The sequence below is a fragment of the Grus americana genome, chromosome 14, assembly GCF_028858705.1.
Source record: "Grus americana isolate bGruAme1 chromosome 14, bGruAme1.mat, whole genome shotgun sequence".
Classification (NCBI taxonomy): Eukaryota; Metazoa; Chordata; class Aves; order Gruiformes; family Gruidae; genus Grus; species Grus americana.
Window position 1 is genome coordinate 4,336,315 of NC_072865.1, and position 71,219 is coordinate 4,407,533.

Below are 71,219 nucleotides of genomic sequence, written 5' to 3' on the forward strand. Positions count from 1 at the left end.
ACAGTGAATTTTCATTTTCTGGATTTACGAGGAAGGTGTTGACTGCAGTTGCAATGAGTTGTTATTACTCTGTGTCAGTGGATTTGACAATAAACTGTTTTCTTTGCAAAATCCCATTGCTGTGGATTTGCTTTGTCCGCAGCAATTGGATGTTCAGAAATAAATATAGGGCTTCGGTTTCATTTAGGCAATTCTGAAAATTGTATTTCTGCATGTTCATAGACTGGCCTTTTTCGTTGTGGGTTTTTTTGGTTTGTTTTTTTTCCTGAGTTTCAATGGCTGAAGGTTTGTCTTTGCTCATGTTTCAAATACCAGCATGGATTTGAGACCTTGCATGGGACTGCCAATAATGCCCCTTTCCCATACAAATGGTCTCAAAGATAAGGTTTTAGTATATATTCTTCTTCACTGTGCGTAGATGGGGAGGCGCAGACTAAATCTACCGAGAACATTGAAGTGGGCTGGTTACAGAGAGCCGCTTTTGGGGAAATGATGCTTCTCCCTTCTCACCCACGCACACGGTCTCCGTTTCTGTCACCGAGGCTGCGTGAAAAAATCCCCAGTGACAGGTCACACATGCCCAGAGATTTAACTGGTGTCAGCCGATCTCTTTCAGCAGAAGCCAGAAATGCTATCGGTCTATCAGAATTACTGAGATAACTCAACTAAAATCTTCTTTGTCAGAGGTTCTGGTGACTTTCTTTGAGCAAACTGCTGTGTAGGGCGGGTGGGAGGCAACCCGGGGGCGACACTTTCAGTACGTGTTTCTGACAATCATCTCGGAACCCATCTATCTCTATCGGTCCTTTTAAAACCCCTTAAAAATCAAATTCTAGACACTCAGCTCTAATTGTCGTCTGCTTTTGAAAAACCTTCCTGTGTATCTTGGAGCCAAATGCTCCGGCGGAGCGTGAGTCTGTTCAGGATTTAGTTCAAAGGGGCTGGAAGGAATTCCTGGTATTGCAAAACAGGCAGCGCTGGAGGCCAATCGCTGCCCCGCCGGCCCCTGCGCACGCTGCACGGGACTGGCCGGAGCCCAGGGAGGGCAAAGCGGTGACTCAAAGCTTGGGTTAGTCACTACGTGACGGGGAATCCAGTAAGACGTCTTGGAGGACTGCACTAGATAGGATGTTCTCCAAACATGGCAAGGAAAGAGTAGCTAAAACAACTGAGAATTCAATGCATGCCTTAATTTAAGCATGCCTTAATCTTCCTAGCAATGCATTACCATGACAACTCCATCCATATTTCGAGAAAAATCACTTCCAGCCATTAAACTATCAACTATGTACTCAGTGTAACAAAATAATTCATAAGCCAATGGACTAAGTGCCAGGAAAAGATGCGATCAAGCAGTCTTATGATACTCAAGAGAAATACTGCACCGCTCCAATGCGCGTTTCAGTTTATTTTTTGTTAAAAATAGATGGAGATGAACGTAAACTGAACACAGTGAATGTTTGAGATAACTTACAATAAATGCTGGGAGTGTTGAAAGTGCAGCACCGAAGGAAAAACATTGTAAGATCTTAGAGGGTTTGATAATAAGATATTCCTTTTCTTGTGGGCTGCTGAGCTCTTGAAGGTTAAACTCAGGCGTTATCCTAGGCTTTAGGAAAACGTAGATCCCCTTACTCTATATATTTCTATGACTTGTGGCCAGGTGAGAGCTGACCGTGTAAATTCTCCATCCCGCTGTTTTCACAGCAGGACACTGCATGGGTTTGATACTCACAGTTTCAGCACACTTGCAATGTTTGTGCCTTACCAGAGCGGAATAAAGCAGCAAGGTCTGTGGCTCTTTATAGAAGGATCTATAAGTAGCAAGGTGGTTTGCAGCTGGCTGCCCAAAACATACTTTTTTATGAATATCTGACAGTCTATGCCCAGAACATTTGGGACCACCGAGTGAGTGCACGCAGGTCTACGTGTGTGGTGGGTTGAGCCTGACTGGGGCCAGGTGCCCACCAGAGCCGCTCTCTCACTCCCCTCATTCACTAAACAGGGGAGAAAAGGCATAACGAAATGCTTGCAGGTCGAGATAAGGACAGGGAGAGATCACTCACTAATTGTTGTCACGAGCAAAACAGACCAAACTTAGAGAGGGAATTCATCTAATTTATTACTAGGCAAAACAGAGTAGAGGAATGAGAAAATAAAATCAACTCTTAAAACACTTCCCCCCACCCCTCCCATCTTCCCGGGCTCAACTTCACTCCCGGCTTCAACCTTCCCCCCCTCAGCGGCACAGGGGGACAGGGAGTGGGGGTTACGGTCAGTTCATCTCACGGTGTTTCTGCCGCTTCTTCATCCTCAGGGGGAGGACTCCTCTCATCGTTCCCCTGCTCCAGCATGGAGTCCCTCTCACGGGGTGCAGACCTTCAGGAGCAAACTGCTCCAGCGTGGGGTCCCCCACGGAGTCACAAGTCCTGCCAGCAAACCTGCCCTGGCGTGGGCTCCCCTCTTCACGGGTCCACCGGTCCGGCCTGGAACTTGCTCCAGCGTGGGCTTCCCACGGGCCACAGCCTCCTTCAGGTGCCTCCACCTGCTCCAGCGTGGGGTCCTCCACGGGCTGCAGGTGGAATCGCTACACCCCCTCATCCTTCCTCCATGGGCTGCAGGGGGACAGCCTGCTTCACCATGGCCTTCACCACGGGCTGCAGGGGGATCTCTGCTCCGGCGCCTGGAGCTCCTCCTCCCCCTCCATCTGCACTGACCTTGGTGTCTGCAGAGTTTCTTACATGTTCTCAGTCCTCTCTCCGGCTGCAAAAGTTCTCTCTCCCAGTGTTTTTCTACTTCTTAAATATGTTATCACAGAGGCGCTGATTGGCTTGGCCTTGGCCAGCGGCGGGCCCGTCTTGGAGCCGGCTGGCATTGGCTCTATCAGACACAGGGGGAGCTTCTAGCAGCTTCTCACAGAAGCCACCCCTGTAGCCCCCCCGCTGCCAAAACCCTGCCACGCAAACCCAACACATTCCACCCCTCGCCTCTGTGAATCACATATTTAAGAATTATTAAAACATACATTCAACACAAAAACTACACACACACTAATCACATCAACAAGGAAAAAGAATTCCCCCCACCAGAATCAAAGCAACACTATCACAACACTAAACAAGAGTAGACAATACACACAGAATCCACCTCTCGTCCCTTCACCGCTATTTCACTCTCAATCTACGTTCAGTCAATGTTTTGCCCGTTACCTCCTCCAATTACTATCCTTATCTCGATTTTCTCACGCCCCACGTTGGGCGCCAAAAAGAATGTGGTGGGTTGAGCCTGACTGGGGCCAGGTGCCCACCAGAGCCGCTCTCTCACTCCCCTCATTCACTAAACAGGGGAGAAAAGGCATAACGAAATGCTTGCAGGTCGAGATAAGGACAGGGAGAGATCACTCACTAATTGTTGTCACGAGCAAAACAGACCAAACTTAGAGAGGGAATTCATCTAATTTATTACTAGGCAAAACAGAGTAGAGGAATGAGAAAATAAAATCAACTCTTAAAACACTTCCCCCCACCCCTCCCATCTTCCCGGGCTCAACTTCACTCCCGGCTTCAACCTTCCCCCCCTCAGCGGCACAGGGGGACAGGGAGTGGGGGTTACGGTCAGTTCATCTCACGGTGTTTCTGCCGCTTCTTCATCCTCAGGGGGAGGACTCCTCTCATCGTTCCCCTGCTCCAGCATGGAGTCCCTCTCACGGGGTGCAGACCTTCAGGAGCAAACTGCTCCAGCGTGGGGTCCCCCACGGAGTCACAAGTCCTGCCAGCAAACCTGCCCTGGCGTGGGCTCCCCTCTTCACGGGTCCACCGGTCCGGCCTGGAACTTGCTCCAGCGTGGGCTTCCCACGGGCCACAGCCTCCTTCAGGTGCCTCCACCTGCTCCAGCGTGGGGTCCTCCACGGGCTGCAGGTGGAATCGCTACACCCCCTCATCCTTCCTCCATGGGCTGCAGGGGGACAGCCTGCTTCACCATGGCCTTCACCACGGGCTGCAGGGGGATCTCTGCTCCGGCGCCTGGAGCTCCTCCTCCCCCTCCATCTGCACTGACCTTGGTGTCTGCAGAGTTTCTTACATGTTCTCAGTCCTCTCTCCGGCTGCAAAAGTTCTCTCTCCCAGTGTTTTTCTACTTCTTAAATATGTTATCACAGAGGCGCTGATTGGCTTGGCCTTGGCCAGCGGCGGGCCCGTCTTGGAGCCGGCTGGCATTGGCTCTATCAGACACAGGGGGAGCTTCTAGCAGCTTCTCACAGAAGCCACCCCTGTAGCCCCCCCGCTGCCAAAACCCTGCCACGCAAACCCAACACAACGTGATCCCTGTTTGTTGGGGTTTTTCATGATTAACGAGGATGAATATGATACAGTTTCTCAGGGATTTCATAAATATTTCCTTCATAGTCTCTACCTCAGCTTAATCTCCAAAACTTTTTCAGGGCCCCCTCTTCTCCTCCGTGTTGTTCATCCCCTGGGAATCTGGCTGTGCAGAACGAGCCCGCTCTGTGTTCCGCACCCCCCAACAAAAGAGGTCTCGTGCAAACGGGGGGCACGCCGGGGCACCCCGAAGTCCCATCAGCTGCAATCCCCAGCTCCGCAGCCATGCATTCCTGCCTGTAATCCAGGGCGAGACCAACCACCAGATGTCTGACCTTCTCACCCTCCTGGCAACACTAAATGTCCTTTCCTGTAAACTTCTGCGGGGTTTTTATTTTCCTTTCTTTTCCCAGTCTCCAACTGCTGGTTATTATCATTATTAAGCATAAATGGCCTCTTTCACACTCCGCAAGGCGAGTGCTCCTATGAATAAAGCCTAACTACCGTGAAAGGGTTTGCATGATGATACTGCGAGTGATTCAGAGCGTCTTGCAACTAAATTAATAAGAGAAAGGAACGTTATGAACCCATCGCGCTTTGTAGGCGAGGGGATATTTCCATATACTGGGATCAAGAATGTATCCCGTATTTTACTTTTGCAAAGGAAAAAAAGACCAAGGAGAAGATCTTTCCTTAGGGTAAGGAAGCTATCAGCAGCACAGCTAGGAAGGAGATTTCAAAAATTGAGCAGTGGGAAAGTATTAAGATCGTAGTTCCACTCGCAGTCCAAATGAGCAGTTGTTTTTCAGTGGTGAGTGCAACTGCCTAAAAAGAAATCTGGCACAGGGCGCTCATCTACACTACCTGGCAAGGAAAAAAATAATATATATTTGACATGGAACAGATAGGTATTGCCCTTGCGCTGTACTTTTAATTTATCACCCAGCACATCTATGCACTAAGGGCAATCTGAATGCAAATGTTCCTTCTATTTGCATGAAGGGCTGAAAATAGCTGAGCGCAGGTTACAGTTACGGGCTTGTAGATATCAAAAAGCCTCTAACCGCATCCTGTTACAATTAATGGTCTGTGTTCATACCACTTCACGCTGTGATGCCCTCAAATATCACGAACTAAGCAGAGTTGAGCAGGACCGTTGAGCAGGAAAGGAGAGCTCTGAAGAATCCTCCTGTATTGGCAGCACGGGTGGCTCCGAGCTGGCGTTGCACTGATCCCCAGCACAGCCGTGGGACAGGCTGTGGTACGGGGGCAAACTACAAAATACACAACCTGAGACTGAAATACAGCAGTCTGAGATTTTTTTTTTTTTTTTTTTTTTGAAGGAAGAAGGGATTGTTGTCTGTTCCCTTAATCGTGTTTTGGTGCACAGCTCCAGCATCCTGGTACTTCCCTCAAAAGGCCAGGCTGATACGTTGCTACACCAAACTTGTGTGGAGTTTCTCCTTGCTGGGGAAGAGCCGCTTTGCTCCTCCCTGGAGGCAGCTCCTTCCAGGCTTAAATACAACCCAACCATCTCTTCCCCCTTCAATGGAGGTGGGTGCCGTGACACCTACAGGTGAAGGGCAAGGAGCACGCAATGTGGGATGAGGAAGAGAGAGGTGATGTGCAACCATTTTTCCAAGAGGAACTGTGAATATAAGTCCTGTTTTGGAAAATGCATCCCGTAGAACTGCCAAACACAGCATTTGATAATCAGGAGGATGTTCCATCCAGCCTCACAGATCTTTAATACCCACAAAATTCAGATCCAGAAAGGTAAGGGGTGACCATGCCCCCAGCACGAGCAGCTGTGCGTTGCTGACTACGGTGATTTCCGTGTGGTTGCCAAAAGCCCCAGTTTCTGAGCATGTTGTTTTCCCCCATTTCCAAACCATTTTGCAGACATATCAGGACATGTCTAATACTTGAAAAAAAATGTGAACACCATGGTCATTTAGCAAGATTTCCCCCCATCCCCTTCCTTTTGTTAGAGCAGAATGAGGCTGGATGGACTCTTGTTTACAGTCTCTTACAGTGGGCGCTTTTACTGCCAATGCCACAAATGATGTCATTTGTTTAGCGGGAGACTGACTATTAGAAATGCCAAATGTAATTAGGATCTTTACTTTCAATTGCGTTTTACAGACACTGATGGTGAGAAATGGTTCTTACCTTTTGAACTTTCAGACTAGCAGTGGGAGCCTTCCCCTGAAAGGGCTGCTGGCAAAGGTTTCAACCCAGGGCGAGAAGAGATTTCACACGGTATTTGCAATTCTCCTCTGAATTTGGAAAGTTCATAAGCTTTCAGCCAGGAGAGCGGTGACGTCACTGAAAATAACTCCTCTCCTGGGTGAAAAAACCCATCATTAACCCCTGGAGATTGCAGAGCGGAGGTTCAGCATGCTTCAGGTCCTCCAAGTCTGGGAGAAACAGGGCTGAGCCTGGCCAGATGCTGCCAGCTGGTTTGGAGCCAGCGTACTGGGATCCTACTCCACCCATGACACTTAGAGAGAAACAAAGGGTGTAAAGGGTGTGTTAGGGACAGGAAGAGGCGTGATGCTTGTGACTGTACTCCAGCTATTCTCCACTGTCAGAAGCCCCCTGAGGGAGGAGGTGGGAGGAGAGGAGGGGAGGAAGGCCAGTAGCAGATGGCATTAATTTAGCACAGCCCAAGGCTGCTGCACAATATGCTGAAGCTTGGTCCTTGTTTAGAACCAGCCTTAAAACCTGCAGCTTCGCGCTTGCAGGCTGCCCTTCTACCCATCGTGCGAGCAGAGGAAACCTGGGCCAGTCCTGAAATTCACCCAGCGAAGCTCCGGCTGAGAACAGCCAAGACGTTGTTAGCATGCAGCGAAGCTCTGGGGGCCCATCCCAGCGCTTGCTGACGTCAATGGAAACCTTTCTGTTGACTTCAATAGAGTCTGGATCAGGCCCCTGGTTTATAATTGCAAGCATACATGGTTTGTCTCCTTCCTTCTTCTGACCCAGGATGGTAAAAAAGTGTACGAGGCATCTGCTCTTCAACAGCCGGCTTTGGCTATTCGAGCACCTTTCTTACCCTGACGAAGGCAGCACGTAGCCAGAGCAAGGTGTGTTCAGGCACTGCTACACTTAGGGTATCTGTTCTATCGTGATTTAGTTTCAGCGTATTCGGCATTAAGAACACCACTCTTCACGGCAGCCGGCACTGCGGTGTCCTGCCCTCTCCTCTCCCCTTCTTCAGCAAGGGTCCGCTTCTCAACCTGATTTTGAATTGTTAGCTGTAAAATTTACAGCCAAGCAAGCCCAACGGGTGTATCTGATTTATTCTGTGTTCACAGACTGCTATAATAGTTTCACAGGTCCTATCTGTTCTTCTGGGAAAATGAAAGGAGGCGGCCCACCAGAGAGCCCAGCCTATGTGTGATCTGGGAGCTTTGTAAGAGCATGAAGAAGCTGAACCCAGAACCCTCCTGCTGCCTCTGATCCTCCGGCTCTGTGTCCTCCTTGGACTGTTTCCTGGATCCTCTGGAGTCCTCCCACCGCCACCTTTTCCAGGGATTTTTGTGCAGGTTATGTGAGGATATGGATACTTTGAGTGAAAATACGAAGATGAAGCACCTGTGTTTTGACTATACGCTATCTTTTGCTGCTGGTTTTAATGCTCTGTACATTGCCATGTGGTTGCTTTTTCTGTGTTGCCTCTCTTTCATTGAGTTTGTGGATGCAAATCAGTGCTGGGATGTTATTAATTTTATTCCAGCTGATAAAATGTCTCTGTGGGAGGAGGGAGCACGAAGTCTTGCCGTGTCCTTTGAGCTCAAACTGCATGCAGCCAGCAATTTTACCCTGCAGTTCACGGTTATTCCCATAACAAACGGATCAGTAAGAGAGTTGCTGGATTTATTTTCCAAAAGTAGAAAAAAGGTTTTCTCAAAATTCTCAGAAAATTGAAACAAAGGAAAGGGGTTTGTTATCAAAACTATGGAACTGATGAAAAAACAAGCAACTGTTGTTACTTTTGTGCTGCTAAATTTACTGAATCACTTTTGCAAAGCCCAGCCACTACGTGGTATTCTGTAAAAGGGCAGTCTAGATTCACGGTGCAGAGCTTCCCCAAATTTTCTCCTTATTTTGTGTAAATTTGCTATCGTGTTGTAGAGACCTTATTATTGTTCACTATGGGTTTTGGGGCTAAAGTTTCCTTTAATTTCTTCACATTATAGGAAAATCAGCTCAAAGATAGATCCAAAATACTTTTTGGTTTATTTAAAGCTTCTTGATACTATTTTATTGCAAGCGCTTTAGTTTACACATCTATGCCACTGAATCCATATAGCTGCCTATTTTAATTGCTCCTGAATCTTTTTTTCTGCTGGGTCAACAGGAAAATACGGTGTTACTATTCTTAGGATATATTCTTAGCCAACAGTGGAAGAAAAGATTTCCAAGTCAAGTTGTAAGGGGAATATTCTTAATGAACTTCATCTTCAGGGCTTGCAAATTGGCACAGAATTACAGGGGTTTGGAGAGGGGGTTCTCACGTTTCCTGTCACTGTGAAGGCTGCAGAAGTCCAGGTCACTGCCATCTTTTTAGAAGAGTAATAGACCGACTAATATATTTTTTTCCCCCTCTGCTTTTCATTGTAGGGACAGGATGTGAAGCTTGTCATCGCATGTTAGTAACTTGCTATCTGTTGTAAAGGCCAGGCTGCAGCTGATAACGGCGCATCAGCTGGGAAGCAGAGCTTTGGTTTCAGTGTGGGGGCATGACACCAGTGATTTCTGGAGGTGCATCACGCGATGGGCACAGCCCGTGACTTCTGGCAAGGCACAAGCCAACACGCTGCTACGGTCTCTGTACTTCATGACCCTGCCTTTTACAGCTGCTGGGTACCGGCGTCCTGGTGCTGTGGATGCTGAGTGAAACGAAGGACCTTACACAGAGTGCCTGAACCCAGCCAGGTCTGGATTTGCTAAGCAGACCCCTGGATGGGCTCCATGGCCTGATGCTCCTGATACTACTACCAGGAGTAGCATCAAAGCGAGTAGTCTCAGCAGAGGAGCTCTGTCCCTCCCTGGATGTCAGCAGACACTGATGGGGCTGCGTGCACGGTGAATTCCTTTCCTTTGCAAGAGGCGAGCCCGAGATGCCGCGGTGTGGCCACCATTTGTTCCAGGCAGAACGATGGTGTAGGTCCCATGTCCTGGAGGCAGGGAGGAAGGAAACCCTAAGGAAGGAAGATTAACAACACTTTGAGTCAAGACTGAAGTCTCAGCCTGCCTCTGGGCAGCACATGTCGTGCTCACGGTGAGTGGGGTTTAGGGCAAAGCGACAACAGATGCTCCTGATTCAAGTATTGTGAAGAAATTGCTCTTAGGCTTCAACTTAACAGTGTAGAATTTAGTGTCTAGACTGTTTTAAAACATCTAGGGGAACATATACTGCTGTGGCTTATTTAAGAAACGTTAGCAATGAGCACAGGTTAGTGCATAAAGCAAGGAAATGAAGGCTGTACTACTGCTAATGCATCATCCCGGTTTGATATGCCATCAGCGTTGGTGGCTTTGGCCAACCCCGAGAGATTCCAAAAGAAAACCCAAAAGGGAGCTGGGGTAAGTCAGAAGGACACTACCAGACTGAGAAGACTTTTTGTGACTTGACTGCATCTTGTGAGTATACAAAATCCTTCCATCACTGACAAACCTGTTTTAAAGAGCTGAGGGAGGGTCAGGAATACTCAGTAACTTCTGGCTTGAATTGCACTGTGAGGAGCTTTGAGAGGAGGAAAATGCCCTTTCCTCTTCTCCCTTGCTGATGCTCCATCCTTGACCTGTGCCTCAGTCCCTTCCAGACGGGGCCACCTGCTCAGGCTAAACGACCTTCACATATTTGATATTGTAAATGGAGGTTTGGGTGTTTCACGAAAATGAACTCATCAGAGATGTCCGTTAACCAAAGGCTTAGTGCAGTTATTTAACTGAATGTGGTAATGAGATGAGTTCTAGTAAAATTGGCATATCTGACATTTTTTTGTGTCTGAAACATAGGAGTTGACAGGAATTTGAAGATTATCAGTAAAAGGGTGCCAGTGGGGTTTTGACACTGGTTTGCCCTTTGCTCTGCCCATGTAAACTCTCACACCTTCAGTCTTCAAAGTAATCACAAAAGAGGCAAAGCTGTCAAAGTTTGAGATGAAATCAATACCCAGGTGAAAACAATGCACATTTTTGAAAAGAAAGGCAGCAAAACATTGAACAAAGGTAAAAATTCTTTGCTAATGTTTGGCTCTCCAGCCTCAGATCCCTGGAAAAGGTTTGATAACTTAATACAGAGATGGTCTTGTTTGTTGCTTCTCTCCAATCTTTCATGGTCATTTGAAAGTTAAAACAGATCCTCCTCCTCCAGACAGTCTAGTACAGTGAAAGCAGCTTGTTACAAAACATGGTTAAGAATGTTTAAATAAAAATATGTAGAATAAAGAAGGAACTATTCATGATGCATCACTCCTCTGACAGGCTGTGAAGTTATTTCACCCTTCAACACAAGCGCTAAAACATAATGGAATCCCTACTGAGTGTTTTCATGCCTACCAGAACATAAAAAAAAGCATAACAAAATGCCCAGTGTGCCCCTAACTATTAGCTTGGATGAGTAAGGAGGCCAAGAGAAAACAGTGGCACTGTGGGAAATATTTGTGGCGAGGGAAGGAAACAATAACTGAAAGTGATAAAAATGGATGATTCTCGCGCAGCCATGCATCGGCCGGGGAAGCGCATTGTGCCCCTTGCAATGGAGGACAATCCACAGGCAGAGCATCAGTAGAGGCTACGGGTTTTTTTCTCTCTGCTACCATACAGAATTTTAAAAGCCAGAGTTAAAAAAAGACCTCCAGTTGGGAAAGGAGGCTGTTTCTGGTCCTTTTGGTTACAAAAAGGGCCATTCAGCTTACGAGCAAGACTATGAGAGAGATACTTGGAATGCACTATTCTAATCTATTCTTTTTTGCTTCTAATTTAACTAAGAACATGAAATGGGCACAGATGTAGCATTGCAGCGTGCAAAAGTGGGGCACTAAATGGTGCATTAACATAGAGTTGAATTCTGCTGTCGTTAATCAGGCCCTATTCAGAAAGAACGCAGCGAGGCTTTTGCCTGCATAAAAACCCCATATGACTTGGCCTTTAATATTCATTCAAATTTTACTGAATTCCTTGAACTTTATGAACTCAGAGTGGTCGCTCAGGTACACATTAATGGTGAACCAGCTGCAAATGATAATTTGCTCCAAAGAAGCTATTAACTCTTATTGCGTGTTTTTTTCCCACTGATTTCCAATGCAGACTGAAAGCACTTCTGAAGCCTTGCATCTTATTTGATGTTTAAATGCAAAGAACCGAGGAAGAATTGTCCTGAATTATTGTCATTTACAACAAGGAAGTGAACTTTTATGGAGGTGCAAAAGCCTTTCTGTACTCAGAAGCTGAGATGGTTTAACTTTGTTCTCCCTTCGCATTGACGTCGCTTCATAACCGCCCAATGGGAAGCGATGGTTATAGTGCTGTAAAACTGGTGGAAATAACAGGATTATCTTTGACTAACCACAGGTTTTTCCATGTCAGGAATTTGAACAACCTGAAATCATTCTGCCCCCGGATGTTTGGGGTTTTTTTCCTTTTAGAAGAAAGGACTAAATAATGTATTTAGGGCTTATACATGGCATTATGCTCTTCTCAGTGCAAAGCCTGTGAACATAAGTGGGAAGGAAAGAAGACAGGCAGGGGAAGCAATCAGCCAGAGACAGACCTCTGCAAACCAAAAAGGGTATTTTTTCAACTTAGAAAACGTTATTTGTCAGTCAGGTGAAGGGGAGGACCTTGGAAAAACCATTCTACTCAGCGTTTTTGCTGTCCATAAATTTTGGAGCCACCAGCAGCAGTACCAATATGTTGTAATTTGAGAAATAAAAACCAGTGCTCATTGCAAGCTTCTCCTAGTCTCACTTCGTTATCATTCATCTTCGTTGCCTGCAGGACAGCAAGTCCACTCTCCTTCCACCTCTCGGGCTGGACCAGCTGCCTGGGGCACGTGACGGTGTGAGCGATGGCTCTGCCTTCTGCTGGGGACATCCTCGAAGGTGCGTGTGGCACCCGCAGAGCCCCGGTTACACTCACAGTCGCCTTCCGCTTCTTGCAGAGTTGAGCAGCCGGTGGCAGTTTCTCAGGTCTCTAAACTGGTCGTGAATCACTCAAAACCTTTCAAAACTCTTGGTTTTGAAGGTACCAGGTTTCCTGTCTGAACTTCTCCTAATATCCGTTCAGCATTGTTGTTCTTCCGCTAGGAATATTTTTTTCCTATATATGAAAATAATTGCAGTAATGTTCACAAGATAAAAATGGAAGTATGTTACACGTATTTTTTTTTTTTTTTTATACCAAGCCTTCATTAATATCGCTATTCATAGAAGTAATTGTATGGAAAACACAAATTCCAATTTTGCTGGGTTTGCTTTTGGTCTGGTTCCATAAACACTAACAGTGTTAGAAAATTATGAAAATCTTTTATTTCACATTAATTGAAGTAACTATGACAACATAAGACAATTTATTTCCTTTAAACTTGAATGGTGGTAAAACTGGCATTATTTTACGTCAGCTCTCAATTTGCATCAGAAATTTTCTAGCCAGTGGTGTAAGCTGGTTTATGTTCAAATTTTTCCATTATTCTTTTACATGTGTTTAAAACGGTCACTTCTCTGGCGAACGGATCAAATGTTAATGACATCTGAAAGAGTTTTTTTGAGCCACGTAAGACTTAATAAAACCATAATTTTGCATTTTACTGCTTCGGTGGGGAAAAGCTGTTAATTAGGAGTACCATGGTAAATAAAACTGCTTTTTGGCTCTGCCTACCAACTGGTTTATTCTTCTTATAAACAATTGGTCCCACTTAATGACCAGACCATACCGTATTTACTAGCTACCGTCAAGCATTCCCAGAGCTCATAGTTTTATGTCTGTGAAACACTTGCATATTATGATCTCACCTCACGATACAGAATCTCTCTATTCAAGTTTATACATGACGTGGAAAGTCTCCGAGATGTACTCCGAGGTGTAAAGTTAGTGTAATTCCCCTGGAATGAGAGAGACGTGCCAATTTATATCCGGTGAAGCTATGGCCCGCAATGTCTCAAAGACATTTGCTTTCGTCTAGCAAACAAGCAAACAAACATTCTTCATGTCTCTCCCTTGCTCATGGACAGGAGGAGATCAAAGATGGCACAATCTCTTCTTGCAAGGCAGCGTTTCGCTACCAGACAATTAATATGATAGTATCAGGGAAATGAAAATCTATTCCATGCCTAGGTGTTTCCCCTCATGGACTGGAAAACTACTGGGTTTATCATTTGCTGTCTTTAGGCAAAAAGGTAACTCTTATTTGCATGTTTGTCAGTTTGTGCTTGAGAGCACGAGATTTACTTAAAAACAAGCTCAGCCAGCTAAATGAAATGCCGATGGTCTTATTATCCTGAGAGAGCAAAGCACTTAAGCCCGTGATTAAAATGAATTTAATTGAATTTAAGCGTGTGCTTAAAGTAAAGCATAGCCATAAATAGATCGCCGAATAGACGGGAGATTCTTCTCATGCTTAAATGTAAGCACTAATCCGTGTTTTCCTAAAATCGAGGTGTATAGCCTTCTATCAGCAGTTCCAACTATCCCACTAATAAAAACTGGCACCAAAATCAGAGTTTTTCCAAGAAATTTGTTCGAGACAATGAAGATCAAGGTGCTGCTTATATAATAAATTGCCAGAGTAGGTTTGACGCAAGAACAGAAATATTAAAATCTGGGTGTGATGAGTTATGTATAAGAAAGGCAGGAAAGAGCCTATTTCAAGTTGAATTGCGTGGCTTTCTCAGAAACACATCCTTGGTAATCTGGAATGGAAACACCTCCTTGTTCCACGAAACCCCAAAATGTCAGTATTTAAGGGGTAGCGGAGACTGCAGTGCAACTACAACTGCTCTGTGCTTTTACACCCGAGATCCTTGCTATCAGGTTAGTCTTTGGAATTCAAGATTGGGGGCTGAATGAAAAATTTCAGCTCTCAAGTTGTCACTGCTATATCTGACTGATTTTGGACATGCGGCATTTTCTAGCTGAACTTAATTGTATCTCTAATAGGAATGAAAATGCCTTTCTTTCAGAAAGTGTAATAATTAAATGTTCATCAAGTATTTTGCTGTCCTTTTGAGCTGGACCAAAGAAACTCTGGCCTAAATCTGTCCCACTGGCATATATAGATTTGTTAAAATACCTTGTGAAATATGTTGCATTTTACTGCTAGTTTAGGGAAGGAGGAGAACAGACAAATGGAAAAGTTTAGCTGCAATCCCATCTCAGCACTGTCAAAACACAAGTTTTGGAAATGACTTTTCCATTAGATGTTCCTCATTTGCATTACTGTTTTCAAAAGGAATTTTTTTTCTATCAAAACACCACTTTTCAAATGCCAAATGATCGTCCTCCCTGCTATCATTTTCCCTTCACAAAATATGTAAAAAAGCAATTTTTTTTTCCTGTTTGGCATGCAGGGAAGTTTCCTATTATTGCACAGCTCTGGTATCACTCAGGAGACCAGATGCGCATTTCAAAACATGAAGTTTGTTGTTGTACATAATGATATAAAAATGGGGATGAAAAGTTGTTATATGGTTAGTTTAGTCAGTATCTGTGTTGGGCTAGACCACACTGAAGCTTCACTAAATTGAAGCTTCTATTTAAATTACCTTTAATGTGGAGTTCTTAACAATATTTTCTTAATGTAAATGAGAATAATTAATGCATTTTTGAGTTACATAGTGTAAACTCATTACTGACTATTTGGAAGCTTTGCTCCTGAACATATTGAGAAAGCCAGAGTGGTACACTAAAGAAAAACAATCTCAGTTTTTAACCAGAGGAGTTTTATTCCTATTAACAGAGGCGTTCATATGTCTAGCTTGTAAATATGTAACGATATTTGTGGAATGGTGGAGAGGTAGAACTGGGGTATCCCACAATTTGGAAAAAATGTGGACCAGAATTTGCGATATTTTAGACAATAAAATATGACTGCAGTGAGATACGAGTTTCAGGATGAAAAGCAGTTCTAACAGCATGTGAAGAACAGGAGTATGACCCTACCGGGTGAGATCAAAGGTCTGCCCAGCTCGGTGTCCTGGCCAACAGCCAGCATCAGGGGATGCCCGGGGGAAGAGTGTAAGTACAGGGCAAACAGTAATGGCACAGAATACTCACTGGCAATTTGCAACCGAGGGACTTCTGGAGCCAGAGGCCAATGTCTTTATATTTAGTCACCTTTAATGGGATTTTCTTTTGTGGATTTGCTCTGTCACCGGTTTTGGTTTTTGAACTCATGTAAATTTTTGGTACCCACAATGTCCGGTGGCAGAGATCTGAACTCCTTATTACACTTTGTGTGAAGAACCACGTTTTTCTTCTCAGAAGCCTGCAGCTAAGCTTCCTTTCACCTCCTCCAGAACTGGAAGACAAAGTAGTCTTTCACCTGCCCCGTTCCACTTGGGCTTTTTGCAGATGTCTGCAATATCCTTCTCAGCTGTTTCTTTTCCAGATGGAAGACACTATTTAGACATTCTCTGCACGGGACCCATCTGATGCTTCAGATCACTCTCTTTGGACTTGTCTGTACCTCTGCCAGATGTAGCGTTTCTTTTTGAGATGGAGAACCGGCCCTCTGCATGGCACCTGAGATGCAGGTGCACCAGGGATTCACGGCGTCAGAGCGATCTTTGCTTTGTTTGCCATTCCTTTTGTAGCAATTGCTGACATTCAGTGCACTCCTTGGTGATCAAAAATACATTCAACACCTGCATTGAACTATTATAAAATATTGTTCCTGAGTAATAGTATGTTAGAGCACATCATCCTGGATGTGACTTCACTCCCACATGTGCAACTTTACATTTATATTTACAACAAATTTCATCTTTTGTTTCCCACTCAGTACGGCGAATGCCTTCTTCAGTTCTTCATGCCAAGTCCTCGTCTTCACTTTCCTAGACAACTTCGTTATCTGTAGATCATCTTACTGCCTTCTCCAGCTCACTCAGCAATACACTGAGCAGCACCAATGTGCATACACTTGCCTGGGAAATTCCACTTCCCTCTGCTGCGAAAAGCAACCAGACATTGCCACTCTTTGCTGCCTTTCTTTTGAGTAGTTACACCTTAGGAGACCATTACCTCCTTTCCCCTGGCAGATTATCCTCCCTGAGAAAGGTGGGAGATATTGCCCAGAGTCTTTCAGAAATCCAGGTGGAATCCATCAAGAGTATTATCTTCCTCACGCTCTGGTTGGATCCTTCAAAAAAATCCAGCAGTGGTCTGCAAAGCCTGACTTTCCTTCGACAAGCCATGCTCATCCTTCCCCACCGTGTGCCTTACGGGGGGGTGTCTGAACCCTCCTTCCTACTGTAGGCTCAAATCTTGCCAGACAGTTGGAGCTCTGGCAAGGGAACCCAAACTTGCAGTGTGAGGGAGACACAAGGTTTGAGAGGGTTGAGCTGATCGTTTAGACACAACCTTGGTCATCTTCATGAAGACCACCGGCTAATGATTAGACATAATCATAAGAATCTCATTATTTTAGTAAGAAATGCTTTGATTCTGCAAGCATCTAATTGCATGAATTTTATTTTCTGTTTTAAGTGGTTCTAGGGCGTGCAGCTGTCAGGCTGTTTCTATTAACTGGACTTTGAAACCTCTGTGAGCTCTCTTGTCAACAAGACGAATCAGTTTTTATTGTGTTTAGTTCAGTAGATTCACAGAGAACGATCCACCTTTTGCAGACTTAAACACTCATTTCTAAATGTTGCTCTCTATTTTTGCCATCGTTGTATATACAGAGTGAGTGGTAAAATGCCAATGTAGAAGGCCTGGTACAAAGATCATTCACATCTTATAAATGTATTTTTTTACATGAAAGCACCCTTATCCTAATTAAACTGTCCTGTTTTGGGGGGGGGGTGTGTGTGCATGTGCGCACAGACATACCACAAGAATGCCTTAAACGTGTGTATATCTATATTTATATGTATTTTACATTTATATACACATTTATATCCATTAAATGCATTCAGATTGTGAGCGTTCTTTTAGTGCAGAGAGACTTAATGCAAAGAGTCAATACACTGTGATTGTACTTGTTCCCATTTTGCAAACTAGATAACTTATTCACCGAAAGGGATCAGCCAGCTCTGGCAAAGCCAGGATTTACCCTGGCAAAGCGCTTTTCATCTACAGATTGTACGAAAGACACGGCACAAAAGATGGCTGCGTTGCATCGGACCAAAGAGCATTATTACAGGATGAAGGAAGGAAGCAAAAATAGACTTGACACACAAGTATTGCAGAAAGTTTCTAAAGTGGGAATTTGAATTCTCCGCAGGCAGCTCTGGGTGTGCTGCTGGGTGTGTTACCCGATCCGGTCCCCGCTCCCCGGCGGGCTGGGGACCCTCCGCACAGCGCTCCTCCCCAGCCGCCCTGCCGCCAGCATGAGAGAGAGAAATAGAAATCACTTGGAAGGGAACTAGTGAAAAAATAAAGGGTCAGAAAATGGAGCTGCAGTAATTTTCTGGAAGGTAAAGCTGCGTTCATTTGTTATTGGTGGTGGTTGGGTTTTTTTTTTCATGAGAGCCTGCCTGCCACTTAATTTAAGCTTTGAAGTACGTTATGCAGCAGAGGGAAGGAGATCTGCGGAGATGGCGTCACTTTATAAAAGTTTCCAGATTTTTACTGAGCTTCTTGTTTGTTTTCTTTTTTTTTTTTTTCTAGGGAGTTGGGGGGTGTTGTACTATTCGTAATGCAAGTGGGCGATGTGGCCGAGATCTAAATATACGCCTGTGAAAACAGAACCCCTGAGATAGTGACACCGATAGCAGAGGCTATTGTTAACTTCTGGGATTCCAATTAAATCCCACAATGTTAAATATTTATTTAATTACTGGATAAAGAGCAGGAATTCTCTCTGACTACACTAATGGAGTCAGAATAATGCAGTAAGGGAGAGGTTTTTTCTGCTACCCCCCCCCCCCCCCCCCACTTCCAAATCTAAACAGCTATAGGCAAGCACAGGCTGGAATATGAACATTAAAGGACAGACAGTTTCAGCTTTGTTTTAGGAGTTATATTTCAGTCGGGTAAGCAAACTATATTGCATGTATTTTTCCGTATCTTCAGCTCAATCCAAACATAACATTCCAAAGGATAAAATCTGTTACAAAATAAAACCGACTTCGTGACAGCTGAGCTTCTACGCAGAGTCTAAAAATTATCTAAAAGCGCCTCAAGAATCCTAAATGTCATTCCCAAGATGTGGTGAATTGTAATTAGGGTTGTGAACTATTTTAGTGACAGCGCCTTACATGGGGCCCAGCTAAGCAGCTGGAGCAAAAAAGTTTACGAACTTTTTATGTTTCCTTCACTGTGTGAAATATGAAGGTGTTTAGACAATAGCAATAACCCTAATTTATTTTGAATTTGCAAAAATGTAACCAAAATTGAAAATGTGCTGTTTGCCTTTTGATTTTTGTCCCTGTATTTCCTTTTAAAATACATGTCATAGGGCGGTGTTTAAAGAGTGGAAGAAATCAACAATAAAATAGTGAATGAAAAATAACATTATTATTATTATTATTATTATTAGCCCTATTTTGTGGTTGCCTCATCTTACTGGCTTCTCCAAAAAGTTTTCATTTTTGTTTTAGAAAATGATCCAGTTCCCTGTTTTCCTAACAAAAAGGAAAATACAATTTCTGCGGAAGTTTGGCAAAGAGAAGCAAATAGCTTGCAACATCCCGCCCAAAACTTGCACTACACTATGCCCAAAAGCCCTTTAATTTTATAATAGACATTATTACACTTGTTTACGCAGATCTTGATACTGTGGAGGAAATTATTAAACCCAAGTCTTTGGTCATGAGGGTGGAAGGTTGTGTCCCTAAGTGTGCCACAAAATTTAAATATAAGTTGTAGAGGCCCAGCATCCTGTAACTTGGGGACTCTGGTAGAAATACACCCAGAAGGAGAAAGTCAGGTCCTGTCGGTTCCTACCTGAGAAAGCTTTGCCATCACTAATTGTTTTGTGTTGTGAAATCCTGGGGTGATAAACTGCTGTTAGAAAGTTGGCTTGTGAGCAATTAAGTGTAGGTCTAGCTATTAAAACCTGATTTGTGAGTCATAGGCTACACTCATCTGTGTCTTCTCTCAAGATACCGATAAACTCACTGTCCTCTTCACTGGTCTAAGCCTAAAGTATCTGCATAATGAATGGAGCGAGATTTTAGCTATAGGCATTGTTCAGACATATATAGTGGGATGAATTACCTTTATCGTAATAGGTACAATTATTGTAACAGATCGCTTCTATTTCAAACTGTTCCTTTTTCCTTCCCTTTATTTCCAGAGGAAATGCTGGAGGATATGTATCTTTCTTCATTTAAAGTTTAAAGTACTGATTTTACTCATAAGCAAAAGTTTCCTTTTTGTTTTAATTTCTGTTTCAGAGTGTTTCTGTTTATTGTATCCAAGCTTCTCCATAGAGTGGGTGTAACCAGGAGAAGAATTTGGCCCATGGTGCGAGCTAAATTTTCAGTGCTTCCACTATTTAGAGCTCTGTTGCGCTAAAAATAGTTTTCCTGTGGTTTTGGCCATGGAGCCACAAATACAAGTTTTCAGTGCGCAGTTATTGTGGATGTTGGTCCCAACTATTGCTACAAGAAATGGAATTCCAGCTCGTGACTGTGTCAGCAGATGATTATGTTGAGTGTGAGGCTGCATGTTAGATCTCCTCGCTGTCCCCAAGCGAGAATGCGTCCCACCCGAACGCCAGTCGCTTCCAAAAGGGAGCATCAGGAGGCTGCGCTCGGGCTGGGGAGCGGAGACCCCTTGGAAAAACTGGGTCTATGCAGGCGATAATGTTGAAGAATACATCCAGAAGGCTCCGCGTCTGGCTAACAGTGTAGGACATTAAACAAGTAGTAGGGAAGGAAGTAAATCTTTAAGAAGAAAATAAGACACAATTTTGTTCATGGCTAATTTTGAGCAGAGTTTTCATAAAAGAAAAAAAACCTCATAGTGATCATGTGGTTATGGTACATGGAAGGAAGTTAACTGCGATGTTAGATTCATTCGTTTTCTGTACTGCCTCTTCTATGGTCCAGCTTCTCTGTTGTCCACAGGTATTTGGTTTGGTTGTTGCAGGCAGCTTTTAGGAGGCAGGGGCTATCTTTCTTCTGAGCTTAGTAGTGGGTGTCAGACTCCAGGAAGTGTTCTTACAACGTGAGGTCATATTCTGGAAATAGTTGAAAATCACTGATTTAGAAGAATGAGAATACTACATGTTTCTGTTCTGCTGATGTAATGGTGAGGGCAAGCTGGGGGATGGTCTAGAAAAACAGCCACACTGGAGGAATAGCCATTTAAAATTCTTTATCGTTTCCTCTGTGAGAGCAGTGTATTACTTTGTGTTAATCAGCTGGCATGTTTCTTCCATTCCTCCGGGAAGGTTTCCACCCCCGGCCCAAAAGCAGATCCACTTTAGCAGTACTCTGCCCTGACCAGACTCTGTCCACAGGTGTCAATGGAAGAGGGTTCACACTCTGATGTGGACTTGCGACGGTTCTCAGGCAAAAGCTTCTCTTATTCATTACTTCTTATAAGTCTTACTCCTCCTGCAGTGGCCTTTTTCAGGATTTTGCCTTTTTAATATGTTTTTCAGACATTTAGTTCTTGAATTGCCTGTTCAGTTTTGTACCCTTAGTTGACTCTCAGATCTGTTAAACTGGATATATCAGCCCCAATATATTCACAGTTTTATTCTGTAGAGTGTAAAAAGACATAGTGGAGTTGAACTTACAAAACCTTCACATGTCTGTTTTGAACATCTTCATAGATGCACCAGGATTCAGTTACATGCTTGATCTCTTTTATTCTTCCAGTCTAGGAAGAAAAGTTTGCAGCTTTAAACTTGCTGGGAAGTATATCTTTGGTTTGCCTTTCCCTCCCCTGGTCTGCAATTTCATGTTAATGTCTTATATGTGTAGCTTCAGGAAACAAGACTAATTCTTCTCTCCCTTTGTACTGGTGCATGAGTTGAGTCATGCAAGGTACCCCGAAGTGTGGCTGTAACCATAACAGGGTACATAATTTTATTCTCCTAGAATTCAAAGGCTGGGAGCCAGTGAGTGTAACTTCACAGGAGCCCACACCACCAGGGGCCTTGTAGATAAACACTTTTAATATATTTCCTCCAGACACTAAACATTTTTTTTTTCATTTTCTTACATACGTGATGCGACGTAAACAATGTTTGTATTGCGTTCTTGTTGTGAGGCAGCCACTTATCATCTATTGTGCTTGTTCTCAGCGTGCTGTAAATTGCGGGGGTATTTAAGAGGACCAAATGGTCAGAGCGAACGCCACCTCCCTTTCCACTTGCTGAACTCTGCTCAAACATAACACTGTTTTTCTGCCTCAAAAATATACGTAAAGGTATGTATAGTATGTTAGCCCCTCCTTAGCCTTTCCCACCCTGAAACTTTTAAAACAGGGATGGCATGTTCCTCTTTTCACTGCCAAAAAAAAATAAAATTCCTTTCTCACCATTTGCCCCTTCCCCCATTTCTCCTCAGCTGACAGCTGTGCGAGCGGAACTTTCTTGAGCTATCCTATCCATTCCCCCCAATTCTGCTTTTAAGCTAGATTTGGTTTAAATATCCAAGCCATCTTTCACACTACAGGAATTTTCTTAACATAGTTATAAAGTGGCTTTGCAAACTTTTATTATGGGTAGAGACATGGTAACTGTGGGTTTGGTTTGTTTTGTTTTTTAAATTTCTCGCTCCCCCCCCCCCCCCAGCAATTTAGAAAGTTGATAGGGAATGAAGTTGAACAATGCAGTCATTTTAGAAGTCACCAGAAGGCTGAAGTTTCATAATAAAGCAACTTTCTTCCAAGACCATTTCCTTATAATTCAAAGTCTATTTGATTTTCGAACTAATCATTTCTAACCAAAGATCTCATTAATACAGAGATCATATTCAAAATCTGGAGAGAAAAATCAAAATAATGTAATTTAAGATACTTGTTGAACTTCATGGTTGCTTCTCAACCATGCAAGGCCTGATGCAAATCGGTGGTAGTTCTTTTGTTGATTGTTTTGCACTTTGATCAGACTGTAAGGTTACAGCTGGCTCCAACATAAACATCTACAGTAGCGTTAGGTTAACGAGAAGGCAGTTTGCTGTCTTCGTTGCCATTGGACTGTGCGCAAAGGAATGTGAGACAGGTACTTGTACTTCAGTTGACTGTACAAGGCAGGACCAAATGTATAAACAAATGTATAAACCAGTTGTCTCTGCAGAATCTGAACACACAATAATTAAAACATTCAGGTAAGTAGAAGGTTGGGGAGTCATTTTTCCTTGGATTATCACGGCTGCATGTCTGTGTTGGAAAATCTAGGTTTGCCAATGCTAAAAGAGGATTGATGGTTCCATGAGTTGCAAAATTCATGAATTTGTGAAATCACGTGATTTCTGGAACCTGTGTTCAGGATGCCACGAGTCTCCTTGTTGCAAGCCTTCTGTTGAACTTGATATTAAAGTGGACCCACTGGAGCTGGGCTCTAGACACTTAAGTGATGGAAACCATGCATGAAGTAGAGAGTGGTGAAAGTGGTGTTAATTTTATTGTGACCTTAAGGATATATAGACTTGAATCATTAGACAGCAAATGTCATTTACTTTGGCTGTTACTCTGTCCCATTGACTAGATGGAGATAACTTGACTTTAGACATTTGGTCTTTGGCCATTCAACATTAGTCTGTGCCAAAATGGCAAAAAAAAAAAAAAGAGAACTGTTTTTCAGCCGGTAGGTCATCTTCATTATTCCCATACTCCAAAATAGCCTGTACATTGTGCTTAAGAATCACTGCTTGCTGAGGAGTCGTGTGCTGCAAGCAGACATGCCAAACTTGCCTGTAGTTTTAAATTGAGATCGTTTTGGAAAACTGAAGAGTTTTCCTTGTCCTCTCCCATACACTTCCATGCACACCTTCTGCTTTCCTCACCACTGGAACGCTAAAACCTCCACAGCAGGAAGCCCATCGGAGCTCTGCGCTGTAGCTTCATCTGACAACATACAACTGTTTTGTAACTTCTCAATAAGAGAACATTTTGTTTCATAGGGACATCGTGGCTGGCACACGAACAACACCTAAAATGCCTGCTGCCAATTTGTTGTTTGTTACTTGGTTTATTAATTAAGTTACACAAAAGATTTGGAAAAAGACCAACAGGGGTTTTTTTTGTCCCATATTTTGGACTGCCTGGCCAAAGTAGAACAATTGCTGGTGTAGAGATACATCGGAGTCCCCAAAGGTTACCTCTGTTCTGTGACTAAATTACACCAAAGCCTTGCTCCTTCACCGCTGTCCTGAACTTTAGTGGAGATATCCTGTTGGGCTATTAATTGACCTCTGTATAGATCTGATCAGAGTACACTGGTGCTAAAACGTTCTGTTTACATAAAAAATAATCAAGAGCCACATAGTTTTGAACCAGAAGAAAATTTCTTCAAGGCTTAAATATATTTGAAATTGAAACTACAGTTTGGCTCACTGGATATTTTTCCGTTTCTACAAACTTCACGTTGCTTTTTGGTTTGGGTTTTTTTTTTTGTTGGTTTGGTTTTTTGTTTGGTTTGGGGTTTTTTTGGGGGGTTTTTTTGGTAGATGTTTTACCCTTAATTTACACAAATAAAACACAGGGTTTCATGGGGTTTCTTTTACCTTAATTATATATGTATTTGCATATATACATTTATATGTATATATAAAATAATTTTTCATTACATTTGCTTATTCTTTTTTCCAAAAGGAATTTGTTTGATAGCAAGATTCAGTTGGCATGCCTGATGCAATTGGTATGCCAGATTTTTAACTGCTGCAAGATGGTGTACTTACACGTCCCACAACAGAGATGTATTTATGTACAAATTATGATTTTGCCCCATTTATCTGTTCCTACACGATATTTTTGCCAGAGGAACTCTTCTGTTGGAATTTCTGTAGTGGATCAGACTAGGATTCAGTTTAGTTCAGTTGTGTGTCTGAAACAGGCTCCGATCGGCCTCCTCTGAGGAAGACAGCCTTTGGGTTATGAAGTAATCTTCCTGTAGGAAAAGTTTCCTCTTAAAATTACTTTGTGGGCTGAAGTGCGAAATACTTTCCCCTAATTGTGGATGTTCCCGTTGCCCATATAAAGCTAAATTTCTCAATTCCATCAAAGTTTGGGCCTCAAAAGCACTTTGTGGCAAGCGGTTCCACCTGCTTGTGAACCGAGCAAAGAAGAGCAGAGCTGAATGCGGTTCAGCCTCCCACGCGCTGCTCTAAGGTATCTCCTCTTTTGTGAGGGAAACAAGACTTTGCCAGTCCTTCCCTACGATGAGAGGCCTTTGAACAGACAACTGATTTTTATTATAGATTTTAATGGAAGTAATGACATTCTTCAGATCTAGTGGAAATTCAGGTGTTTGGAGTTCCAAAAGTCACTTGTTCATTGAAGGCAATTTAAAAAATTAAAACGTTCTGACATCAAGTCATGGCGTAGAACCCAATTCTTCTTCCATTTACCTATCCATTTACTTAGTTAAAAATGACAAGAAACAAACAATTATGCCTGCAGTATGCTTAATCAAGGTCTGGTGGTGGTGTGGCACGTTGGAGGTGGTTTTGGCGTGGTACCTCACCTTCCCTCTGTGCTGTTCAAAAAACAGCTTTGAGGAAACCGTGGTCACTTCCATTTCACGCGATGAGGTCGATTGTGAGAAAAGTAGGAGTTTGTCCATACCACCATTACACACAGCATGAAAATCCTCAACCGTACAGTCCCGTTTAGAGTCATTCCTAACACCGCTACCAGGTTTTCTTGAAGCTTTGTGGTTTTAGTAACTTACTACAAGATGCAGCCATCGGAAGCACCTGAGCTGCCCCTCGGCACTGTGGCTAAAACCCAGTGACACCAAACAGCCCCAAGCGCAAGGGCCGCGGCCGGCGGGACGGTGTCAGCCGCCAGGAAGGCAGCACACGGTACCGGCGGGACAGAGCGCTGGATCTCAGCCCCAGCTGCGCGCCGGGCACCGCAGCGAGGCCTTGGCCCTCCGGCTGCCATGAGGACCCTGGGCAGGCCCGGTCGGCGGCGTTCCGTGTCAGGGGGGCACCGCAGGACCGCGCTCAGCTCGAGGACGCTTTTCTATTCCTCCGTCTTGGGGTAAATTACTTTTTCGACAACAAAGCCGAAACACCTCGGGTTTTTATGTATTTCACTTTCTCTCGCGGCTACAGCTTTCATTCCGCGGCGGCCCCTCAGCCCGCCCGGCCGGGCCCCTCCCGCCGCGTCCGCTTCCTCCCGGCGGCTCTGCGCATGCGCGGCCCCCAGGATCCCGCCCGCGTGCTCCCCCCGCCCCTCGCCTACATCCGGGTCCCGGCGCTGGCCCCGCCGGCGCCGCCGCGCCGCTGTCCCCTCCGCGGGCTCCCAATAAAGTTTTGTTGCGAGCGGGCGGCCGCGGCCCAGCCGGCGCCTCCAGCCTAACGGACACCCGCCTCGTACCGCCGCGGCGGGGAGGCCGCCTCGCTCCGTGCCGGGTGGGTTGGGGCGGCCCGGAGGGGTGGTGGGGGGTGTCGGGTCGGGGGTGGGGGGGGGAGCGGCGCCTCCTCAGCGCCGAGTGGAGTCGGGGCGCTGCGGTTCGGGTTCCCGGGGAGGAGGAGAAGAAGGAGGTGGGGGGCGAAACGGGCCCTTTCGGAAACTTGGAGGGGCCGAGGCCTCCCCTGGCCGCGCGGGCCCGGGGGTGACAGGCTTTGGGTCGGGCCGGGCCGGGGGCTGCCCGGGGGGGCGGGCGGCGGCGGGAGGGGGGAGGGGGCCGGTGAGCGGCGTGTGGAGGAGGAGGAGGAAGGAGCAGCCCCGGGAGGGAGAGGGGAGCGCAGGACCGCGCTGCTAGGCTGTTAAAACACGCTTCGTGCTGATAAAAATAAGTCTGTGCACGTAACTGTAGGAGCAAACTGTTGCAATGCTAATAAGAGGCTCGGTGGTTTATGTTTCTTTCTCTTTTTTTTTTTTTTTCTTTTTTGAGACGAGTTGCTCCGCTCCCAACTGCCTTAAGGCCTGACCGACCGAAGGGGAGGGTAACAAACCCGCATGTTTCAGATCCGTGGGTACAGAGGCGATGTTAGGGCACACACGCTTGTCCACCTTGGCCTTTCTTGCGTGTATCCAGCACTGACAGCTGCCTGACAACAGATGGACCGCTTAAGTGATTTAGAATGGCAATTTTTGTTTTCTGCGGGTTGTAAACTTAATAGAGGAAATATGGTCGTGCGGTTAAAAGCACAAGACTGGAAATCAAGTGATCTGTGCTCTGTTCCAGTTGTGTAGTTTCTGATGTGACTTTAAGCTATTTAAATCAAGTTATTTCTCAGTAAAATACGGTAGGGAAGAACTGATTCGGTAATTGTTGAATATATTATTGAGTAGGTTCAGTAATAGTTGTTGAATCTTTTGGTGGAATCTGTAGGGATTTAGAGATTTTAGTCATTGAATGACTTGGACTCCTTTAACAAAACCCCAAAGGAATAACTGTCAAAATTTGCATCAGCCTGTAAGTTTTGCCTTGTCGTGGGAAATTAGATTGTCAGTACATGATGGGTTTAGATGAAATCTCTTGCTGGTTTTCATTCCTCTGTTAATTTCAAATAATTTACCTGCTATGAGTGGCTTTAAAATACTGAAAACTGAAAAGAGCGTTGTTCGTTGCACATCTCAGTTATGGAAGTTCTGCAGAGAATATCTTTCTGATGTTCTGAGGAATCACAGAATTTGATTTAAGCAAAGGGAGGAGAAAAAAAAAAGGTGCAAACACACTATTGCAGTCATGTGCCCGTGCTCATTAAAAGCTGTAATGCTTTATGAAGTTGGCAGCTGGTGGTAGTGGAAGTTAATAGAAGCAGCAAATAACTTAATTGAAGATGTTTCATAATTAGTGTGTTGTAACTTTTGAGAGTGCCCTGTCTGTGCAGGGTGCTGTTGGATTTAATGTCTTAATCCTGACTGTTCGATAGTGGGTTATTCTTACCTCTGATAGTAAAATTTTGTTCACTTGGCCTTGAAATTACTGCTAAGTGCTAGTACTTATTTTTGCAAAACAAGACAAAACCCCAGCAAACCTTATGCTTTTTGGGGTACTTGCCTTTGTCAAACCTTTCTTTTCCTTTCAAATGTGGAGAAAATACACTTGAGGGAGGAATTTCCTTTTTTTTCCCCTAAAGAAAGCTTTCCTAGTGAAAGCCCAAGATGGACAGTCATGATGGGGGTGGGAAATGGGAAAGGAGGAAGAGAGGCTTCCTCTGCACTTCTTTCTCTTGATGACAAAAGATCACAACTGCTTACAGCTGTGGTGGGTGTTTTTTGTTTGAGGTTTGGAGTTTTAACCTCTGATGGAACTATAGTTGTGGACCCTGTGCTACTTGGTTCTTGTTACAAAGTCAGATTTTTCATCTTGCACCTTGAGTGGGTGAGCTGTGCAGAGTTTTCATGATGATAGAATGTTATCTGAGCTGGAAGAAATTCTGTCTTTAAAGATGGAGTGCTTGTGCTCTGTTAAGTGTCGTGTATATTTTTAAGTTTATTTGAATTATGTTGTGCTCTTTAATATTCCAGAGGACACTTTTAATTTCAGAAAAATGTCCTCTATTTTCTCTAAAGAAAACTCTAAAAACTCTTTTGTTACTCTTGGCTGAATTATATACCTGCAAAAATACTGCTATGGCAATTCTGTGCAAGTCCCTCTTTCTTGCTTCCTTGCCAGTTAAATTTTTCATGTTGATTAAAATGCAGCTTTCTTCTAATGTCTATGATAGATTTGCTGAAATTAATTTTGAAGTTGTAATGTTTATTCTTTAAAGATCTTTTGATGATTTTTTTTTTATAGCAACAGGTAAGGAGAGCAGCTTGTGCTCAGAATGAAAAGACTTGTGTGAGCTGAGAACACTTCAGATATTGCTAACGTTGATACACAGCTCATTAAAGGCAAGTTGAACAGTAATTTAAGACTCTTGCAGTTATCGTTAGTCACAGCGTGAATTTCTGCGCTGTTTTCTGGAAGCCTTTTGAGCCGTGTTCCTGTGACCACGTAGAAAAGTTTGGCTGGCACTTCAGCGTGCTTGACTAGTGTGGGTTGGCAAGGTGCAGAACGCCGCCTGCCAAGTCTGTATCCCTACTGACCTACCACCAAGGTTGAGCCTGCCAGGACTGTCATCCTTGACAGAGGATCTTTGTCAGAATCGCTGCTACTGATCCACCAACTATGAGGTAGTGTCTCTGAATTCTGGGTCAGTGGATGTCACAAACTGACAAATTTAGAATACTTTGCCATTCATTCATTCTGTGCAAGGGGAAAAAAAGCTGGCTGAATTACTATTGTCAGTGTTCCCTCCAAATCCTGTAGCTTTTGTAAACTCGTCACAGTCTTAATGCAATTCAGTCGGAGTGGAAGTGTATACACATGCACATGTATACATCTTTATTTTTCTTCCCCTCTTTTAAAGCTTTATGAAAGCGTACAGTCCTTTCTTTCAGGTTACATTTTTTGTTGCCAATTCACATTTTTAGTGGCAGTATTTAGGATCTTACTCTTTAATGAAGGTCTTGGATATGAGGCTTTGTCCAGCTTGTTAATCTTTTAACATACTTTGGGGTTTGTGAAAACTATAAGATGTCCTTTATTTTCCCTTTTTTTTCCTCCAGGTGTAGGACTAAGGTCATTCCTAATCACCCACTTTGTTGTCCATGTCCTACCAAAGGAGGCATAGGCTTTTGTTTTCATGTTTAGTGAAATTGAGTGATGCTCTTGTATATAATTTTAATTATAAAAGAAATGGATTCTAACTTGTAGTTATCTGCTGTGGTTAGAGTAGATCTTAAATAACCTTAAAAACATGAGGCAGTTTCAGGGCTGACTTTCAGCTGTGCTGACTGCTGTTGATGATGGCATTTTTCAGCATAATGCTTCTGTTGGAAAGTGCCAATTAACTGAAACAGAAGTGTGAGAAAATATGTGGTTCTGACAAAACACTTAAGGGAGAGAGATTTTGGTTTTAAGACGGAATTTGTAGTTTTTGAGAACGTCTACAAAAGCTAATTGCTCAGTAATTAGAGCAGTTGCAGACACCAGGGCCACGTGAGTGTTGTATTTTTGTGTTCTAAGTGGATGCCTTAAGAAATAGATACTAACTTTTTTAGGCTTGGGAAGTTTTTGGGTTTTCTCCCTCTCTCTCCCCTCCCCTGTATCACAGTTAAACTCAAGTTTTGCCATGATGCAAAAGAAATTTAAAACTTTCTTTTCTTTGATTACACTCTTTCTGAGGTTTTCTTGGCATCAGTTGGAAGTGAGGGTGCTTTTGAAATGCAGTGGAGCTCTATTGGTAAACTCTTTCTGACTGGACCTTTTTTGTGATATAGATCGTTATAATTTTTTTTTAATAGTAATTTTTGGGAAGACTTTAAGAAAAAACAGAAGCATCACTTTTTCTATCTGAGCTATATGTTTTTTATGATTCCACTTCTTCCATGTACAGTGTATTACTTGCTGCTCATGCTTGGCCTCAGAGTTTTTGTTATGTTTCTTTTAAGAGAGTGCTGGTTAAATACTTCTCAGCTGACAGAGTTAAACGCTTCAGTTTGGTTTTTTTTTAAGCTGTGTTAGATGATGTACAGATGTGGAAATGAAAAGAAGAAGTATTGTGTGAGAAAGCCATGTCTGAAGTTGTCAATAGATATTTTTTTTTTTTTTGGAGAGCAGTCATGGTTAGTAAAACTTTCAAAGATAGCAGACAATTCTTTTCTGTTCATGTTTACATGTATTATTAGTTAGAATATATTGCCTTACAAGGCATGTTTGAAGCAAAGAAATCTAGTGCTAGTGTAAAAGCATTTATCATAGGTTTTTGTTAGCTGGATGTGCGTTTGGATATGCAAGCCCGGTTCTGATGAAAATACCACAAGTTCCTTTTTGATATCGTTTATAAAATCTCCTTTCAGCTTTTACTTACCCTTCAGGGGAGGAGGGGGAAAAATTAGTTCTGTCATTGATGATATTCATCATGGCTAAGATGTTGCACAGGATAATTGAAGAAAAATCTTTTCTGTTGAGAGGCTATGGCAATGGTATGGAATATGTAGGCCCTTCAAGTTTATTACCCAAGGTTTTTAACCTCTTCGTAACCTTAGGATTTATTTTATGCTTGATGTGTATGGAAAAACTGTGGAGCTAACATTTCTTCTACATTTATCCTGAAGAAGATGTTCTAATGTGTGCCATTGCGTGGGACCGTATGCTAGGCTGCAATGTAAGATGTGGACTTGGGAAAATGATAATAAAACCCAAGCACAATCCTGTGCAATTCCTGTCAGGAAATTTAGAAGGAAAGAAGGACCATAATAAAACCAGCTGAAATTGATGTGTGAGGTTGTAGTTTTAGATAGTTGTAAAGAAAATATTTATAACTGAATATAGCACAATATGCAGTAATATACTGGAATTGAGTTTCTGTATGAATATGTAATAGATTGTGGGTATGGGGTCAAAATACTTGAGCATTTCTGAGTTTGAAGGGGCAATAAAGTTAAGCACAAGAGCTGACTGCAAAACACAGTTTTAACTGCAAATCTGCAGCAACTCTAATAAACTACCAATTGTGTAGCTACTTATAAGTGGTTGTTTGTTTATGTTATGAAATTGAGTCTCAAAGCAGCTTCTAATCATGAACAGTGAAGTTCCTTATTTCAGATTGGGTATGATGCTACAGGAAGCTTTCTTAATTTGCAAACAAGTAAATTAGGCAGGAAGAGAACAGTGCTTGTACGTTTGCAATACAAGCTTAGTATTGGCAGTAGGAAAGGATGAGGATTCTGTAGTTGTTACCCATTTTATTCTTATGCTTGTGACAAGCATCATGCATTGCCATGCTGCTTGGGTTGATGGGTTGCTTGGTTAATGGTACATTAAATTTAGATTTTGCAGGTGGGAAATTAGTTTGGAATCTATGGCAGAACATGTTACGTAAAAGCTGCATCTTGTTGAAATAAATACACCGTATGTAATTTGATATTGATCCGTTCTGCTGTGAGTCCTGCTCAGGCCCTTTTAGCCACTAGATTCCTTGATAGCGAATCAAATTAATCTGCTAAACTTGCCAGTTTAATATAGTAGGCTAAGAAAATCTCAGAAGACGAACCAAAAGGTAGTTGAGTTGCTTAGTATTTGTGATGGTAGGTGAAAGGTGGTCTGTTTCTCCCGTCTTCACAAATAAAATGCAATTTGTAAGTTCTGCTGTTAGCCAACTTTGTTTATATCTAGCTGGCTTGATGAGGTATTAAGAAGGGGTTCAAACAATGGACCTGTTCACACCACTGGTTTCCTTCCATTTGCTGTAGTCGTTATCAAGAACTTTAAACGTATAAATAATGCATGCCCCAAAGTCTAATTTTGATACAGCGATTACTTCCTTTTATACTCGCCCATTAAAAGCCCCCTCGTGCTACCCCATGCAATGCATTACACTCACTCTTTAAAGAGTGTTTGTGGCTGTTTTGTTTTTTTTTTTAATATAATAGCACGTTTTTCAGCTGATTTTCTCTTGTTGCTCAGCTGAAAAGTTATTTAATAAAAGAAGGTAATGCATAATAGACCCTCAGCCTCTTAAGGAAGTTTAAGAAAGCTTTTTTCCCCCATGGAAGTTGTTACCAACTACGTCTAGAGGTGTAACACTACGAGTGATTTGTGCAACACTGTGAATGAAAATGTGACTCTTTAAAGCATTTGTTTCTGTACTCAAATCTTAGTGAAGTACTGTTGTACTGCAATCACAGCTCATAACACACACTTTTAAAGCCTTGGAAGAAATTGATTGTAAATATAGATGATCTGGTGAAGCTGTTCCTAGCAGATGCCGTGATTACTTCGAAACCTTTCAAAAAATTAGATGCTGAAATTACAGGAAATGCAAGTAAATGTTCTAAATGTGGTTTATGCCACTCATTCAGAAATTTTAAAACCATACAAGAGTTGCAGTTTCGACATGAAAATGTTTGGTTTCTACATAAATGCCTGAACCTACTGCTTTGTGACCTTAAATAGCTCCAAAGAAGGAAACACTTACTGTACAAATAATTCATGAAGCTTTTTAATTCTACTTTGTTTTCTTAAGAAAAAAGCAAAAGCTGTAAGCCATCAGTATTTTTGCTTTCCAAAATGAACTTCCGAAAGGCCTGTAACAAGATAAATTCAGTGGCATTTGTACTTCTCAAAGTCTATTAGTAGTTTGTTGTAGCATTTCTTTTTTTTTTGCCCTTGCTTTTCTTGAACAGGTAAAAATACGCTTCATCAGAAGAGTCTTGAAAGCCTCATGGGTGGCCAGAATGGATTTACAGTAAATGCTATTAGAGTTTTCAACTTCAACAGTCTCATTTTTCAGTGGTTACAGTACAGGCACGTATGTGGAAACTTTTTTGAATAAGTTGAAATAGTTTTGATCAAATCTGTTACAATGCTCCTGGAATACTTGCTCTACTAGGTTTTGGTTTTGTTGATAGGTATTCAGACTATAGTAAAATTTTTAGAGTTGATTATGTTACTTACTCCAAGCAGATTATTTCTAAAATCATAGTTTGTAGGACAGAGTCTTTTATCAAAATTCTCTTGATGCTTGCCCTATAAATAATAGTTACTGCAAAGCATCATTTTAGTAGAACTGTTCCAGCTTTCTTTGCTTTTAGTTAGCTTGTTTATTCCATGAGCATACTTGTGGGTAAATGATGTTGAAATGATACACAACCAGTAAAATTTCATTCCTAGTTTCTGCATATTACTGTGTTCAAAATACTAAAAAAAAAGAAAAAAACCCCATACTGTACTTGATCATAGAATAGAATCATAGATCTGTAAACTCAATTGCATAATATAGATAGAACAGCTGTAATGGAATAGATCAAAGTGGCAACAGCCAAGAGGTGTTTCTTGAAATCTCTTCTGAGCTCGACTTAACTATAGGAATTTCTAGTGTATGTTCTGCCTTGATTCTTAAGATTCTTTGAAAGCATAGCCGAGAAACAGAAATAGAACTTTCTAATTGTCTTCTTGCTGGTCTGAGATTCTAGGTGGGTTCATTTCCTTTTTTAGGGGTGTGAGCAACTGCTGATATCTTACAGCTATTGAATGTACACAAGGCTTGGAAGTAAGTTAATTGCAACTGTAAACAGCTTTTACTTTTTAGAACACTAAACTTTTATCCTCAGTAAAGAGAATAAATTTAGTCTGTGTTCTTGGCTAAGTTTATCTCCCTTTATGTATTTCCTGTTACTTTGAAGGGTGCGAAGGTTCTCGTGTAATAGTTCTAGGGAACTAAATTTATACTTAAAGTGCAGACCTGTCCTTATTTCTGAAGATATAAGGTGATATAAAATTGCTTTTTTCTTTTTTCTTTTTGCAATACCCTCTTCTAAGGACTTACTGAAGCAGTGAGATACTTTTGTTCTTTTAATGTCTTCTTTTAATTTTGTTTTTTATGAGAGCTTAGGAAGAAAGATCTTCAAACAGTTTTTCTGTTTGTTTTGCTTTTCCCAGTTTTTTCCATATTACTGAAACAAAGCTGAATAATCAAAGTAGCAGCAATGGGATTAAGCTACTGTGTGAAATAAATTGATTTTTTTTTTCTTGTAAAGGGTGTTTATAAGTTTTTTTAACTTACACTCTTTGTAGTTGAGTGTCCTTGGGTCTGTTCCCTGCTTTCCTCACCTTCCACCTCCCCAGTAGAAAATCTGGCATGATTACATGTGGGACACTACAAATGCTTTGTCTAGGGATGTTTGCTGTACCTTTGGCTGATGATGCTTAATATATGGTTCTGTTATAGGAAAGTACCTATCCGTGTGTCTGACTGAGCTTGCAAATGTGCCTAGACACTTAAAAAAGCCTTATCAGATGACTTTTAATCAAAGATGGGAGGAAAAAAGATCCCCTTGATTAAAGGTAGCAATCTAAGAGAACAAGGACAGAGGTACTTAAATCTTGCTCCCCACCACCACCACCTTTTTCTCTTATGTGCAGATTTGGTGTCTGGGGTATGTTAGGTGTTCTACTTCACCACGGTTTATGAAAAGTTGAGAGACAATGTTGTTTGGCAGTCTCTGTAGCAAGAAAGGAAGCATCTTTTGTTATTGGCATCCTTTCTCTTAGCTCTGCTCTTGCTTTTTGCCAGCTGCTCATTGTCTATACTTGCTTATTTAGTATTCACAAGGGATTTTACAAGTTCTTATCAGTTCGTTGCCACAGCACATCATTTCCTCTTGTCATCGTTACTCCTTAAATTGGTGGGGGGAGGATTTGCTTTAGAGCTGATGAGTGGTAGAAAACACAAAACACCACCATTCACCAGCGGTGTTTGAGTTGCACAGTGTTGTTCTCCTCTCCTTTCTGAGGCAGTTTGTAGTAAAGGTCACGTTTCTAGTAATTACTTCGCCTTGCCTTTCTCCCCCCTGTCTTTTTCTGGGGAAAACAACTTTTTTTTTTTTTTTTTTGCCAAAGGCTAAAAATATCCAGTGCTTCAAATATTCTTCTTAAAAGATATAAGGAAGTGCAGCATAAAAATAGCTACAGTTGAAAAGGTTGACCACCTTTCTGAGTGGCTGGGGAGGGGTTGATTTGAGGTTTTTATGGGGTTTTTATTTTAATTGCTTTTCTCTGTTATCTACAGTTTCTTCCTCGTGGTTTTTTTTTTTAAAAAAAAAACAACCAAAAAACCAGGGTACCTAATTAGAGCTCAAGAACAAGTAGATGCTTTAGTATTTTCTCCTTTTGGGAAATAAAGATCCTTTTGAGAAGCTTAGTACTTCTGTACAGTTCTGGCTGTGGAACTACTGGTTCCACCATGTCTTTTCCCTGTTTCTTCACAGCAAGTTTAAGTCTTCTGGTGAAGCACTGTGACAGGGATATAATACCAGTTTTAAAGCATATTCCCCAAGCCTGCCTTCTGAAGGAAACTCATGGATTTAAGGAACATAGTTAAGAGAAGCCATGCTGTCCCTTTGGTCCCTTGAATGTCCTTTTTTCCACTGGTCAGTAATGCAAGAACTGGGGACTCTGATCGCATTTTACTTTATTTAGCTTTGGGGTGAGGTCCTAGTACTTCTGGATTTTGTTTTGAAATAAAATCAGGTGCAATGGCTAGGGTTGAAGCAGGCATTCTTTTAGTATCTACCTTTTTGTTTTACCACATTCTTTACTTGTTTACTAATTACTTGTTAACTTATCTTTTTAATAGAAGTAAATTGGAGGAATCGATCGTTATTTTTGATGTGAAGACTTCACCACTGACATCTGTATGTTCATTTGTCAGCCTCCAAGAAATAACACAGCTCATCAGTGGCAATAACTGCTTTTTGGTATACACTGACATTTATTTGAAAAAACAAATAAAAAACCCCCAACAGACAAAACCCAACAAACCTTTTGAAGACTTGTGTCAAATGACGTCAATGGCCAGTTTGTTCTCCTTTACTAGCCCAGCTGTAAAGCGTCTGTTGGGCTGGAAACAAGGAGATGAAGAGGAAAAATGGGCAGAAAAAGCTGTTGATGCTTTGGTAAAAAAGCTGAAAAAGAAAAAAGGTGCTATGGAAGAACTGGAGAAAGCCTTGAGCAGTCCAGGACAGCCCAGCAAGTGTGTTACTATCCCCCGCTCTTTAGATGGACGACTTCAGGTTTCTCACAGAAAAGGCCTTCCCCATGTAATTTACTGCCGTGTTTGGCGTTGGCCTGATCTACAAAGCCATCACGAGCTGAAGCCATTGGATATTTGTGAGTTTCCTTTTGGATCTAAACAGAAGGAAGTCTGCATCAATCCATACCACTATAAGAGGGTGGAGAGCCCAGGTATGTTTGAACATGACTGTCTAAAAACTGAATGAAATCTCCATTAACCTCCCTTGTCACTCACTGCTCCTCCTCCAGAACTAGATAAGAAATTTCATTTGGTGTATGGGGTAGTTTGGAAGAGGAATGATCAAAGTGTAGTTTCCTGGTGTTGGGGAGATGTGTTGTCCATTCTGTACTAGCTGGGTTTTTTTGTGGTAAATCACACTTCCCACAGATCTTCTAAGCCTGCTACCCTTAAAAGTTAGTGGCAAAGTCCTCATAAGAAAATAGGAAAGCAGTAATCAAAAGACTTCAGTTTCTCTGAGAAACTTGCTTAAAAATCTCAGTCCTTGCAAGGAGGTTGGTAGCCTTCTTTCAGTGGCTTAATATTTCATCAGTGAGTGACATGAATTGAGGGGATTAAAAAAAAAAAATAAATTCTAGTGTACAATGTTCCCCACTTGACTTCCCACTAGCAGGCAGCAGAGCTGAACAGAACGAATAGTGGTCATCAGTTAGAGCAAGGTACGTAGCAAATTTATGTCAGCTAGCAAGGCTGCTGCTAAGGCATGTTGCCATGGGAGAAGGTGAGGATTGTGGTTATGAGTAGGAGAGATGAAGTAGGCTGCTCTGGAAAGTATAGTGAAAAGTTGCTTCTGTTGTTCCACAAAATGGTTGTAACGCTACTGCAAGCGGCTGTAGTGCTCAAGTGCTTTGCTGTAGCACTTGAATTCCAGGCTCCAGCACTCTTGAATTTAAAAGTTAAAATTCCAGCTTAGTGGTAGTTATAGTATAGATTTTGTTTATCTTCAGTGAAAAAGAATGCATGTAACTATATAGTTTGACTACAGTAACATAGATTGTATGTCCGTTTTCACTGATTTGATAATGTATGCATACAGTGAGCCTTGCATTTCTAAATCAGTACCTTGGTATGTGTCATATGTGGACTATTATTTTGTTTGTTTTTTTTAAAAAAGGTCTGTTTCCAGTTGCATGAAATACAAGTGGATTTCTGCTCTAATTTTTGTGAGAGTAAAGTTTGAGTTTTCCATGAAGCCTAATGTAAAATAATGAAAGAGACAGGATAGGATAAAGGCATGACAGATGAATCCCCGACTCCTCTTTCTGCTCCAAGTGTTGAAATTGCCATGAGCGCATTATTTATATCTCTTTCTTTCTATCTCAGTTTTTAATCTAAGTTTCCCTGTGTTTTGTTTGTTTTTTTCAGTTCTACCTCCAGTGTTAGTGCCTAGACATAGTGAATTCAATCCACAGCACAGTCTACTAGTTCAGTTCAGGAACCTAAGCCACAATGAACCACATATGCCACACAATGCGACATTTCCAGATTCTTTCCAGCAACCCAACAGCACTCCATTTTCCATTTCACCAAACAGTCCCTATCCACCTTCTCCAGCCAGCAGCACTTACCCAAGCTCCCCAGCTAGCTCTGGACCATCCAGTCCGTTTCAGCTACCGGGTAAGTACTGCCTAAAAGTCAAATTAATAAAAATAATTGTAGTGTCACATACTGTTGTGATTTACTACCTCAGGAATTTGTGATACTTGCAATAAATTGCTTTTCCATTTGCATTTTAGGGGATTTTCTTCCTGGTTTTGTCACCAGAGTTAGTTGTTACGGTTTCATTTTTCCAAAGGTTTTTTGTCAGGGATACAGTGGTAGTGAGTTATTTTGCACAGCTTCGGTGTAGAATAACTGATGCATACTTTAGAAGAATATCTAGCAACGAAAAAGCAGATTTAAGAGTCTGAGCAAGAAGTTTATTGATGTCTTTCTCTGAATAAAGACACTTACATGTGGTATTTAACTGGAAAAAAAAAAGGCAAGTTTTTGATAGGAACTTAACCAATTTGAATGAAAATAGGGGAAAAAACAACAATAGGGGCAAAGAAAAGAAGCCTTATCGACTCTGGTTATTGGTGTGGCTTCTAAAGTCAAGAAGTTAGTAGATTAAAGAATTTATTTTCCCAGTAGCTCAGTGGCCTCACCTTTGTTCTTTCTGGTTGCCCAGTGCTGCAAAAAGAGTGGGGTATCCCTCTTGGATAAGTATGGTGATCACTGGGATGGATGCATTAATGGTGTCGGGAGGGAATTCCTGAAATGGGGGATAATAGCGGGTTGGTACCCTGACTACTGTGCTGCGTGGAAGGATGCAGAGATCCAAGCTTTTATAATGAACTCAGCCTACAGAAGCAGCAACCCCCCCCGCCCCCCTCCCGGTTTAGGCCTTCGCTATGCTACGGCAAATAAAGTTATTTCTTCTACTATGTTCTTATTAAATGTGGAGAAGACAGTAGGCAAGAAAGCTAATGGCTGTGTGCAAAGAGTGGGAACTATAGTCGTCTTGTCCAGCTGTAGGAGTGCAGTTAAAGGAAAAAAAAAAAGGCAAAAAGAAAAAAGCACATCTCTTAGTTTTTCTCAAGTGTCCAGTCTTGTTATTAGTCCCATAGGTAAGAATCCAACTGTTGAAGGAGTTTACAGTAAAGACAGCTGGCTGGGTTGTCTTCAGGTTACTTTGAAAATGGGTCCAAATGTTTTAATGTCTCCTTGTTCAAGAGTGTATTTTGTGTGTTTACAACTGTAGAATGAATAAATATTCTAAATTGTTGAGGTTTATTCTTGTTTGTTCTTATTTTTTCATGTTTGTAGCTGATACTCCACCTCCGGCATATATGCCCCCTGATGATCAAATGGGGCAGGATAATTCTCAGTCTATGGACACAAGCAATACAATGATCCCTCAAATCATGCCAAATATATCTACCAGAGGTAAGTTGTATAGTATGGTGTAAAATTGACATAATTTGGCTTATTACAACTCGTGACAAAATTGAATGAGTAACTTCAAATGGCACAGTAAACCTTGTTGATAAGTGGAAGCAGTCCTCCAAGGCAAATTGGGGCTGTAACGGAATTGAGAAATAAAATTTGTCTTGCTTCTTTGCATCTCTTGCTTTTAAAGCCTCAGGTGCATAGTATGGCTTACAAAAAGTTGAACGTTTTTAATTTCTCAGAGTTAGTCTTTTCTGCTACCTTTGCCTGCTGTTGGAATTGTATATGCACAGAAGCTCTGAAAATGGGAGTCCCCCCCCCAAAAAAAAGTTATAATTGGTAAAAGTGGACAGAAGAATAATGTTTCACCTGATATCGGCATCATTTATAATTCTCGTGTAGTTTTTTTGTTTCAGACTTAAAATAGGAAAATAATTTTAAAATCACTGGACTAGCTAAAATGCATGAAAGTGAAGATCATTAAGATCTTAATCAGCACAGTTCTTGCCCATCATAACTAAAAGCTTACTCAACAGTTATCTGTTGATATTTTAGAAGGCCTGCTTTACACTTTAATATTTTAATGCTTAATGTAAACTGGTATTTCCATTTTGCTTATTTTCAGATGTTCAGCCCGTTGCCTATGAAGAACCCAAACACTGGTGTTCGATTGTGTATTATGAATTAAATAATCGTGTTGGCGAGGCTTTTCATGCATCTTCTACAAGCGTCTTAGTAGATGGGTTTACAGATCCCTCCAATAATAAAAACAGGTTCTGCTTAGGTTTGCTCTCAAATGTTAATCGCAACTCAACAATTGAGAACACTAGACGACATATTGGAAAAGGTAAAGCTTAGTTGTGTTACGCGTGATTAAGAAGCTAAGTCCTTGTTTTTATTTCAACTTAAATATTACCTCTTCCTTACCAAACTATATTGTCATAGGGGCTTGTTTGTTACGGTTAATGATAGTCTGTTTGTAGAATTTTGTGTTTCAGTACCAAGAAACATGTTGCAGGAGTTCTGATAGTCTCTGTTATTTTATTTTGTTGTTCATGCAAGGTATTACGCTGCTGTCTATCTTGGATGACTTTGAAGTGCTAATGCAAAACTGCAAGGGCTCATTTGTCTGAGTGAATCCATGGGGTGTGTATGTGTGTGGGAGGGATTCCTGGAGACAGCAGGTTTTGCAAGATCTTCTAGTTTTCCCGTACTGTTTGGCTGATAGCACATATAGGTGCACGATTTTCATCTTTGATGGAATGCGCTTGGATTATCTTAAAACATGCTACTCCTTTTCTGAGTATCTTCTTTTTTTGTAACTAAGTCCTGAGAAGAGAACCCTGTTTCTGTCGTACATATCTAGAGGCCTTTGTAACACCTAAGATAATTTCGTACAGCTGATCTTGAGTTTTGTTTGATCAAAGTCACTGTTGCTTGTAATATATCTTCAAAACCTATCCTATACTTTAACAGTTTTTTAAATTAGAAACTACTATAAATATGGCAAATTTTTGCAGATAATCTGGAGAGCATGAGTTATATTAATATTTATTGGAAACTTGTTGTTGCGATGCTGTTGTCCAAGAAAAATCTGATGTTATAAAGGGGAACATCTGCTTTCTGGGGCCTGGGTGGTTTGTTAGGTTCTTTTGGTTTGGCTTACCCCTTGCAATGGTACTGGTGTAGAAATCTTGCACATCTGCCTAACGTCAGAAATGTAGCAAGGATACAACGTCATGTTGTAGAATAGTATTGACTGCAGTGAGCTTTAAAATGTCTACATCTCTAATACTAATTATTAAACTAAAACATTATGGTAGCAGTTGAGAACAATTAAGAATGTTTTGGGATAAAATACTATTTATTTATGATTTTTGTTTGGAAGGTCTTGGTTTTTTGGCTCCTTAAAACTACCCAATTCTATCTGCTAAGTTTTTTTTTCTGTAGAAGCATTGCATTGCAAGCATAAGTGGCTTCAAAAATAATCCAATGCACAATTAGAAGTATCTGTGTTCTTTTCAGACTGTTATATTATCCAACTCCCCTCTTCAGAGATATCTCAGAAGGTCTTTACCCAGAAGTTAGCTAGCAAGTGGTGGTCCCTGTCTTTTTAAATAAATAGGTGTGTGTTGTGAAAATGTATTCTGACAGCTGCTTATTGTTGATGAAGCCACTGGTTCCTCTGCATAACCTTCATCTTACCTTAGTCCCGAGTGGATTTAGCAATGTTCACAACAGTTGCTGCTGTCTGAAAGATTAACTTGCATCTGCTGACTTGCTGCAGCCTCATCTGGCAAACCACGGGATAGTCTGGAGTGGATTCTCAGTGTGTTGCAAGGAAGACTTGCCAAGCGGAATTGTATCCCAACCATATAAATATAACAGTGGTGGGTGGGGGAAAGGGGGAAGATCAGGGAGAAGGAAAATGAGAATCTCAGCTGAAGTAGTGGTGAGAATCAGTGTTTGGATACCAAAAGGATCAGCAACTTTAATATATTGATTTTTAGTCAGACATAGTGTTACAAAGGCTTCTGAACATAAAGGGAGGGAAGCATCTATGTGCATAGCTGAATCCAGGCAGTTGTGATAAATCTAGGGGCTTTGATTTTAAGGTCTGCAAAGCCTTGATGGTATTTAAGTTGTGCAACTAATTGGACTTACCTCTGCTTTTGCTTGATAAAATACATTGACAATCAGAGCAGACTATGGATATACTTTCTCATTCAAGTCTATCACTGCTCCTTCTCCCAGGACACTTTTATTTCTGGTGGAATTGCCATAGGCAGAAGCTACCAGTTTTATAAACTGGAGTTTTAAAATCCACATAAGTTCTCTAGGAAAATAGCTTGAAGTAACTGTTGATGTGTGGAAGTATTTTTTTCATTCTATTCTGTAATTGATGAGAGAAGGACATCTAGTGGCTGATGTATAATGAAGCCTACTGTATTTTGAAATTAGCACGTTACAGTGTGGGCAAAAGAGCTTTTCTGAAAAGCTCCTCAAACAGAAAATTTACTTTGTCTCTAATTTAGAGAGAGTTTTATTAGGTACTGTATTTCTGGAAAAAAGTAACTTGAAATGTTTTTTATCCTTGTTTTCAAGGAGTTCATCTCTACTATGTTGGTGGGGAAGTCTATGCTGAGTGTTTAAGTGATAGCAGCATATTTGTACAGAGCAGGAACTGCAACTACCACCATGGCTTTCATCCAACAACTGTATGCAAGATTCCTAGTGGATGCAGTCTGAAAATTTTTAACAATCAGGAGTTTGCTCAGCTCTTAGCTCAGTCTGTCAACCATGGATTTGAAGCAGTGTATGAGCTCACCAAAATGTGCACCATTCGAATGAGTTTTGTAAAGGTAAACAAATTATTTTGGGGGCGTTCAAATTTATTGGGGATTTGGGTATTCAGTGGTAATTACATTAGCACTGTAACAATGTAGCAAAGCTATTCTGACCTGACGTGGTGGTTCTTAATGACAAGTATTTTGAAAATGGTTCATTTGGGGAGAGGGAAATTGAATCAAGAAAGGAAAAGCACAGATTGCTGTATCGAATGTTGGCTATATATTTAGTTACTTCAGTATTCAGGACAGGGATTTGATCACTGTGGTTGCTATAATTTTATTAAAGGAGGTTTGAGCTCATGCTCTAAATTCAAAGGGACAAAGTGAACTACAAGACCACTAAAAAAGACTGTGAGTAGAGAGGAGCATAAGTGATTGCAGAAAAAATTGCAACTTCTTCAAATATGTTAATACTGTTTTTTTAAAAAATTGATTATGGAAAAAAAGACATGATTTGAGTTTATGAAGTCAAACTGTGCTGTTATTCTCACAGTAGTGTTTTCTCAACATTGTTCAATGAAGATGTTGTGCGTTTCTGATTTAGTGTGGGGTCTAGACTTGGACCTTCTAGGATTTTTTTGCATCTTGTCCAAAAGAAGTCTTGTTTGTTTTGTCAATTATGATAAATATTGCTCAGTTTGAGAGCATGGAGGATAGGAAGCAGGAGGGAGAAATAGCAGAGAGATGCGACCATAGACAGGAGTCATTCTCGAGTCAGCATTGTGCTCCAAGGAGGAGCTTGTGTAGTCACTCCAAGCCTGTAGCAGACAAGATTTAATTCAGGCTTCCACGTGCGGCTTCCCTCCCACTCCTTCCCAACCTCACATTTTTTTCCTTTAGATAAGAGCCATTGCTAGATTGTGAGTTACCTTCAGATAAGTATCTGAAAACATGATTTCCTGTTCCTTGTTACTACAGTTATTTTGAAAGACAAGCATGTTCTCCACTTGATGGATAACATTTTGTTCATTTTTATAGGGCTGGGGAGCTGAATATCACCGACAAGATGTCACGAGCACCCCGTGCTGGATAGAAATTCATCTTCATGGGCCCCTCCAGTGGCTGGATAAAGTACTTACACAAATGGGTTCTCCTCTTAATCCCATCTCATCTGTTTCATAGTGCTGAAATTCTATCTTCAGCCTTATTTTTAGAGAACTTATTATAATTCTAGAGAAACTTCCAGTGTGGATACTGTGAGCTATATGGAGAATGGATCTTACGGTTTAACTTTTTGTTTTTAAATCCCTTTGTGACCAATTCCATTGTGTATAGCTAATCAGTTTTACATTTCAATTTGTTCTTGTGATGCTTAAGTGACAGTTGAGCCCTAAGGGAAAAAAAGTCTATTGAAAAATTCAGAACACTTTTCCCCTTCTTCAAGTAGAACTTAAACAGGCGTATGTCTTAACTGGAAAATTTTTTTCTCTTTGTCCTGTAGGGACGAGAATTATGAAGACTGACTTCAGAAAATAAACACATATCATAGTTTGGGATTTTTTTAACATTTATGAAACTGTTTGAACATGTGCAGCTCCAGCTTGCAAGCTGTATTTTTAGTGTAGTTGTTTAACATCTTAAGGTTGATATCTGTCATAAGCAAAATTACACTTTTACGGCTAATTTGCCTCAGATTGAACAATGTGATTTTTTTAAGTGTACACATGAAATATAATTTTTACAAATATTGGAGTGGTGTAAAAACACTTGTATTGTCTATTGGAAAATGCTGTCATAAACACACTGTATATTAATGCAGAATAGCAGTTCTTAGCCTTTTCCCACTTCAGTTTTGTAATATCTCTTTTAACCACCATTTTAAATAGTAATTGATACAAGGTAAACATCTTGCACGTTTCTGGAGTAGTAATTCTTGTTTTGCTTTGATTTACACTCATGCCGTTTGGATTTGGTTGCCAAGGCTCTCTCTTTTTAGGTACCCTTCTCTATTTTAACATAAACACTACTATTTGTAAATGGCAGTGCTTACTACTTTTTGGAAGGAATAAGTTTTTTGTTTTCTTTCTGGTGTTCTAGCTGTTTATTTTACCTGTCTGGAATTGATCTGTTAGGCCTTTTACTCCCTCCGTAGACATTATGCAGTATTAGTGATTACACTGTATTTAATTCACTTTCAGTATGAGTTTGAGTCTCTTTGAAGACTGTGAGTGGCTTAGCAAGTTAGTAACCGAATGCAGAAGCTTTTACTTCCAGATCATGTAATTTAATACAGACCTGTTGGTAATGACCAAAAGTAATCACTTCTTTGTAGCCTACATGAAACAGTGGTCTTGATCCTGCCCCGATGGCAGGTGTTCAGTCAGAAGACTCGTAACTGTAGTTGGCAGCTTTATGGGATTGAAGGACTGCACTAATATGATGATGAAATTTCTCTCTGACATGGAAGGAATCCTGTTGCCTGTGCTGTTGTATTACTAAGTAGAGAATTTAAACACTGTACTAAACACTAAAAGAAATCAATTAAATAATGTATGCATACTTCTCCCTTTAAATAATTAAAAAGGAGACTGAAAGAAAATTCTAAGAGAATTAGAAGTGAATTATATACAGAAGTTCTTTGCATGCAGAAAAAGACCTATTGTATTTTTTAACTTCTTACCCTCTTTTTTTCTCTTTTCTGAACACCTCTTCAGAAAAGGGTTCAGTGTTTGGGGGAGAGGCTGAAAACTCTAAAATGCAAATTCTTCTGAAATGATGTGTTGCAGTTAATTACTGCAATCCTGAGACATTGATTGCTTACTCAAGTTCTTGTGTCTTCTATTGAATGGCAGTTTCTGCTCAAATGTGGAAATCATGCATCATATGGTACCTAAGTGACAAATGATCTTAAAGGAATAAAATTGTTTACGTGTCATTAAAATGTTTCTTATGAAATGCCTTAAAGGAATAAACTGTAACACTTCTGCAGAACTCTAATGTTCTCTTGTACAGGAATTTCTGTATTACTTGGTGTTCTGTTTTTTTTTTTTTTTTTTTGGTTTGGTTTTTTTAAGCAGTTTCTCAAGTGTGTTTAAAAACAAATAAGTGCATCTTCAGGAGGAGGAGAATAACGTTATTTGCCGCTCACCTTTGGGGTCTTCTCTTTCATTCTTTACAACTGCAGCCATCAGATGGTTCTTTTGATTGAATAAGATGTGAAGTCAGTTGGCCACAGGATCAGGCTTCTATTTTCTTCTCCCCAGGCCTGACTTTTGAGTTGCTGAATATGTATATTTGACACTACAGGATTTTTTTTTCTTGACTAGCTTTTATAATAAATGTCATGGCACATTGGATTAAAGAAAGATCTCAGTTGTAGGTACAAGATTTTACTTTATCCAAAATGTTTTTCACCTGGCTTCATCTCTCTTCACTTGTATGTTTAGATGTGGCCATCTAGATGACTCAAGAATGAGTGCTGAAGTGGGTGTTCATGAGCCAGAGCTGGTGCTTAGTGCTAGTATTGTGGTTAGATGGCTACCCATGCACTGAACCATAATTTCTGCAATAATGTCCTGTTAACCCACTTCTGATGCTGTCATTAAGTACTGAGGTGCTCTGGCATTTTTCTGCTTTGTGTACATATTCTTGAACTGTAGTATATGCAGGATATCCTTGTGAATGCTTACTTCACCAGGGTGGGCTTATAGGAGCAGACCCAGTAAGATTTGTCGATGTTCTAATTTTAAGTAGGACTTTTTGACAGCTTTCTAGTTAGCAAATTTTGTGTCCTACTGGTTCATGGCGTTCCTAATCGCATGTAGTTCATCTGTGCTTCTGATAGAAAATTCAGATATCAGTGCACGGGTGGATTGTCTGGAGAACTGTTTGACTCTAATGATGATTTAAGTATAGCGATAGCGGAGAGTGCTGCTTCTGTTGCAGCATAGTTGTGCATAAGTTGCTTCTGGATCTAGATGGAGGGATGGAGAAATTAAATCAGCCAGTAGTGTGGTAGTGGAAGATGGATCCTTTCCAGTGTAGCCCAGCTTCGACTGAATGTTAGTCTTCAGCGGAAACTTTTCTAGTGTAGGTATTTTCTTCTTGTGGGGCATCTTTCTACTTTGCACCAACCACAGCATTAACTAATGGCTTTGGCAGTACCAGCAAAGAGCCTAGAACACGCAGATACTGAGGTTCTTTCTGGGTTTGCTTTTGTAGTCACTTGAGATAAGATAGTAGCTTGGATATTTCTCCTTAGAGGACTTCAGTCTTGCTGGCAGTCAATCCAGTGCCTTGTGTAAGTATTACGTTCATTTACTGCATTAGGCATGAAGTAGTTGTACATGAAGGGATGACTTTGGGCTATAGTATCTATAGGACCAAAAAAAACTTTCTAGTGTGACTGACCGACAAGAGACGAGTCTAACGGAACAGCCCATTAATCAAAAGAATGAGGAAACAGCCCATGCGTTATGATTTGGTATAGAATTGTTTCAGTATTGAAATTATTTGGTTTTTGCTTGAAGCTGTGTTTTTCCCCCTCTCACAGTTTTGCAATGTGAAAGTTATCAATTCTCAGGCAGATACTCTTGCAGTGTAAGTCTAGAGAATGTTAAAATGTGTCGGGCTTTCTCCCTAGTTTGAAATAATATTTTTTTTTTCAGGATACTGTTTTATTTTAGTTGCCCAAAGTGTTGCTAGTGATGTTTTTTAGAAAAACAAACAACAAACCAAAACACTTTCTAAATGTTTTGCTTCGAAAGACAAATACGTGACTAACTTTTAAGTTGTGAAGTTTCTGTTTAGGAAAGTAACCCATTCTGAATTCAAATCAATAGACCAAACCATCAAATTACAACATAATGTTGCTTTATTGTGCTGCTCCATAAACCTGCTTCTGTGTTTGTTGCAAGCATAACCTTTATGCTTTTGTTTACATTGTAGGAAACACAGTTCTAGCAATGAGTTTTTTCATTTAACTCTAAACATCTTTTTATTAATTTTAAAATTATTAGGTTTTGCTATGTTATGTTTTTAAAGATATTTTTTTGCATACTGCTGCTCATATTTCAATAAACAAAACAAAAAAACCCACAGATTTATCTGATTTCCTTTATCTGTAACTCAGTATGTCTCAAATGTTTGTTTACAAGGGTTGTTTTATGACTTCTTGTAACTCTCACTGCTGATGCCTTACCATGTACGTATTCCTCCTCCTACAAATGTGATCTCATAGAAAAGTATTTTTAAAATTACAGCTTTTTGGTAACGCAAAAGCTGCAGTGCCCTCCGAAGCAGACTGAATTATTTCCTTAACCTATTTAAGAGTTCTTTTTTCTTCTTGCAGAATGCAGCCAGCCAAAACAGTATCAATTTGTTGGTATTTACAAAGACGTTTAAATCAGTAGTACAAAACTCCTGTATCTGTCAGACTTCAGCAACGCTTTGATTATTGTGTTGGGGGTGGTTGGTTTTTTTTTCTTTATCATTGTGGCTGACAATAACGTTTTTAAACAACCGGCATTGTGTCTGAATGTGTAGAGCTTTAAACTGGTGACCGATAAGCCTTTTCGTGGAAATGAAGGCTGCTGAGTATCTCTTGAAACTCCAGTACTGTTCCAATAAAATGGAAATTTAGGAGTAGTAAGCTGTTCTTTTACTGTCTATTAGCCTTATTTTTTAAGATTGATGGGAAGAAAACCTGTTTGCCAAAATACTACAGAAATAAGAGGCTGAAGTAGTAATTGGGGGTGTGCACAAATTAGAAGAATTCCCTTTTTTTGGTAGGGTGAGTACAAAGGTACTGAATCGCAATTCCATAGGGATATCCATATAAGAACTACAGAAAGGAAAAATTATTTATTTAGCATAAAACTGAATCAGAAGTGATACTGTTTGATCTTGTCTGTGCTTCCTGCTTTGGGATTTAATTTGGCTAGCAGACTGCCACCTTGCAGTAATACTCTGTGAAGTTCTCTCATCTTCTCAGTAACAGTAAGTTTTTTTCCTCTGTGCAACTGCACTACATGAAGGAGCATCCAATCACTTAGTAATTTTTTTTTATCTCCTGCTACTGTTTTCATGTTCTTGCTTCCAAATCGATTGCCATGTAAAGTTCCCAGAAGATTTACTATGATAGTATTACCTAGATGATACAGTCTAATTTGTGAGTAACAAATTGGTACAGTGGCTTGTTGGATTTCCAGAAACTTTATATGGACTTGTATTAGTAGGTTTCTATAGAAGTAAAAAACAAATGAAAAAAATTTTGGTTGTTTAAAGTTTTAAGTCATCATTTTATAGAATTGAAGAGTTGTTGTCAATCTTACTAGTCTTTCTGTGGAATTCAGAGGTATAGCAACAGTTGGTAATTACATCTCTGTGAGTAGCTAGCCAAAGTAAAAGTGAAATTGTTCATTTACATTTTTTTTCAGAAGCAAAAAAGCTTTGGGCAAAATACACTTCCACCCCCACTCCAACCTGCATTGTGTTTTAAATGAGTCAGAGGCTACTTCTGTTCATTGCTATGTAAAAAGCAAATCTCTCACTGGCATTTAAAGTAATTAAATGTTGGGTGTCCTACACCTGCCAAGGAAAATCTGCCTTTCTTGTCCTGGAGTGCTCCCTGCCCTGTTGTAGCCAAGGACTGTGTCTTCTCTGACACCATCCCAAGAAATCCTACTTATCTAGAAAAAACATTTCATAGAAGTGAGGATAACTTGGGAAATTACTTTTACTGTAGATACGCTGGTCAGACGATATTGGTGATTGGGAGTGTCAAGTCAGTGCACTAAATCAGGCTTTTCCAAATAGCTTTCCTGAAGTAAGCACTTGTTAAATGGAATCAGCATTCCCACGATACCTTGCCAAATTCAGTGTTTTGGCCTATATGATTTAGAATGTGTGTTTTCCAGACACTGCTAGCATAAAAAAAAATAACTGGACTACAGTCAGTGATGATACTGGCTCTAGTTTCCCTTGAAATCTTAATCACTGTTAATCTTCTGACTAAGGATGCAGAGCAGCTATCTTCTGTGTACACTGGGGCATTTGTAAAAAGTCCCAAAGACCTGTGAATTGTCAAATACTCAGTTACATCTAGATGTTTTTAGATACCACATCATCTTAATGCTCAATTAGTATTGGGGAGAGAATTGGCTTCTGCTGATGAGCGTTTTGTAGTCAGTTAGCCTTAGCACTTTGGATTGGTACCATTCCACACAGATATCCAAAGCTAAGGGGAATGATTATCTGTGTGTAAACTTTGAAGTAAAGAAATGTCATCTTGTGTTTTTTTATCATGCAGGCACAGCAAAGGTCTGTAGCTCTGTAGTGTGAATTCTCACTCCAACCACTTTCAAATTTAATAGCAGATTGGGAGAAAGCTGCATGCTGGAAAGTAGCTTACCTAGACTGAAAAACAAAGCCTACGCAAGCTGTTGAGTGGAGGTATGAGGCTTGGGCGAGCTGTCTAGCAGCTGTCCCCAGACTTCCTATTGTGCTGTGGGAACAGCAGAAGTCAAAATAGAAACTAAATTTTAGGAAAAAATTACCCCTACAGCACAAAACCCTCACCAAAGCCACTGAAAGGACAATACTCTTTGAGTCCTGATGTCTTGCTGCTTCTCCCAGATGGTCAGTTCCGATGTTGATGATTTTCCAACTCCTGGAAGTTGGAACAAGGGTCTTTTAGCCTCATAAGAAACATGATGTTAAAGTATCTCTTCCTTTTGCCTCCTGTTGTGTGTTGTCCCCCACCCAGGTGAGGAGGACTGTGTGCTTGTGTAGCCATGGCCACGTAACTCTTCATGGGGAGTGTGTAGGACACCTCCATTCTTGGCAGAATATTTCTGTTGCCAAACTGCTTGCCCAGGTTTTCAGACGTGCCGGGGAAAGTGGCGTGTCATGCCTCGAGTATGTGCCAGCCATTTGGTCCAGTAGACTAAAACACACAGTCTGGCTTTTTCTTTGCCCTAGGTTTCTATATTTAGCAGTATTTTCCTCTAAAACCATCCTGGGAGGTCCCTGAAGTCCAGCACAGTCAAAGGAAAACATCAAGGTACTGAATCAGAAGCCTCTAGCTGGTGGAGTTCTAGTGGTATGTTCACGTTAAGAGGGAGCAAACCTCACTAGCAGCACAAACATGTACAATAGCCCTGTGATAGGTGCTTTAGTATTTTACAATTTCCAGGCAGTTTGCATCAAATTCTTTTTGAATATACTGTTCGTGTTAACTGCTTTACTGGGCCACGTGTTTGAGCGTGCTGTACAAATATTTCTGCAAGCAAACTTTTTTTAGCTCTAGTTGAGTGCAAACCTGAGGGAAGGTCTGGTTTGGGATTGTCTTAATCCTCCTGTTCTGTGCTTGTAAAGGTAAGCCTGAGGCCGCTGTTTCATCAGCTGGTGAACGTGGTTGTAGGGCAGGTGGGAGTCCGGTAAAAAATAAATATTGCAGCCACCAACAACATATAACACTGAAATGACGGAAAAATCAATCTGAAAGTGCATTCTGAAAATCTGGAGGCAGGAAATCTATCCCAGCAGAGATATCTTGCCTGGCAAGATTTTATATATATATATATATATATATATATAAAAAAATTTGTTTTTTTAGTACTACCTTAAGTTTGTGCTGGAGTGATGATTTAATCATCTGCTCTTCCAAGGATGGCAAGAAGCCAGCATCAACAACAGCCTCCTGTTTTCGGAATACCACGCTCACACCTGATTTAGAGCAAGCGGTTGCTGTTGGGCAATGCCGCAGCGAGCAGATCTGTGTGAACGTCTCCGGTGAAGGAGCTCTGGTCTAGAAGAGCACTCAAAGTTTTTATTCATTTTAGTGCAAGAACTGAAGACACAGATCTACAGAAAATCATATGAGAGAAGCACATTGTTTAATTCTCTTTTATCCAGAATTTCTACTGTGCTAACCGCAATATTTCCCTTAAATGTATGTGACTGGGGAAACTGCTAACAAGCCAGACTAGCTGCAAAGTGGGTTCATGCCAGGCCGGTCGGTTCTGTATTTAATTGATTAATGCTCCATATTGCTGTTTGGATGGTGCTTGCTGGTGCTACGCTGGAGGGAAGAGAAGCAGTAAGGCAACGCATCCGGAGGGTGGTCATGGGGCAGCTGCGTTGCTGGACGTCACCTGGAGCCCACCTGGCTCCTGCTCGAGGTACGAGTTGGTTTGGGTGTGGGATGGCAAAGTTGGCATCAAAGGAGCGTCCCGAGTTACCCGGCTGCTCCAGGGTGGGGTGGCTGCGGCGCAGTGGCGGTGTGGGAACACTTCAGCACCCATTGCCGCTACAGGCGAGGCAGGACAGCTAAGGCAAGGAAAAAGTCTAATGCAGAGAAAGTAGTAGGTAGTTTTTATACACATCAGCAAATTAATGGGAAGTCTCAATTTTTTCAGTCGAGTCTTGTAAAAGAAAATAGAATTCAAACTTTTGTTCAGAAATAAGCTGACTTAGTTATCACCACCCGCCTGCCCCCCGCCAAAATGCTGTAAAAACTACTTCACTCCCCTGGAGATGAGAGGTGAGGGGTTTGGGGGTGAGGTTCTGGGGATTGGAAGGTGTTGGGTCATCTCTGCCCTTTCTGTGTTCCTGCTCCTTGTAGGACTCCTATTTTTGGGGTTTTTTTCCCCATAAGACATTAAAAAAAGAGCTTTTAAAATTAGCAACCCTTTTATTCTAAGGGCAGTTTTCTTCCATTCCTTATAAATACCTTTTGTCCATTCTCTTTTTCAAGTTGTACGTCTGCTATTGCAAACAACCCGGTTACTTCCAGGACTAAATAAGAAGTGCTGTGGAATCCAGTCGTTCCTGCGAAATCTCACGTTCTGAAGTCTCTTAGGTATAGAAACTGCTGTCAGCAAACTCATGAGCCTCTCGAGAAATCTCTGAGCTGTGTGGGTGATTGCAGCTTTAGAGCTGGATTGGAGGAATTTGAGAGACAATGCAAAATACACAAAATAGACTGTTTTCTGTAAGAGCCAAATGGAGACTCGTGTCCTGAGATCTGGGAGATCTCTGAACGGTCCCACTCTAAAAGCTCTTTAGAGAAGAAAATCTCCTTAAGTTTCCAGTAAGAAATTAGAGGTAAATTTGCTATGTTAAACCTAGAAGTGGAAGTTTGGGAGTGAACAGGTTGTGTCCACAGAGATTACTCACAGGTGGGACTACAGGCACTGCCGGGGCAAACGCTCAGCCCCGCAGGGAGGAACTTCACGTTGCCGGGAGAGCAAAGATGAGAGAGAGGGGAGGAAAAAAACCTTCCGACGATGTGACTCTGTGTGTAACTTGGACAGGAGACTTTCTGTATGGATTAATGGATTTAAACCAAACTCTCCAAATAGCTCTTTGTAAGTTTGGAAGGACAGAAGGAACTCAGGAGGAGTGCAACTAAGCTCTTGCTCTTGTTAGCGCTTGCTAATGGTTTCATGTAAGTCCTCAGCCTTTTTCTTTTTTTAATGGAAGCTGAGCTGCAGAGGAGCCTTCATCTTGGTGATTCCTGTTTTGAAGTGGTGTCCTGGGATAAGAGCTTTTCATTTCTTTTGAAGATGCTACTAGAAGAAAACTCATTAGAGCGAGTGCAGTTACAAATTGTTGTGGCTCTTGTGGTTTGACACCGGTTTGGAGAGCGTGGTCATGCAACTCGGCTTTGCTTTCTGCTTTGCCATGTAGCACCAGGGCATTTACCAGCCTGAGGCATCCCGAATACACGTGAAATATTTAGCTTTTGGGATTTATTCGTTGCCTTTCGCCTTGCTGTGTAGTTTGACAGACTTGCGAGTCCTACGGATGAGTCCTCTCCGGGCGCCAGTTGTGATGGCCGCGTGGTGTGGGGTGTAGGAAACGCTTGGCTCCGGATTTTTGTTTGGGGGAAAGGGAAATGCAGGAGGGTGAATGCCCATAGAACAGCTCACCACAGCCAGCCTACAGATGGGAAATGGGAGAAGACGGGTCCTGCTGGGTCCCCAAAATGTTAACAGACCCAGTATTCAGGCAGAGCAACGAGATGAGCGAGCTCCCAATTTTGGGGTGCTCTTGCAGAGGAGCATCGTGCTGGCGGCTCCTCCGTGGTTACTCAGTGCCAGCACTGCAGCAAACTCCCCGCGGGCAGCGTCTGTGCCAGCGCCTCGAGCAGCTGGGTTCAGAACCAGTCCTGGACTGAGATTAAAGCCAACAGACTGAAATACAACACTAGTAAGTGTACGGATGCTCTACAAAGCGTTACGGGAGCTACTCATCCTTCGAAAGCAACGTGTATAATTAAGAGCCTCTCTGAGCTGGGGTCACCCTACTTCTCACAGCGTCACATCCCAGATTTCTGGTGTTTCGCTCGTTCTTTGTATTTTAGCGTTTGGACCCCCAGCCTGTCTTGCAGAGACGCCGCCAGGCAGGAGGCTGCGGCAGGGCTGTGAGCGTCGAGAGGCTTTTTTGAAAGGCACGTTGAGAAAGTGGGGTTTGCTGTAAGGACACAGTGAATGGTGTATCTGTGTCGGAGCAGGAGTGTGACTGGCAGAAGGTGAAGGGAAGGGATGGGGTATGCGTTTGGGACCCCGCGTGTGTCGTTCACCTGATAAACCAGTTACAGCAAGTGAATAAACGCCTGTCGGTCCCTCTCCTGGCACGCCTGCGGTCGGGAAGTGGATTTTTATGGTCAACTTGAATTTTGGGCCTGATGAAAGAGAATATATCTGATGTTTTCTGTATATGTGCTTCATGCATTGGTTAAAATGTCATCAATAGAAACTTCTTCTGCAATGGAAGTGATTCTGGGTATTGATGGGAGCGACACATGGCATGCATAAAAGCTTTCCCACTAAATAAAGCGTGACAGGTTCTGCTGGGAAATTACTCCAACTATCGGGCTGTGGGGAAAAATAGGATTATTCCAGGGTTGTTATTAAACGTTTAACTAAAGTACAGTAGGGTGCAATGCAACGTGTGCTCTACCAGATTCTGAGGCTTTTGCCAGTAGAAATTCTTAGCCCAAACTCATTATGGCTGATAGCTGAAAACAAGCTGTTGTTACTTAAAAATAAATAAGAAATACCTGATTTGATAAAACTTGATTTATTCAAAAAGGACTGAGATAAACACACTTGAATTTATTCTTGCTTTCTACATTAGTTACTTGGAATTACACCAGTTAAATTTGGTTCAGAGGAAGTAAAAATTGGCCACCTGTCGAGGAACGAAATATTTAAGCCTGTTATATAGTAGTTTAACTTGAGCATAATAAAACATGGTAACCAAGACGATGACATGGAACTGTTGTCAACTGTGCAGTTTCTGTGTAAAAAAAAAAAAAAAAAAAAGCTTGCAAACAGGCTCGCATATATACACGTTTTGTCTGTGTTCAAGTGCAAGCCTGTACGTGTGTGTAATTGCATTGTAAAATCCTCATTTGGATTAAATAAGTTATGTACATATATACACAAAGCACCTCTGCTGTACTCTGCCATGTTAAGAACGATTTTAGGGGCACAGCTTCTGACATCACTTGAACCCCATTCTTCTGATAGATGATGCACTAACAAAAATTGGAGCAAAAATAAGGTTTAGGACTCTCTTTCTGGAGAACTGCAATTCACTTGTATGTTGAGCCACTGGGGTTAAAAAAAAAAAAAAAAAAGCCCTTTGCCCACTTCTTGTGGGAAATCCAAATACTGTTCTGGGGTTCGTGCAGTTTGATCTGGAATTGTGCTGTAACTGCAAGTTTCCTAGAAAACGGCACCTCTAAAATAGCATGTCAGCTAACAAGGTTAAGCAGAAGCTTTTTAGAACAAAATCAGATAGCTAATAGCTTAAAATGGTGGGGTTTGCCACTGATCGATGTTGAATCAAACTGTTGCCCTACGGATAAAGCGTGCTTCTAATTGTGCCAGATTTATATGAAGAGCAAGGAGTTGGGGATGTTGTGCGTTAAAGCAACTACTCCCAGAAAACTGTGGTTTATGGCTTTTCGAAGTTATCTATTTTTTTGTACTGATCTCAGAGCACTCTGCTCTCCCCTTTCAGTAGTTTACATACTACTAATGCTATTTATTTTCTCTCCTTCCTTCTCCCCATCCTGATTATTTTGGTTCCATGCTGTGGCGAATAATTTCCTTTGTAGCTTAAGAAAGTTGAAAACAAATTCCCTGGGTATTTAGGGTTTCACATAAATGGTAACTTAAAACCTGATCAAGGATGCAGTAAAACATCAAAACCACCCTTAACAGAATCACAGTCAAAAGTCTAAATAAGCATTTTTTGTGTTCTCCTCCTGCTTGGCAGGACTCCTGCTGCATCACCATGCAGTTTCAGCAGCAGTTGAGAGAAATGGGTCTGGAAAGTAAACTCGTACCCTCAGCGTGGAGCCATTAGGTAAATAGACTGTGGGTTTTTTACATTTGATGCTATGGTTTCATAAACATGGGTAACAAGCTCTGCCAGATGCCCGAATCGGAGATTGTCGTTAATGCAAATATCCTTGTACGGACACTGAATGGGTGGATGATGACATTTGCATACATATAGACCTTAATCTGGAATCACGGGGCAATTTTTTTTGCGCAAAACTGTATAAATTTTCTAAAGCATTCTCTCTTTAGTTCATAACAGAGCTCTTTATTTACAGCTATTCCGATTTGCATACAGCATATTTTTCAGCAATCGTTTCCTGCGATGCAGCCTGTTACTTTAAAGAGGGTCAAATCCGTTCACTGACATATGGAAATAACACCTTATTGCACAGGGTTTCTGGTGCCTGCTACTGTTGTAAGTCATAGTTTCTCTCTCGTGTCAGACAGCTTGTGTCCTCCACGGGCTCCTCGCTTCTCTGAGCGATCTGTCGTAAGGGAGAGTAGCAAAAAAAGAATTTTTCAGCTGGCAGTTTATGAAGAGCACAATGAGTGTCACAGTCAAGAGCAGAAAGAAAAACAGAATGATGTAAGTCACCAGGTCTGGCTTATTTATTTCCCCTTCTTTTAACACCCTGGCTGTCGACATGTAAAAAGCCGAGGAGCTCACGGGTCGCGGTGTGCCGCTCAGGTAGGGCGTGTTGGTCTGAATGATTAGGTGAGCTTCGGTGGCACTGGTTGAATTTAGCAATTCGCTATACATGTTCTTGCTTAAATGTTCTCCACAGTAGAAGTAAAGCAGGAGAGCAAACGCAGTCAGTCTTTGGCATAGGAAAGGAATAATGTTCCTGCTCGCAAAAGCCTGAAAACCAGCCGCATTTTGTCTAAAAGCAAATTAATTCACTTGCATGGCTCAGCGACTTTTTTACATCTTCTTGGCTCATATTTACAGCATTCATCCACAAATATTAATCAAAAATGATACAGGTACCTCGTGTCCTGGCCCTCGTTCCCCCAGCACGCCTCTTTTGGGGAAATGCGCTGGATCATCCGTGGGTCAGCGGGGACGGGCTGGGAGCTCCGGGAGTCTGCCGGGACCCCCCTCCACCTGCGTGGGAAAGGGCTCTCCCTAACCCAGCTCCGGTGCCGGCAGCCGGGCAGAGAGGAGCCAAGGCTTTGGCTGGCAGCGCTCACTGTCCGTGAAGGGAAGGCACGATGGATTTCCAGCTGATTTTCAGAAGTGGGATGCACGCAAATCCGGGGTTAAACGGCATCTGCGGGGAGAGGCAGCTGCTGCTTTGAGATCCTGCTGAATTTGCCGTCGCGGTTCCCTGCCTCGGGAGGCTCCGTGCTGTTGAAATCCTGGTGCTGTGAAGCATTAGTTGACTTTCTTAATCCCAGTTAACGGCATGCCACGGAGCCAATGTTAAGAGGCTAAGCTTTTTCTGCTTCAGCTTTCCAGGCACTCCTTTCAATTGCTTTGAGAAAAATAAATTTAAAAAAAAAATAAAAATAAATTTGACCAATGTCCCTTTGTTTAAGAAAGAAACACCAGAAAAGCCTCCCCGGGAATGGGGGGGGGGGTGTCAGTTCTTTGGAAACCTCTCCTCTGCCCTCGGATCAGCCGAGCTGCGAGGTTGGACTGTGCAGGGTTCTGTCAAACATGACTTTTCCCCCCAACAGAAGCTCCACCGCAGCGTCACTTGCTACCGTGGGAAGGGGAGAACTGCGTGGTGGTGCCGACCGGCTCTGCAGCCCGTGGTGCATCTGGCAGTGACACGATGCTAAAAAGGAAGAGATCTTCCGATAAATCCCTGTGAGTGCCTGAGGCTCTGGCTAGAGGTTTTGAGCTGGGGGAGGGTAGCAGAGAATGGGACAAAAAGAAGAAAATTGCATGAAAACCTTTCTTTCTTTCTTCCTCAGACCTTTATTGTTAAAATCTAGAGTAATCAGAAAATGTCTTTTTTTTTTTTCCCTCCCCTTCTACATGGTCCCCAGCACCCTCTCCAGCCTAACAATTAGCATGTTAATTTTTTTTTTTCATCAAATTGCTTTTATGCTGCTATTAGCTGCTGGCTGCTTGCCAGCTCGCTCTCGCAATCTCTCGCTCCCGTGCATCAGATAAGCACCGTTAATACTTTTATTTTAATGCATTGCAACTTGGAAAAGGGCAGGGGGCAGGGCTGGGGCCGAGGAAGAGAGGAGCAAGCACTTGGTAACTGGGCAGAGGAAAGGGCGAAACACTTTCTCCATTCCCAGGGTGCTGATCCAAGCAAACGTTAAAACTGCCTACGATGAGAGATTGCAGCCAACGGTCCCGGGTGGTTAAACGTTTCAATTAGCATAATAAATGTTTCTGCTGGGAGAGAGGGAATGAAGAGAAGAGAAATCTTCTGGTCAGTTAGATTTAAATAGAATAAAATTAAGTCTCTGCTAGAGGGCAGCCCCCTCTGAGGCCCCGGTCAGCGTGTTCCTCCTCCCCGGCCAAGCTCCAGGTGCTCCAGCGAAACCCCCGGTGCCTCCAGCAGCTCTGCTGGGGCGCGCCAAGGTTGTCACAGCCCTGTTCGCATCCTTCTGCATCCGTCCTCAGAAAAACTACCGCCCGCGTGTTTACCTCCAAGTCTTGGGGACCTTTTGAATTCACAAGGAGTTCTTCCTCTAAGGCTTCGATGACTTCTGTTTCTGTCTTTTTCTTTTTTTCCCCTTTTTCAGCCCAAGCGAGCTGACTCTTCCCCATGCTGCTCTGCAGGGTGGCTGGGGGTCTTTCCCTGCCCGTACCTAATGCCCCTCCTGGGGACACGTCTCCTGCCCACAGAGCCGCAGTAGTTACACCTATTTACTCTGCGCAGGTTCAAAGGACAGGACACGGAGGCAGGCAGCCAGCATGGGGGTTGGAAAAATCAACAGAGTCATAAAAAACCCCTAATATAGTTTGCAACTGTTTTACCTATCACGCCTCCTTGAAACGGGAGAGTTTGTGAGCAGTGTCGTGACATGGCTGTCTGGAAGGCTGGATGTCTTCCCAGGACCATCCCATCTTCAGCGCTCTCCTCCCTGAACTGTTTCTTGAGTTTAACCAAACTTTGCATCTTTTTTATTTATTTATTTTATTGTTTTTATTGGTTCGTAGGAAAAGCAGGAAGGCATCTGGAGGCTGAGTCCTATAAATAGCATGGACAGTCTTTCGCATACTTTAGCAAAAAGTTTGTTATAAACAGCTTCTCTGTAAACGTTACCAACTCTGCAGGAGGGGGAAAAATACTACAAAAGATGCATGTGAATGTCATAGTCGTGGGTGCATTTTGTCCCCGCACAGAACCGTGGTTTTTGGCAGCCCCGTGGTGTTCTGCTCGATGTCTCCGAGTCAGACTGGGCAGAGGTGGAGAAGGAGGGGTCCTCACTGGTGGCTCCTCGGTGACCATATGCTCATCCGCCACCTCCCTCCCTCCCTGGCACCTGCAGGGACCGTTCCCCTGAGCCACCCGAGGTGTCCCCAGGGTGTCCCCGGGGCTGGGTGGGACAGTGGCGTCAATGGGGCAGTCACCTCACTGCTGGAGGGGACAAACAGGCTGTTTGCTCTGCCAGGTCAGCACCTCTGCACAACCTCGTGTGGCTGCCTGTCTCTTCCCCGCGAACACGGGGTGCCCCTCTGAGCCTCTTCCACCCCCTTTCACAGGCAGGGTGCATGCAGGCACAGAGCTGGAATCTTTATTTTTTCCCTTTTGCTTCTACAAAACGTTCTCTCTCATTCTCGCAAGGTTTGTTTTCTGCCCCGAGGATACGCTAGTTCAGCTCCAGTGCAAGCGCTTTGGGTTGAAAACCGTGGCTAATGGTCACGGTCCAACCGCCCGGCGCTGGGACAAATCCTCTGGGTGTTTTACAAGTGCCCTGTGTGCACGGAGGCTCGGGAGTGCGCAAAACTCCTCCTGCTTTTTGGCTGGCTGAGGCTGATACAGAAACTGATGAGAAGCCCTGGGAGTAAATCAGATGTGTTCTCTGCAGCACTGTATCCAGGTTTAATCTTAAAAAAGCTAAATTGCTATAAATAATACCTTAATTGCAAAAGTAAGAGCTGATCCTTTCCCTTTGTTCTCCTTAGTTTGGTAAAGCGTTTCAAATCTTGTCATTTTTCCTCATTAACTTATTTCTTATTTAGTAGTTTTATTGTTATTGTTCCTTGTTTTCATTTTATTTTTTTTAAGGTTTCCAGCATTTAATGACTTGTTTTGTTAGTTTTTTCAATGTGCACTGGCAATGGTGCTGCAAGGACAAACATAGAGCCTCTGACCCTGGCTGGAGTTTAACAATAATAAACCTCTGAGCGTTGCAACTTCCTGACGTGTTTGGAAGCTGGGTCAGCATCCCCGGGTCCGCATCGCTGGCCCTGGTGGCATCACGGGGACGATCCGGGAGCCGGAGAGGCTCTCCGCCTGCTCCCCTCTCACCATTCCCTATGGGCATCTCTTCCCCCAGCTACATTCAAGAGCAGGAAATTTCATCTTGGAGGTGCTGAAGACCCAGCTGACTCAAGGAATTTATCTACGGTTGCGATGACTTGGTGGCCTGAGCTTGGTCCGGTCTTGCCATAGTGGGAAAGAAACAGCGACATAAACCGTTCCGAGCAGAAGGAAGGGAAAACAGAGCCTGGGACCCTCAGCACCACGCAGCCGCTGCTCTCCGGGCTGGCGGGGCGACTGTATTTGTTTTAACAATCCTTCAGCCAAGCGACCACCAAACACCATGCAAACCTTAGCGGGCGGGAAGCGCTGGGGGTTCAGCCGCGCTGTGAAAGGCTGGAGCCTTTCCCCATTTCCAGGCTGGTAAATAATGCATGATCTCTCTCTTATATGCTTACGCAACCCCTACCATGATAAATATCAACCGAGGGAAATGAGAGTGGAAAGAAACATTATCTTTCTCAGTAATGCAACCATTTACAATCTGCGTTACGATCCTTCTGCTCCAAGGAGTGAGCGGCAGTCGAGGGGATGTTTCTATTAGCAGACTAGAACAGAATGCAACAAATCACGGGCTGAAACTTTCCAGTGCTGCATAAACGCAACCTTAAAATCATGTAAAGGAAAGAAAATAAAAACAATATACAGAGATTATTTCCTTTTTTAATCACTCCAAAGGAAAATGCTTATTTCCAGGTGCCTGAGAACCAGATATTTAGGGTCATATTTTCAAATGCGAGGGCATAAAACTAAGCAGGAGACATCTAATCCGGGGATCTTGCCTTTGGTGCTTAAATATGAAGCTGGCTGTCTGAAGAAATTGGCCCAAGTGCAGACATGTCTTGAAAATATTTTGTTTCTAAAGAGCTTGTGTGTGCTATTTAAAACTAACTTCTAACATTAGGTTTCTTGGGGCATGTTTGCACCAGCTGAAGCAGAAGCATTTCGAAAGTTTCCAGAGAAGTCTGTGAAAAAGGGAGCTTGTGTGCATCTTATCAGGGCTGCATCCGAATCCTTCGCTCTCCTCGGCGTTGTGAGGAGCATCGTGATTCACCAAGGCATGCTCTATCGGAGGACGGGGAACGAGCATCCTGCACCTCCTGCATCCAGGTAAGCTTTGCCGCTGCTCGAATGGATGTAGGGGAATGATTCTGGTGAACGGTGGCAGCATCCAGTCTCCCTGCACCGGTCCAGCATCCTGCAGCAGCTCGGCCGAGCTTCAAAGGGGTTTTGCAGTGCTAGGAGCTTCACCCATAGCGCAAGATTTTGTGTCCTTCTGTGGTAGGTATGGGGGTTCCCCGTGTGCTGGAAAGCCCCTCGTTTTCTCTTTGCAATAGCTTGCTTGGCGTATACGGAAGGGAAAGCACAACTGCGTTTTGTGCAGTCAGGAGTGGGTGGGTGGGCGGGCGTCCAGTGATGCAGCATCCCTACATCCACGCATGTAGCGCGTGAGCAGGAGGGGGCTCTGGCAGGAAAAGCAAAAGGTATAATTGCAGAGAAAGGGTGTCTTTGTTACCTCCTTCGCACTTAGGGAACCGATTTCTAGTCACGAGGCACAGGTTTGCGAGCTGGGCTGGGTGCGAAGGGGATGCAGACGCTGTGCTGGGCTCTGCGACAGCCCGGCTCCGGGCAGGAGGAAGGCTTCGCCCGGCTCATCGGGCGTGTGTCAGCTCAGCCCTCAGATGGACACGGGGTGCTGCTCTGTGGGCTGCCTGGACGTGCGGCGTGTGACCGGGTTAGTGCTGTCTCTGCAGCACCGTGGTGCTCCCTGGGCTGGTTCCTGGGCCAGCCTGTCCCTGCCCAGGGAGATACGTCCAGGAACAGGTATGTGCATTAACAGGGCTACGTGCTGCACGTGGTGTCTGTATTCCCAGTTATTGGGCGTTGAATTTTAGCAAGGAAAAGAAGGGACGAAGCGTTACAACTGACTGCGAGGCTTTAGTTTTGAATACGTTTTGCTTTTGGTGCTAGCAATCCCTTACCAACCTGCAATATGAATAAAAGGCAATGTCTGTCCCATCCTGAATACATTCTCTGGGGATCAGAAGCGGATTTCGGGAGGCTGTGGGAATAGTGCTTTTCATCTCTCTCCTATTTGTGTCTCGTCTCAAAGGGAATAGAATGAGTCTTTCTCTGCTGCACAAAACACATCCCACCTGTATGTATAACTCTCCTCCTGCCTGTTCTACTGGTATGCTGTAAAACTTCATGTTTAACCGTAATATTAGCTTCATTGTAGGGCATTTGGATCAGGAGGGGCTGGGGTGTCCCCATCATCTTTTGAGAAAGCGTTGAACTCTCAGCTGGGAATCCTCTTCCTCTGGCACTGCCCTGCTTCTCCTTACTTTAATTTTGCCAGCATTAAGTGTTTGGGATGAGGCAAGGATTGTTCGGGAAGCTTCACAGATGATCACAGGGCTCTTTTATTAGTGGAGCCTGTCTATTCATGGCTTCTTTCTTGTACAACTCACCTGTCAGGTGTCAGAACTTTTTCCTCTTTTCTTGCCGGCGTCTGGGCATGGTCTGTCAGTGATGGTAAGCTGTGGCTGTGTCTATCAGACAGCAGATGACAGGCTAGGCAGACAGAATTCCTCTTTTTTTCCTCTGGTTATTGATTTTTGCTTTTTTTTTTTAAGGTCCCTATTGATTGTAAATTTTGAGGGCAGTCAACACCAAGTAATGAGGGTGAGTTATTAAACCTAGGTGATCCCCTAGACGTACATATAGAAGTTTCTTTTATAGGCAAGGGGCACCCCTGCCTGCCTGCATGCATGCCAAGCCTGGACATCTCTGATCGGGTTCCGTGCAAGGTGTCTGTTTTGCAACCCCCTTCCCAGTTTGAAAACCGGAGACGATAACACCTCCTTACCTTCTGGAGGATTAATTGCTGAAGGTGGCAAGGCGCTGTGATGCGGTAAAAAAGACTAAAGAACCATCTAGAACAAGGTGGAAGAGGAGCTGAACCGTGGGAGTGATGGAGCTGAAATCTTGATAGGTGTGGACGCTGTCTGGGCAGTTAAACTTTCGTCGCGTGGCTCTGCCCCAGCTGGGCGCTCCGGGGCTCCGAGCAGCGTCAGGGTTTGCTGCGCACGTGCCTCCCTGCTTATGTGAGTTAATGAAACGCACGTCTTGCTCGAGGTTGGTTATTTATTACCGGTCTCGGTGTGAGCTCAGCCTGCTTAAAGCGTGAGCTCAGCGACACAGCGATCATAGGAGCGGGGCTGACTCGCGGGTCTGTGGGTGCCCCTCGGTAACGGGAACCGCAGATGGAATCAGAGAGCAGCACATCGCCCTTCTTGGAGTGAGCACAAACTTCAGGGGTTTAGATAAACTTTATTTCACAAAGTACCAGGCGCTCTGTGTGGCTGAGTACAACTTTAAGGTGTATTTCCGCCTATGACTGCAAAAAATAAAAGGAAACTTGAACACGGTGTTCCTCAGCAGGCCAGGGAATTGGGGAGGTTAATTGTTTGTGTACTGCTTGATAAAGAAAAATGGTTTTATAATTTCTAATTTCTCATTCATAACAGTCTGACTCAACAAATCACATTGCTCGTTGTTTTTAACTCAAAGACCTTTTTGGTGTTAAGATAGAAACCTTCTATAAAACACACCTCTGGAAGCGGGTGGCCTGCCCATGGCAAGGGAAGGTCAGTCCTCAGCAGGACCACAGTTTCCATCAGCTGAACTCTTGTCTCCTAAACTGAAGTTATCTGTAGGATGGCAGAAAAAAAGGATTGGTTTCAATTTTTTTAGTTTTATTAAATACTTCATTAAGAAAAAAACCCCAACAACAAACCTCTTCCCTTTCTTCTGCACTCCAAAACTACTTCAGGTGCACAAGGAAAGGGTAAAGTTGTAGTTTCAATTCCTACAGCAATGCTGACCTGAAAGGCTTGCACCGTTCACCAAAGATCCTCGCCCAAAAAGGGGGGAAAGGCTCATAGACCCGTATGTCCGGTTTCTGTGTCTGTTTCTTCCTCCTCCTGTGGTGGAGTCTGAATCCTGTAGAAGGACTTGATATATATTATCGGCGCTCTATATTTAGGCTCCATTTAATTATATAAGTAACTATGCAATGTCCCTGCCTGGAAGATGCCTTGAATCAGATGAAATCAGTCCATTTTTCTCGTGTTCGACATTTGTAAGGCTCCCCATAAGCCTAGGAGCACCCTCTCCTTGTTTCTACGGGAGGTTACTGGTCAGGCCTTTCTGGAAAGCGAGGTTTGCTTTAGGTGATTTGTGCGTCCGTGTAAGCCGGAAGAAAGAGGAAAGCCCAGCTGCCAGGCGGAGATGGGAAGAGAGATCTGAGAGTGGCAAGCCCGACCGGCAGCATCTGCTGGAGGGGAAACCACTCTTACTCATCTTGGTTCTCCTGTTAGCATAGCTTAACCTTGTGAGTCCTCTTCACCCTCTTCATTGACTCCAATGGCTCGGTGTCGTTGGCTCTCGTTGCCCAAGACGGTGACTATTGTCAGGCCAGGCAAGGTGGTTGCCAAATGGGATGGGACCTCACCGTGCTGGACCAGCCCTTGCTTCGGGATGCCTTGGAGAGGTGCTCCATCGCAGGGTGGTGGCTCGTCTGCGGGTATGCGGCATCCTGGTGTTTGCTGGCCACCACCCAGAGAAGCTGTACAGTGCCCTCAGCAAAGACGGTCTGAAGCTTGTGCTTCTTGAATGCACCGAGAAAGAAAATCGATCAGCACGTGACAAGGGTTATTTTAATAATCTAAAATCTTATTGCTTCTGGAATATCTGCTCTTCACAGAGAAAACAAATTGATTTTAACTTCATTGCCGTAACTTCATGGAAATAAATTTGAAAAACTCAAAAAACCAGTATCAGTTAAGATAACAATATTAGCTTTTTCACATTTATAATGGTGCTCGTAAAAGGAAAACTGCATGAACCATAAAGCGAATAGGAATACCTCGAATCTCAGCCCTTTGAAATATTTGCACCTGATGCCCCCCCTCCCCCCCTTAGTAAAATAAAACTTCACCTGACTTGTAACTTTGCAGAGGAAAGGAGTGTTTCAAGTGCTGTTTCTTTTTGAGATGATGCAGGAAGGTGGTGTTACTCAGTCATGTTCCTCACTTAGTTAGAGGCAAATATATTCCAGTTGTATTTTAATTAGTTCTCAACCTATGCTAGTGAGAAATACAGCACGGTGTTGTTATTAAAATTCATGCTTTATAGTCAGCACCGTTAGTACGGTCTCTGAGAACTGCAAGCTAAAGGACTTTTCACTTTGGTTAATAGTGGAATTATCTACCTCTTGCTATCATTTAACCCATCGCTAAATTTTTTGGAGAGAAAGGTTGTGATCATGAAGAGAAATTGTTACTTTGAGATCTTAAAGGGAAAGGTTGTGATCCTTCTCAAAGGCTACATCAGGCCAGCCATTAATTATGAATGCTTATTAATTACAACAGATTGTCTGCCATAAAGTTTCTTGAACTGAACTTTTGAACTGAACTTCAGCAGAGTAATTTTGACGGCTATAGAAGGCACTGTCCCTTTTAAAATGCTGCGGTTTTGTCTCTCGTGGCATTCGTATTTAAAATTAAGCAAAATGACTAATGAAGTTAAGGAACACATTCTTTAGAAGATCAAAGTAATAAAATTCTGTTCATTCCCTTTGAGACAAAACTGAATTATAGCTAAGAGATTTTTCCCTGTAACTTTTTGTTGCATTGTAAAACTCTCTAATTGTTCCCCAAGACAGTCTTCCTTTGTGTTTTGCTGTAAACTAATTTGCTGAAGTGTCAGGCACCTAAAATAATCTCTAGGACAAAGCCTATCACGTGTTGTTCTTAACATGTATTCTTCTTAAGAACCAAAGTAACACCGTATTTCTCCTTAATAAAACCTAGCACAGGCTGTCTGGTGTAACAGAAGCTTTGCTGGTGTTAGAGTACCCAAACCCCATGTTCATAGGAAGGAGGGGAATAAATGTTGGTATTTTTGTTTTGCGTTGATACTTCTGGTTGTCTGCACTCTGAACTGCCTCGGTCTTCTCTTTTTTTGGTTTGAGACTCTTTGCTGAACATTTATAGGGTAAACTTCAGCTGAATTTCTTAAAATCAGCTTTCTTAAGTGTATTTTTGTGCCCCCATCCATTTTTTGGGGAATCCTGGAGGGTAGGGAGGGCCGGGGACGTTTGGCCGTTGAACCTCAGGAGCGCAGCTGCCTTGTACGCACAGCCAGTGATAACTACGTGGTTGCGATAGGAAGAAATTTGGCTCTTGTTTTTTTTTTTTTTTTATCTAGCTTTAACTGGAGTTTTTAACTCTTCCAGTGCCAGGTTATTCCTAGTTCCGCTGTCATTGCTTGGCCCTGTCTGGTATCGTGTTATGCTGCAATATCACAGATCTACGTGGTACCCACTCCGTAGCCTGGAGCTGCACATCTTTTCAATTACTGACAAATTTCCGTAGAAGTATTTTTCCCTTTGATATTTTAGAAAAATCTCATAGGATGAAAATGTCGCATCAACTTCTTTAATGGTTATTTAGAGAGCAAAGTGTTTGGACGTGCTTGAAAATACCGCTGGGCACCTATTTGCATGTGTAGGTGCTTAAATATCTGCGAAAAACGACCATCTGGTGTCTCTGGACTTAGATCTTCAGAAAATATGTAGACTACTGAAACGAAGGGAATTTAGGCACATACGTGTCTTTTGATGATTTGTTCAACTCTTAATGTCTCTATCTTTACTGTGTGGAGGAAGAATATACAAAAGACTCTGAAAGGCTCTGATACCTCTGTACTGTCTGCGTGTGTTTTACAGATAACGTTAGGGAAGGTTGGCAGGGAAAAAAACCCGTATATTTTGTACAAGTATGCTGCCTCCACTTCTAACATACATTTGAGCTCTTAGTTTATAAAATAAATCATTGCTTACCTGGTGCCTAAAATAGTATTGCCAATTACTTCAGAGTCAATTTCTGAAATAATTTTGATCTACCTCAAGCTGCTTCTCCTCCTTAAGGTTTTTTTTTCCTTCCATCCTTTTCTGATAGAATTTCAGATTTGGTCTTTTAATTTACAATGAAACTCCTGGGCTGGCTATAAGACAGGATTTGGCCTCAGTGTGCCAGAATTCAAACCATTCTGATGTTAGAAAACTGAAATCAGTCCTGCTTTATGCATGCATTTACTTGATGCATAAGACAGAAGCGTTAGTGCCCCAATGCAAAATATTTTCTGGTCCGAGCAGGGCGTCGTTGCTGCAAAGCAATACAAAATCCTGTAATTCAGAGCTAACAGCCATATTTTCCAGATTTGGGAGGGAAATCTCTCTCTCTCTGAGATCTGGGTAAGTCCCAGTGGGTGACTGCCAGCATTTGGGTTTGGTTTTTTTATGTTTGGTCACTAGATTAAATGAACCGTAAGAAACACTGGCAAAATAACGCTCCTAAACCTAGAAGTTGTTCCAGCTTCTGCAGGGAGAAGCCTGGGACAGGAAATTGGTAAAATTACTCTTTTCCATGGTGGCTCTTTAGATGTAGCACAATGTATTGATTCTGAACCTGTTATGTGACCATTTTCCTGCAGTGCTGGCAGTATTTACTGCTAAAATTAATTAGATACTCATTGATGCTGGGCCAATTCCCTGACTTGCACATTGTCAGTCAGGTAGAAATCCAAATGTTCGCCCACTCTCTAAACTGTTTTCTTTTCTCTGACACCACCAGAAGCACATGACACATCTTGTGGATCATGTGGAAGAAAATCAGATATTCTCTCCTTTTCACTCTAATGGGAAAAAAAGCCCCATGATTCTCAACTGTATAATCGTTTCCTATAAAATAAATTACTTTATCTGTCTTAATACTGTCACACTTCTGTTCTCCAGTGATCTACTTCTTCCATCTGTGTGCATAACTGTAATCTTTTCTACACCTACTCTATGTACTCTCAAGTGTCAAAATCTAGCCTCAATCATTCCTGTCATTAGTCTCTTGTTCCTGACGGGATAGCGGGCAAAACATCGCATTCCTCAGACCTCTTTGGATAATTTCTGGGCTCGCTTTGCAGAGTTTATGCGAGCTATCAGAAATACGACACGACTGAGCTTTGTTTTGGTTTGGTATTTGTCACCCGAAATTTTCCACTGACTACTCTCGAAACGACTGGGTATTTTTATTGCTGTGTGTGTCTTGTCTCCAGCATGACTGCTGCTGCAGCTGAGCGTAGCTTCAGGAGATACACACATTACCCAAATCCTAGGAAAGTTGACTTGCTGTTTCTTATTGACTAAATCTGTGTGACTCATGCTTTGTTCTCTGATATAATTTTTTTACACTCATTTGCAGATTATTGTTCAGACAATTGAGCTTGCTTACCCAAATCACCGTCTTTTGTAGCAAGACAGTGCAATCGCTTTCCTCTTTCACAAAGCCGTTGCAAGAACAATGGGGTGACCCGTAAATTACGACCATCTTGTTTTCCTTAAAATACGGATTATACTTGGCTAAACGGAATAACTGCAGAAAAAAAGAAACCCTCTTGGAAGCTATGCATCTTCAGAGTTTAATGTGCCTCTCCTGCTGAGCCGTGACCTACTTTGCTCACAAAATGCTCTCGTTACCTTCCCCCAAACACGAGACTGTTGGAGCCTCAGGAATTCTTCACCTCGGGATCTGAAGTGTCAATCATTAACGAGCGGTCCTGCAATGGTTTCCTTGTGCGCTGCTTATCGTGTCTCATGTAAATACCCCCTCTTCTCCTGCAGTTGCTGTTTGTATAATGTCTTGTCTCTGCTCCAGATTCCAGACTGCCCTCAGCATCCACCCCTCAAATTCAGAGCTGAATAAATTTTGCCACCTCATGAGGGATTTTGATACTTTTTGGACTGATTTTTTTATCAGCTCAATTAAAATGTTTTGCTCTGCTACTTCAAAACATTCTCTGTTTTGTTGTTTTGCTTGGGTTTCCCCCCCCCCCCCCCTTTTCTTTTTTATTATTGAAAAGGAATTCTTTGCCCAATATATTATGTGTATCAAAACTTGGTAGGATGCCTGCTCATGGAGAAACAGGAGACGAGATTAAGCATCAACAGCCGTGGGAATGACCTACAACATATGGGACACTTGGCAGTTATCCGGTCTATATTATGTAAGACACAAAATCATGCGGCTCTGCTAAAACATGTAAATAGAAAGAGGGAAAATGATGGTGAGTGACGGCTCCCAAAGATAAAGGTCCTTAACTGTACGTTTGCATTTTTTGGCTCTTCAACAAATGCCTACAATCCGCTTGTTGAATTCAAGTTTGTTACATAGCCAAGGCTTGGCTTTGAGAGGTGTTTATTGATAAAAGAAGAGATGTTTGCAGCATAAATACCACAGCTAAGAATGATTTGCAAATGTGTGACTGCAGGGACTGGCTGTAAAAGGAAGCCAGCCTGTGCTGGTCTAACTCTGCTCCCATTGGAGTTGGGAAAATTTCTGATCCGTGTCAGAAGACAGAAGCTGTGGACTTTCAAAAATCTTCCCACTCTCAATGTGTGGTATTTGATGTCCAAATGAGGCAGGCGCTCACGCTTCCAGAGGGGTGAAGTCATCAGAGTAGAGCAAACTTACAGCAAGGAGATCTGTAAAGTTACATGCAGAATAGATCTTTTAGTAACAAAAAATTAGGACATTCTGTCCTACTAACAGTAGGTTGGGTTGGGCTGCTACAATACAGTGAATGGGATGGGGCAAATCTGCAGAAGACCCAACACATAGCTGTTTCCACGGTCACAGTTTTGGTCAGAATTTCTTTTTAAAGAACCTGATGGTTACTAACTTGTCTGGAAAATCATATATTCAAACACACAAATTCTTGTCTTAGTAAAGCATCACAGCACTCACAAGTAAAGACTTGAGTTTGCCCACCAGATTTTGTATTTGCAACTCACCACCAAAGGTACTGAACACAGCATGTAGATGCACCGTTATCACTCACTGGGACAATACTCAGGCTTATTATTTGGTGCAGATGATTACATTTTAATGCCACAAAGGATCATTATAGTCAAAAGCTATAGAAACGTATTGTAAGCTGGAGAAATGTCTTGGAACTTGATCTGGTTCATTTAGCAAAAAGAAGTTTGGGAGGTGATTCTACACAATTTATGTACACCATCATGGGAGATGTGCTGCACATGGAAGGGCTTCTCCATCTAACAGGAAAACAACCAGCAAGCGCTAATGGCCCTGTCCACATCGCTAACCTGATGTAAACGTTTAAAAGCTGGGCAGTTAGCAACTGGAAGAAACTACCAAGAAAATGGTTGATTCCTGAGGTCTTGCTTTCTTTTAGTTACAAGTGGGTGCCTTTCAGGATGATACGCTTGCATCAAACATGTCTTGTGTTGTATGTAAAGCTGGGTGAGCCACCTGTGACACTCAGAAGATTGGATCAGAGATAGTTCCCTCTGTCAGGGAAGGGCTGTGAACCATCTCATCTCATGCCTAGCATTTGCTAGTATCATGTAAGTGGGTATTTACTCTATCCACTTTACAGGTCTGAATGAATTCATTGTCTGTGCTGTCTCTCTCATCCACAAGGAAAGCGGGCTTCTCAAGAGGACAGCTCAGCAGAGCTGTGAGGAACCTCTTCCCTGGTTGGATGGGGAGTTTTGGCACAGGGGGGAAATGCCTGAAATTGGTGCAAAGACTACCCCCTCCTACAGGAAAGTGCTTTCCCCAAATTACTTAATGTTGTTGACCCTAGCAATGCGTTGGAAAACCATCTGTGTGTAACAACACAGTCCAAAAGATCCGTCCTTGTTACAATAAGGTATAGCCTTCCATGTTTTAAATGATCAGAAGTAACCATTTGCAATAATTCTTAGACTCTTTACTTAGCACTTAGGAATTCATTTTGTATTATGCTTTGCCTGTTTATGCTATTGCTTTACTTGGATTTACAGAACTCGTCCTTGCTTACAGAAAGAAGCTGTCTGCACGGTATCTTC

The 71,219-nt window shown here is 42.4% G+C and overlaps 2 protein-coding genes across 3 annotated transcripts; one reads left to right on the top strand and one right to left on the bottom strand.

Moving 5' to 3' along the window:
* Positions 1-17,705: 17,705 nt before the first annotated feature.
* Positions 17,706-47,529, top strand: SMAD5 (SMAD family member 5). 2 transcript variants are annotated; one of them, XM_054841726.1, is made up of 7 exons: positions 17,706-17,965; positions 35,756-36,363; positions 37,577-37,828; positions 39,020-39,139; positions 39,768-39,989; positions 42,248-42,504; positions 43,471-47,529. In XM_054841726.1, the coding sequence occupies exons 2-7, from the start codon at positions 35,961-35,963 to the stop codon at positions 43,612-43,614; spliced, it is 1,398 nt and encodes a 465-aa protein (XP_054697701.1). In that variant the 5' UTR covers positions 17,706-17,965; positions 35,756-35,960; the 3' UTR covers positions 43,615-47,529. The 2 variants fall into 2 exon arrangements, with proteins under 2 accessions (XP_054697701.1, XP_054697702.1); XM_054841727.1 differs by lacking the exon at positions 17,706-17,965 and adding an exon at positions 25,860-26,029.
* A 6,974-nt stretch (positions 47,530-54,503) lies between these two features.
* On the bottom strand, positions 54,504-58,630 carry SMIM32 (small integral membrane protein 32). The gene is made up of 2 exons (XM_054841662.1): positions 58,405-58,630; positions 54,504-57,640 (listed from the first exon to the last, which is right to left on the bottom strand). The coding sequence occupies exon 2, from the start codon at positions 56,551-56,553 to the stop codon at positions 56,233-56,235; it is 321 nt and encodes a 106-aa protein (XP_054697637.1). The 5' UTR covers positions 56,554-57,640; positions 58,405-58,630; the 3' UTR covers positions 54,504-56,232.
* Between the last annotated feature and the right edge of the window lie 12,589 nt (positions 58,631-71,219).

Excerpts from the sequence above, each read along its gene's own strand:
- SMAD5 (XM_054841726.1), top strand. The coding sequence starts at position 35,961 with ATGACGTCAATGGCCAGTTTGTTCTCCTTTACTAGCCCAGCTGTAAAG. Across the intron at positions 36,364-37,576 it reads TAAGAGGGTGGAGAGCCCAG|TTCTACCTCCAGTGTTAGTG; the intron begins GTATGTTTGAAC and ends TGTTTTTTTCAG. Across the intron at positions 37,829-39,019 it reads CAGTCCGTTTCAGCTACCGG|CTGATACTCCACCTCCGGCA; the intron begins GTAAGTACTGCC and ends TCATGTTTGTAG.
- SMIM32 (XM_054841662.1), bottom strand. The coding sequence starts at position 56,553 with ATGTATAGCGAATTGCTAAATTCAACCAGTGCCACCGAAGCTCACCTA.